The 72,089-nt window shown below is 38.4% G+C and overlaps 1 protein-coding gene across 3 annotated transcripts; it reads left to right on the top strand.

The window, feature by feature from the left end:
• Positions 1 to 13,606: 13,606 nt before the first annotated feature.
• LOC116719964 (protocadherin-10-like) lies at positions 13,607 to 38,805 on the top strand. Of its 3 annotated transcripts, none has more exons than XM_032562840.1 (5): positions 13,607 to 16,719; positions 17,946 to 18,004; positions 19,798 to 19,904; positions 33,311 to 33,471; positions 37,133 to 38,805. In XM_032562840.1, the coding sequence occupies exons 1-5, from the start codon at positions 14,173 to 14,175 to the stop codon at positions 37,184 to 37,186; spliced, it is 2,928 nt and encodes a 975-aa protein (XP_032418731.1). In that variant the 5' UTR covers positions 13,607 to 14,172; the 3' UTR covers positions 37,187 to 38,805. The 3 variants fall into 3 exon arrangements, with proteins under 3 accessions (XP_032418731.1, XP_032418730.1, XP_032418729.1); XM_032562839.1 differs by having other exon boundaries at positions 33,311 to 33,694; XM_032562838.1 differs by lacking the exon at positions 37,133 to 38,805 and having other exon boundaries at positions 33,311 to 34,064.
• The last annotated feature ends 33,284 nt before the right edge of the window (positions 38,806 to 72,089 follow it).

The raw sequence follows: 72,089 nt of genomic DNA, 5'->3' as shown, positions 1-72,089 counted from the left end.
ACCATAGCCCAAATTGGAACACTTGAAAACTGTGAATTTTATTTCATCCCAATACTAACACACCATTAAGAAATAGAGTGCTTTGAAGTCACGTGGTGCAGATCGAGCTGGACAAAAGATTTTTGAGAGATGTCCTGACCGTAACATGAAAATAATTTGCCTAGTAAAAAAACAAAGCCCTATGTTCTTTAAGAGAGACTAAAGTAGTCAAAGTTAGTGCTTCTGAGGTACCAATAATCTACCACACAACTACTGTACATTATGATACTGATATTATTTAAGTCATTGACTGCTCGTGTATCTCACTACATTTGAAAAAAGAAAAACTCAAGTTTTCTTAGAGGCTTGTTTCTACCATCTCCACAGCATAACTTAAAGTCATGTCAAACTAGTTCACAAATACCAAAAAATCCTTATAGATAGACCTTAAATTTCAATCTTGTTATTCCTGTAAACATAATTCTCTTCCTTTAATAACAATAATAATACAGATCAATTAAGTTATTTTAGGAGCAACATTATGGTTTATAATATACTTCTGATTTGGCAAGATATAAAAAAAAATATTTCCCTCTGCTATTTCTCTCTGATCTCTCCTGGCTCTGAATCCGGATGTGCCACCCCAGATTATAAGTATTGTTTTGAAGGAGTGGTCATTTAAGGGCTTTATGGATCTGGTGGATTCTGACTTTGTAAAATAATTTGAGCATGTTAGGGCTAAATTTAATATTCCCTGCAAAGACATGTATAAGTATCTCTAGATCTGTTATTTTGCAAGGTTTCCTTTGAGGACAGCCAGGATATGTATGAAATTGTCAGAATTAGAAAATATAATAGTCTGGGCCAAGTCTCCCAGAGGACTGATTTGCAAGATTTATACCTAATGCATCCCCCACCACCACCAACATGCCCCAATACCTAATTTAGGTTTCACAAAATCCCCTTAATTCCACAACATTTAGACTCATGAAGCACAGTATTCAATATGCTAACATATATGGAAAGATAGGAAACATTTTTGTTGTCTTACCTACTTGTCTTCAAACTTAGTTGGGTTGCTTAGCTGATTATATGGATATCTAGAAGAAGTCCTCACAGGAATCCACTTCAACTTCCAACAAACACACAGACAATAAAGATTGATCAAATCTCATTATGCTAGCCACATAGAAAACAATTTCAGAATTGAGCGAGGCCATGTTGGGGGATGAGATAAAGTTGGAGCAGAGGGAAAAAAGAAAGGATATTGAACATAAACATCTATTTTCTAACTGGGGCTCTGGGGTGAGGCAGGTAGGCACTCGAGTAATTTAGAGGACTCATCCATTTTTTAAAAGGCGTTTGATAGAAAGCAATCCTCCTTTGTGAATGTTTCAACTATATCATCTGATTGTGAGAGTGAGGAGAGCTGTCAATCAATCTAAATCGGTGCTCATGTCACTTCAAGAAAGATGAAGTGACATGCACATACCATATAAATCAGCAGAAATGTTTTGCCATTGTAAATCTCTGTCCTTTCTGTTGAATTTCATTTTTCTTCTTTCAGAGAGAAAGAGAAGGTGGGTTGGTAATGGATGCGGCATGAGGTAGTTCACCTGACCTTTTCATAAGAGCTGGTGCATGAGGCCAAGGATCTTCAAAAGCTATTTTTTCCAAGTCCAAGTCAAGTCTAAAGTTCTTGAAGAGCAAGTCCAAGTTAAGTCTCAAGTATTTCCCCCCCAGTTCAGAATCAAGTGTTAATTCTCTAGCAATTGAAATAAGCATTTTCTCATCAAATTGTGTAGTGAAACTCTAACTCTCCATCACAGTAGATTAGAATCCTGAACCTTCATTGTTTTTCCTTATGGGCAAAATTAACACATGAACATAATGATAGTAATCGTAATAATAATATATTTTATTTAAAAGTGAATTTCAAAACACTCAAGAACACTGTAAATACAAGTTAAAAATAAGATAAAAACAATAAACCAACAAACCGCTGTCTGTCAAAAAGCAGTTTTTAAACTGAGGAAGGGAGTCAGTGTTATGAAAATCAGGTGGCTGCTGAGACTAAACTCCCTTTTGTACTGTAGGACTGGGCTCAGCACTGGTTCAAACCTGGGTCCATCGTTTTTGCATAGCTACTTAGATCTTGGTCATCCTCCCGGTCCCTGGAACGCCAAGAGTTATGCTTACTTTTGGGGCAGCCAGACAGTGCTGGTTTGAAGTAAGCCATTGATTGATTCGGCTGAGGGAGTCGGTACATGAGTTCTCTTCCAGATAAATATCTTGTGGTCAGAAGTTGCATTAGACTTTCTCGATGTCCGTAGTTTTGACAGATGGCGTCAAAAAAATCCCATTTTATTTTTACTTCTCAGTTTTTAAATTATAATAGTGATATAATCAAATTCAATTAATTTTCATTCAGCTTAAATAATACCCAAGCTGAACAGAGAATCCACATCATACCATGCACAATAAGGGGATGAACTTTTTCTTCGCAGTGACAAAAACCACTGACTGTGGCACCCCTCAATATAAATAAACAATGAAATTGATGATAATTGATGGTCATGGCAAATGAGTAATTTATTTGCCATGACCAAAATGGATATAATCACCAGGGATGGGAATCTCTGACCTATACCCAATACGAAACACATCTGGATTCACAAGCTACATTCCGATAGATTTAAGAATCCTCCTCATCAACCAGCGACTCAATTAGATAAGATCTATGTCCTCATCACGATGCATCTCGATTTAAATTAACTTAGCTTAAAAATATATAGTTTATGACTATTTTTTCATTAATGAAAATCATTTATTAGTGAATTGTTATTTTATATGAGGGTAATTTATTTAAAAAAAAAGATGTCATGTCTTTGTGTGGGACATGTTTATTTTTTCGTGTTGAATCCTGGCGTTGTTATCAGTTGCTATGGCAGCGAGTAGCATAGCCGACAGAGCCAGAAAAAAAGAGAATCGGAGTGGTTTTGAGTTATCCTTCAATATTTTTATTATTCCATTTGCTGTGGTGCACTGCCTTGGATTAATAATACCCACATCTCCGGGTTTTATTGAGTTAACGGAAATGTTCTACAATGTGGCTATGGATGGCAAAATAAATCTTTTTGCCCTCCAGCATTGTGCGCATGCGCTAAATTTCAGAAGGTAAACAATGGCATTCAAGGAGGCTACAGCAACTGTTATGGATTTTGCACGAGTGGAGTGAATAGCCAAATGTCCACTGAGAAAGGATGAAATGCTATACTCACCATGCGTGGAGCCGAAGGAAGAAGAACGACGTGAATCTGCGTCTGAAGACGGTGAATTGATAGGCGTCTCCACACTGATTCCATGTTGCCTTTTCAAGTAAGTTATAAGGTTAGTAGTGATTCCAGTGTATTTGATAGCAGCATGGCACATTTTGCTAATCGCATTTGCTTTGCCAAGCTGTCCATTTCTCTCGTAAAATTAGTGGTGTTGCAGAATTTTAGATTTACAGTGTGGCCGTGAATGTATCGGTTCCTCCGTGCCAGTTGAACGCGCGCCTTCCGCTTCTTTCTCTTCTTCTTCGTCTATTTCTTCTTCTTTAGATTTTAACGGCAGCTTGCATCCATTTATTGCTGCACTACTGCCATCTCTGATACTTATTCCTCAAATTCTCCTAATGAGCCCGGTATTTTGTATGCGCGCAGGCCACCATAGCTTCTTCTTGTGGCGGTTAGCAGAGGAAACGCTGTCAATTACTTGTTTTATTTATGTATTGCATTATTACTGAATTTAACCGATACAATGGCATTATATAAAATCTGTCACTAAAGGGTGCATTCACACTGCCCTGTTTAGTCTACTTTAATCAAGCTAGTTTGTTTGCCTAGAAAGTCTGGTTAGTTTTGGGAGGTGTGAATGTGCAATCGAACTCTTATTTTGACCACAAAAGCTAACTCTGGTTCGCCTAGAAACATAGGTCTCAGTTTGGTTGAAGTGAACACTGTTGCAGTTCAAATGCATATGAATGCCAAGCAGAACGGAAACCACTGTAAAAGCAGGAAGTGGACTAAAGTGTAGGACACTCTGGGTAACTACAACCAAAACAAAAGAGTGTGTGTTTGGAGCTAAAGGGATAAGTGGCTTGTCTTTTCCAAAGATAAGAAAGATCCGATTACTGCTAAAATCTGGTGCCACTCCATTTTTGTTTATATTTCTTGAAGAAGGAAGTTGTGCTCACTGTCTTCTTCAGAGGTTTTTGTATCATTTCCTTCAGTGATTCTTGGTGCAGCGCCACCATGGGCAAGAAGTCTAGCAGATTGATCAAAGGGCTTGGTTCATTTGACACACCGAGCAGTGAAATGAGCTGGTCAGAAAAGGAGGCAATCACTGCATAACCAAACAGACCTCAAGCAGTGCACATCAGAAAGAAAGGTCAAGCTAAGACAGATACAGGCTGCTTATTGAACTGTTTTAGTGTGACGGTATTAACAGCACATAACTTAGAATATTTATTTTTCTGGAATAGCCAGTGGTATGGTGTTAGTCATCTAGAATTTGTTAAACAATAACATGGTGGGGACATAGTGAATGGCATTTATAAATTGTACAGATAGTGTAATGATATTTTAATTGCAAACTGTAGATAGCACCACTGATTGTCTGCTACGCCTGTTGTAGTTGTTTTTATATTATGGGAACATTAAACTGGAATTAAAAGTTTGTCAGGACATACTTACATATACCTTAAATATAACTTGAAAAGATATATATATTTTTTTTTTGTAAAACTCTCAACCATTTCAGAGAATTTACTGACATCTACTGGCAAAATGGCCATTTAAAACTGAATGACTCATCTGCCTTTAAGTTATATAAGAGCGAAGAAACCCACTGTTAAAAAGGCAACAGGTCTCTGTGTTGTCACAAGACAACACATAGATAGACAGGACAAACAATCATGCACACACACCCACACCTAAGGAGAATTTAGAGAGATCAATCAACCTTACAGTCACATTTTTGGACTATGCGACAAAGCCTGAGTACCCGGAGAGAACCCACGCATGCACAGGTGGATCATGCAAACTCCATGCAGAAAGACCCTGGGCCGGGATTTGAACCAAGGACCTTGCAAGGCAACAGTGCTACTAACTGCATAGCCCTGATTGAATATCCAAGATACCTTATTGTATTTCTGCAAATAGATCCTTATTAATAGAAAATTGGCATGATAGTGTGGTAATGTGGCCTCGGTTTTCCTTTTTGAGTTAAATTTTTGTTCCTTATATTGTTGTTTTGGATTGCTTGTTATATTTTGAAGTTATTTACTTTCCTTAGATTTAGTTGTGGTGTTGTGTTGTATGTTTCTGATTGGTTGTTTTGAGGTCACGTGCCACGTACACCCGGAGACGCCCCACTGCAGCGGCACAGGTGTTCTGCATCTAATTAAGCAGCGTGCAGACCGGGAAGAGGGATAAGCCATCGACAGTGAGACAGCTAGAGGAGAAGCAGACGGACCCGGGCTGGTTATTGGTGTTGAAGTTGGAGGACGGCGCAGGCGGACCGGAGGACTAGAGACGGGAGGAATGGTCACTAAGGAGTACCACCCGTCTGATCTCTGTTGAGGGCAGCGAGTCGCCCGACTGGTCGCCGTCAAGGAGCGGGCGGCCTGCTGTAGGAGCGGGAGTGGCTGGATCGCTGCCGAGGTTCGCCAGGTCGGACCGAGCCAAAAGGATCGGGAGCAGTAGAGGACCGCGCCCCCCCCCTTGGGCCAGCTAAGAGTCTATGTTACAGACTTGTTTATTGATTTTGCCTTCAAGGACTGCCTATGCCTCCTTTTAATTATTCACCTTTTAAATAAATTATTGTAAATTTTATTGGTCTGTTTTAAAACTCTGTCCACAGTTCCTGCAGTTATTTGGTACACCACTCGGGTGCCACAATGGCACTGTTAACATGATCAATTTTGAATTTTCATGCTGCTCTGATTGATCCTATTATTTGCTTAAAATCTTCCAAAGCTAGGAAAAAGTGCATTTGTCCTTAATTGAAAGACATATTGTGAGTGTGGGGGTGTGCATGTGTGTGTAGGTGTGTGTATGTGTGGTGGCTTGTCCAAAGTATATCCTGCCTCTCATCTAATGACCACTGGAGATAGTTGTCAGCTCATCCATGACCCAACATATAAAAGGGTACAGATGATGGATGGATGTTTACAGATTTTCTCCTTCAACTCCGACTGGACGTATTTTTCCAAATAAGAAGTGAAATCAAATTTCAGTCTCTTAAAATGACAAAAAAGAGCTTTAAATACAAAAACAAAACAAATATAAACAACATACACCTTTTCTTTCCACTTAAGTAATATGCACTGCTATATATTGGTCTATCACATGAAGTTCTATATAAAATAAACATAAAAAACTTTGTAAACTTTAAAAGCACTATAACCTAGTAATTCACTGGCCTTCATTCTGTTTTATTTTATTCTAATAATCCACAGTGCTTTATTTTATTTTTAATTTATTTAATTTTATTCAATAATACAGAGCAGGGTTTCAAGGATCAACTGCAAATATCACATATCACTGGTTTGTCTATGAAAAGTGTGTTAATGTTAAGGCTGACTGGTGGAGCTGCTTATCATTATTATTATCCATCAATCCATTTTCTGTACCCCTTAGAGGGGTGCTGGTGCCTATCTCCAGCTAACGTTCCGGGCAGGGTACACCCTGGATAGGTCTGTCGCAGGGCAACACAGAAACAGACAGGACAAACAACCATGCACACACACTCACACCTAGGGAGAATTTAGAGAGACCAATTAACCTAATAGTCATGTTTTTGGAGTGTGGGAGGAAGCCGGAGTACCCGGAGAGAACCCACACATGCAAACTCAGTGCAGAAAGACCCCGGGCTGGGAATCGAACCCAGGACCTTCTTGCTGCAAGGCAACAGTGCTACCAATTGTGCCACTGTGCAGCCCCTTATTATTATTATTATTATTTGTTGTTATATTAAAGAGTCCTAGTTGGTGACAGATTTAAATAAAAAAAACGGAATGCTACATTGTACTTATGAAATAAAAGAACAAAAAATATATATTTTTAAAGGGTATGTTGCCTCAATGTGTGGTCTTTAGATCAATGTGAAGTATTCTTTATAATAAACCATGTGAATAAGTTTTACCTCTTTGTTATTCTGAATTCACTTTCCTCTGTTTCCCAGTTTATAGTAAGACACAAGAGCTGAAACTACAGCTGACAGTTACTAATGTATTTACAGAAATGGAGATGGATTTTCCATATGAAAATAAACCAATTACTAAAGTAGCATCCTCCTCCTCCATTCCTTATCAGCACCATTTTCTGCTGTCATGCCCAGATCTAACCCTAGAGCCCTTCTCCACCCCCTCCTTTTTCCCTTCACTTCCCTTCAACTCACTTTAACACTTCAACCTCCTGAAGCCCCCCGTTCCTCCGTTACCTCTGTTCCCTTGTGTTTCCTTGCTCATTCTACACTGATGCACTGTCTGTTCTTTCTTTTGAGCCCCCATTTACTCCAATCACCCCCTCCCCCGTTGTCTCCCCAACGCTCCCTTTTCTTTATCCCCCCATCCATCAGACTGAGTAATGGCCATCAGGGCAGGGAGTCACCCTGCAGCTGTCTGGGGCAGACACTGATCACATACACACTCACTTTACGTTGAGCACACAGCCATCCATTTGCATGGCCCTGTCAAGCTCGCTGCACACTGCAATTTTAAAGCAGGAGCACAAATGGTTCAAATGAGGGTACAAATGAGGCTGATCATACTCATCTGGGGTTAAAGGGTGAATATTTTCTGCTTTTAATGCACAATGTGTCATCTGTGTTTGTGCAAATCACTTTACACCCCTAAAAAATGTCTCAAAAGACAATGTTCAGTTGGACTGTTCAGGATTTTTGCAGCTCAGCTATAAGCAGCAACACAGGAAGGACTGTGTCAAGGAGTGCATGTTTTCACATTGCTCTCACATAACCAAACAAGATTTTCATTTTCCCATAATATTACCCAAATTTGGACCAATTTTCCAAAACAATGCACACTACCAAAGTGTTTACCATTTACTAGTTTGTTATTTGGCTGCAACTGGTTTCCAGTGGAACAGCAGTAGTATAGTGGCTCATCAAAAGGCATTGTAAAAAGGATTGAGGTACTGCATATCATATGGGTGCTAACCCCCTTAATGACATTTTAATTGCCTTTTTGTTCATATTATGAAATTTTAATGGCCTATTGAGCTTTTACCTACAGACTGGGGTTTGGTCTGTTAGCTCTTCACATTACAGCTGGTTATGATGTCATTAGTCAAAAATTATGTGCCATTTTTTATTTTAGAGCTACTAAATTATGAATGCTTCAAGACTGGGAGAGGAATGACCAATATGCTTATGTTCTGGTGCATGAAAAAAAAAAAAACAAGAACAAGGCAGAGTCAAATGGAGTTCAACAAAATATTATAATGTTTGAATGTAATACTTGACATTTGAAACTCATAAATGTTTTAGAAAAAACAATTTTTGCTATATGTTTTGTAAAATTTCAGCTTTGGATTTTTATCTGTTTAGTTCCAATCTTTAATTTGGCCAGGGCCTAGAATAAAAGTGATTCACTTTCTAGAGATGTATAGAAGCCCAGAGGGGACAAAAAACTTAGTTGTTCCACATTTAATATTTACTAACATGCAAGGTTAGTTTTATGAAACTTTAGGATGGAGTAAGGCTAAAATCCCAAACAAAAATGTCTGATTTTTTTAAGAATGTACCAGACCACAATGAATAAAAGACTGTATCTTCTCTCCCAAACTCTCAATCTTGCAACCAATTTTACAGACTCAGTATTTACAATATAGATGTTCATAGAACCAGGACAGTATGCATCAGCATATTGTCCTGGTTCCAGATCCTCTAACTCGTTTGGAGGATCTGGATGGAGTCTCAACATCAGTGATTCTCTTTAGGTAACTAGTCCATCATGTCCATATAGCTCAATAATCAATTGCAATGTGCAATTTGAAGTTCAAACCAAAAACTTACATGCACCAAATTAAAAGAACATGTCTTTTTTGACACAATAGGAATGTCAAAAGAAATCAGTCAAGATATCAAGAAGAGAATTGTAAAGCTACATTTGTCTGGCTCATCCTTGGAAACAATTTCCAGATTATTGAAGGTGGTGCGTTCATCTTTTCAAACAATTACATGAAAGTGTAGACAAGATGGGAATCGACCCCAGAATAAAAGCTAAAGACTTTGTGAAGACAAGGTCTGAAGCTGGTAAGACAGTCTCATTATTCACAGTGAAATGTGGGCTGTACTGACATGGCCATTACTCCAAAAGAAATATAAAAAAGTCAGATTACAGTTTGTAAATGCACACAGAGACAAAGACCTTCATTTTTGGAGGCATGTCCTACGGTCTAATCAATCAATCAAGTTTATTTGTATAGCACATGTCAGCAACAAGGCAGTTCAAAGTGCTTTACATCATAAAAACACAGAAATCAGTTATTGAAGCATTATATTTTTCCAAATGTCGTCATTACACATCAAAATGTTGGTGTTTTTATTTATCATTATACAAAAGCAACTCTAAATAGGTGGGGTTTTAGCCAAGATTTAAAGGAAGTCTCTTTCTGCTGTTTTACAATTTTCCAGTTTTTTTAATTTTTAATTTTTCCAGATTTGTGGTGCATAGAAGCTGAATGCTGCTTTTCTGTGTTTGCTGCATTATACGTTGACTCTAGATTGTTCTAGGCCAAAATTTCCTTTATAACATGAGCTAGTGCAAGAATATAGATATTGAATAAGAGGGGTCCAAGGATTGAACCTTGGGGTACCCCTCACGTGACTTCTGTTCACTTTGATGAGAAGTTACCTACTGAAACAAAGAAATCCCTTTTCTTTATGTAAGATCTGAACCGGAGAGACCGGTTCTCTCCAGTAATATGTCATTGTCAACAGTGTCAAATGCTGCACTGAGGTCCAACAGAACCAGCACTGTGGTTCTTCCACAGTCTCTATTTATATGGATGTCACTGAACACTTTGACAAGTGCAATCCTGGTACTGTGGTGAGCATGGAAACCAGCCTGAAAGACATCAAAATATATTGAAACTAAAGTGAAACGTTTTGGCCATAAGGGCCATCGTTACATTTGGAGGGAAATGTAACAATGGGGATGGTAGCATCAAGTTGTGCAGTTGTAGGAAGAACTGGCAATCTTCATAAAATAGATGGCATCATGAGGAAAAAAACTTTATGTAGACATATGAAGTAACTTCTAAGGATGAATGAGAAATTTATATGATATGGATTTTTAGTAAGCACTTCTGCAAGTGTGGTGTTGTGTTAGTGCCTCTAAGGAATGTTTCCTATAACTTGTTGAATTTCTATAATGAATAATTGAGACAGTTCTGAGTGCAAAAGGGAGGTCCAAATGGTACTAGCAAACTGCAACATAGTGGGTGCTAGGTGTATATTTCCTAGGGTTCTAATTGCATTGCAACTTGCCAAAACTCATCGTGAGGGTGGTTTTGAATTAGCTAATAAATAGGCATATGTCACATTTATTTTGGACATCCAACCCTAAAATGCCCCTCTGTTTCCTGAGAAGGTCCTTTCAACCTTCTTGGTTGATAAGAAGATTTGTTAGATAGGTTCACGGTCTTTTATTGTTTGACCTGCCCCTCATTTTTCATAGGATATTCTGCACTTACTCTTTTTATCCATGGACATTGTGTTTTATCAGATTTGATAAAGAATAGCTTTTTTGATCCCTTCTGTGTCACGTCATTTTGACTATTACACTGCTGGTTATCCCTACAGCAGCACGGCTACTTCTAAAAGACACATGTAGGTGAAATGGCCTTGCTGAGGTCACATAATTATAACTTCAATAAGGGTTTATATCTAATCAGCTACAAGGCTTGAAAGCACCTTTGTGCTGAGCTGTACCTTGAAAACCATACAGGTACTTTCCAAAGATCACAGTCAAAGTTAGAAAAAGAGTTCAAAAGTGAACCAAGACTATTTAAAAATAAAACAACTCATAATGGGATTTTACAACAATTCAGCTTCTGTGTTCAGGGACAAACTAAATGTGGATCAAAACAATTAATTCTGTAATGATGATTTTAGAAATCACAAATTGTCATATAGTATCTTGCATTATAATATATTATTGCATTATATTACAGCATAATATAATGCAATATAATGACCCCTGATCCCCTTAAAATTGTCTATGTTTTGCTATGATGCAAAAACAAATTCAAATATATTTTTAATATATTTAAAAATATTATGTGGTAAACCTACACAATTCCAATATAAAATAAATGTATTGCATTCCTTTGTGTGCCAAGTTTGATAAGTGTGGCATACATATTCAGTCCCCCAAAGTAAACAATTTGTAGAGCCACCTTTGGCTTGGATTGCAGCTGCTAAATCTCTGGGTTTCAGTATGTCTCTGCCAGCTTTGCAGTAACTGAAACGCATGCCTTTTCATTTTTGGAAAACCACTCAGTCTTACTCAGATTGGATGGAAAACATCTGAAAACCATATCTGAAGCCTTTCCACACATTCCTGATTTTGTTCAGGTCTAGGCTTTGATTGGACCATTCTAGAGCGGCCCCTTGACCCCAGTTTAATGCATCTAACAGGTTACTGTGGCAATTGTGCTGCCAAAGAAACTTCAAATCCACTGACGTTCAGACTATCTTTACTGAAGAAGCCATGTATCTTTTTTGTTCATCTTCTCTGTTATGAATTACTTTGTGTTGGTCTATAACATGAAATGTTGGTTTGTGTTTGAAATGTAACTGAACAATACTTATTTGGTATGAATACTTTTGCAATGTGTGGAACATAACACTAAATTCAACCATAATCCATGTGCTATAGCGACTAAATCATTCTGCTGTCACACCTGTGGCCCACACCTGCATGAGGAGACGCAAGTTCCTCCCAGAAAATAATTCAAACTCAAGATGTTCTTGCTGAGAGGCCACAATGTACTACTGTAATATTACATTTTATTCTTGTTTTCTCCACTTAGACATAAATATTGTTTTTATTAATTGTAACTCATTTTTGCGTTAATTGGGATCATGCAGTTAAAACTTCTTGTATGTCCTTACTATTACATTTCTAACAATCGGCACCTTTTCTGTGCCTTTTTTTTTTTTTTTTTTTTTACCTTGAATAATGCTTAGTTTTATGTTCCTGTTAAGAACCCTTTTCCTCCCCAGGACTTTTTTTTTTTCCAGAGAAAGCGGACTAACGCCAGGGGGCGACGTTGATCTCTGTAACACTCTGACCGGGACAACGACGGAGCGCGCAAAAGGTGGGGGAACGAGAACGCGCACCAGAGCGGGGAGAGAGAGTAAAAGAGAGAGAGGGAAGCTCTGAGATCCGACTCTGGTGTCAGCTCGATTCAGTCACACAGCTCCGGCTCAGACATGGGTGGAAATTCATCTAACGTGTCCTCTTTGTTTCTTCTGACTTGTATGGCAAGATGCAGAATCGCTGTTTAATCCACTACACAATGGACACGTCGTTTTGCATTATGGCCGATATAGTGGTGCTCCCGTCTATTACATTAGGAATTTGAGACTTATGCTAATTAGACTCAATTATGCTTTTTTTTTGTCTTTTTTGTCACCATCATCATCCTCCAAACTGTTTGCAACTTGTTAGACCCCCTATATGCCATTAGCATATTTAATTTATTCTTTATGAATTAAATTAGCGGATGATGCAACTGAGTTATCCTAGGGCAGCATGTGATGCCGAGGGATGGGGGACTAATGATAAGAATGGGGACAAACGGGGGGAACTAATAGACTGCAGGGTATTAGTAACATGGCAGGACTGAAACATAAACGACCCATTGCACTGAATTAAAACTACTGACATGATCCTGCAGTGATAACATCTTGAGATTTGACTTTAGAGTATTTCATTCATGCTCTGCATAAGGGGCCAAATGGACACTCGTCTAAAAGAGTGGGAAAGAGAGAAGGATGGTCACATTGCACAGTGAGCTATTGCGTCACGGACTGTCTTTACTTGCGCAGGCATTTTTACATGTTTGGCTGTGCATGGGGATTCTTATTGCGCTCTGACTCATGTGTTGGTATCAAAGCAGCACTTTGATATCAAACAGCGGGATGATTCGTCAAGGGCAAACTCTATCTTTATCCGGTCTGACAAACTGAGAACTCTTTGTATAATAGGAAGAGAGAGAAAACATCCTTCTGACACCTAAAATCATTTTAAATATATATATTTTTAATGTTTTAGTAATAAACTCTGATATCCAACTTAACTAATTTACTGGGTGCGGAACACTTTTGATTCCCCTGCCACAACCGTGACTGCGCCTGAAGATGAGAGTGGAAGAGAGGAGAGGAAAAGAGAGGAAAGAGGAGCGCAGCGGCTCTTTAACTGGTTTTGTTATGATGGCCCGGCGTGCGCTCTAGCTGGCATCGCAGAGCCCCAATCAGGTGCCATTACACCCGATGTTTGAAGAATATCATTGGCTGCTGGGGAAAGGAGCTGTGCGCAAAACCAGCCCCGCCGCTCACACTCGGCTTCCAGAAGCAGAGATGAGAGCATCATCCGCTTTGAGCGCTAAGGCGCAGTGATTAAATCCTCACAGAGAAAGTCTCATTGTTCGTGCATTTAAAAAAAAAAAAAAAAAAAAAAATCTGATCGCTTTATTTATTTACTCTTTTTGACAATGTTTTTCAACACAAGGATTTTAAGTTTTTTATGTTCTTTTTTCCTGACTTTTCAGTGAATGGGGGAGTTCGTTCTGCGCACAAGGAATGTTGGCTCAAGCTTGCGACTGTGTGCGCTGATACCAAAAAGTCATAGACCGGGTGCAGAATTGATTAAAACTAAGAAGCTCGGATCAAATGGCTGCACTTCTCAAAGCAGAAACGACTAAATGTTCCACTGACCCGAGGCAGAGGAGGGGATTTTTAGACTCGGACAGCCTTGTTGCAGCTTGTTTTGCTGTTTTTTTCCTGCCAGGGAAGATTGGAAATGCACATATCTTGTAGGAAAAAGGAATAACACTTTTTTTTCCAGTTTTCTTTTCTGTTTTTTCTGCATTGATATTCACTTGGAGAGTGAGAGGGGAGATGATTTGGTCAATACTTCTGCTCTCCATTCTGAATGGAGCTCTATGTCAGCTGCACTACTCCGTGCCAGAAGAGCAAGAGCCTGGCACCGTAGTTGGGAATATCGCAGAAGATCTAGGTTTGGACATTACCAAACTTTCCGCTCGCCGGTTCCAGACGGTGCCAAGTTCGCGGACTCCTTATCTGGAGGTGAACTTGGAGAACGGCGCTCTGGTTGTGAAGGAGAAAATAGATAGGGAAGAAATCTGCAAGCAGACCATCCCGTGCCTGCTGCACCTGGAGGTGTTTTTGGAGAATCCGCTGGAGCTGTTCCGAGTCGAGATCGAGGTGATGGATGTCAACGACAATCCGCCCAGCTTTCCGGAGCCTGACATTTTCGTGGAAATATCTGAGAGTGCCATACCCGGGACTCGTTTCCCCGTGGAGAACGCCTTCGACCCCGACGTTGGCACCAACGCGCTCAGCACGTATGCTATAACCAACAATAACTATTTTTCCCTCGACGTGCAGACGCAGAGCGACGGGACCAAATTCGCAGAGTTGGTGCTGGAGAAGCCGCTGGACAGAGAGCAGCAGGCGGTCCATCGCTATGTGCTGACGGCTGTGGACGGGGGCGTCCCGCAGCGGACCGGAACGGCTCTGTTGGTAGTTAAAGTTCTGGACTCTAATGACAACGCTCCCACGTTCGATGAGTCCGTGTATACGGTTAACCTGCGGGAAAACTCACCCGTGGGGACTCTAGTCATCCAGCTAAACGCCACGGATGTAGACGAGGGACTAAACGGAGAAATAATTTATTCCTTTAGCAGCCACAATACCCCACGGATAAAAGACTTGTTCAACATCGACGAAAGAACGGGCAGGATAGAAGTGGCCGGCGAGGTGGACTACGAAGAGAGCAACACGCACCAGATCAACGTCCAGGCGAAAGATCTGGGGGCTAACGCCGTCCCTGCGCACTGCAAAGTGCTGGTCAAACTTGTGGACGTGAATGACAACACACCGGAGATCAGCTTCAGCACCGTAACTGAGTCTGTGAGCGAGCAGCACGCCCCGGGCACAGTTATTGCCCTTTTCAGTGTTTCTGACAGAGACTCTGGTGAGAATGGTCAGATGAGCTGTGAGATCATGGGCGACGTCCCCTTCAAGTTGAAGTCGTCGTATAAAAATTACTACACCATCGTAACGGACGGCTCGCTTGACAGGGAAAACACGGACTCATACACCATCACAGTCGTGGCCACAGACAAAGGTCAGCCCTCGCTGGCCACCAGCAAATCAATTAAGGTGCACGTCTCTGACGAGAACGACAACGCGCCCCGCTTTACGCAGGCTGTTTATGATGTTTATGTGAATGAGAACAATGTGCCTGGCGCTTTCATTCACGCAGTGACCGCCTTGGACCCTGATATAGGACAGAATTCTTTAATAACCTACTCCATATTGGAGTGTGACATCCAGGGAATGTCTGTTGACACTTATGTCTCCATAAACCAAGACACCGGCTACCTTTACGCGCTGCGCTCTTTCGATTATGAGCAGCTGAAAGAGTTCAGCTTCATGGTCCAGGCTAAGGACTCAGGTGCTGTCGAGTTGTTCTCCAATGCCACCGTTAACGTGATCATAGTCGACCAAAACGACAACGCTCCCAGCGTTATAGCCCCTATAGGTAAAAACGGCACGGCTAAAGAACACTTGCCGCGTTCTGCGGAGCCTGGATACCTGGTGACGCGCATCGTGGCCATGGACGCAGATGATGGCGAAAACGCACGGCTCTCCTACAGTATCCTGCGGGGCAATGAGATGGGAATGTTTCGCATGGACTGGAGGACCGGAGAGCTGAGAACGGCGCGCAGGATCTCCCCCAAGCGGGACCCACAGGGCTTTTACGACCTGCTGATAGAGGTGAGGGACCACGGGCAGCCTCCTCTCTCCTCTTCCGCAAGTGTGAGCGTAATACTAGTGGACAGCGTGGTGGAGGGCCGCAGTGGGGACCGCGGCTCGGCCTCCAAGGCTAAAGAGACTTCTCTTGATCTCACCCTGATTCTCATCATCGCCCTGGGCTCCGTGTCCTTTATATTCCTTCTGGCCATGATAGTGCTGGCCGTGCGCTGTCAAAAGGACAAGAAGCTCAATCTGTACACGTGCCTGCTGGCCGGCGACTGCTGTCTGTGCTGTGGCTCCTGCTGCAGCAGGCAGAGCCGCGGTAGGAAGCAGAAGAAGCTGAGTAAATCCGACATCATGCTGGTTCAGAGCACCAATGTGACCACGGGAGTTGGGCCCGTTGGACAGGTGCCAGTGGAGGAGTCTGGGGTGGGGAGCGTGGGAGGCGGGTTTGGCTCCCACCACCACCAAAACCAGAACTCCTATTGCTACCAGGTGTGCCTGACACCGGAGTCTGCCAAGACGGATCTGATGTTCCTTAAGCCGTGCAGCCCCTCCCGCAGCAACGACGCTGATCACACCAACCCCTGCGGGGCAATAGTGACCGGCTACAGTGATCAGCAACCGGACATTATATCTAACGGCAGCATTCTATCCAGTGAGGTAAGAGAGCAGACACTGTGACCTCAGAATCAACCTAACTCTCATCCTTAAAATGTATTAAGTGTGGAAAACCGCATTTTTCACGGGTTAACCTTCCCAACTGCTTTTGCTTTCGGTTAAAGTGCCAGATCACGCAAAGAAAAAGTCTTTGAAAAAGGGTTCTGCATTTGACTTGGCTACTGTGCTCAGTGGCCTTTAATCATTGTTATGCGTAATGGTGATTGGACATGTCAGTTGTTAAGTTTCAAGTGGTATTTTATTATCCAATAGACTTATGTAGTATCAGGTATAATACACTGCACTAAAAAGACTCGAATTTTAGCTTATGACAACAACACATATAGAATAAACTGTTTTATTTTTTTATGATCATTTTCTTTCTTGACAATATTAAAGTGTAGATTTAGACATGGTTTTTCATTTCTTATCCTAAGTACAATCAATGAGCGCATGTTAAGTTAGTTATTTTGTTCAGCATTACAACAATTAGCTGGAATAATGCAACAGGAAGGTATTGCTGAGGAATCCAGTCTGATGCAGAAATGGAGACAAGCTAAGGTTGGGCCAGGGACGTATCCAGAAAGGGCAGGCCAGACGGGGACCACAAATAATCGGGTGGGCACATTAGAAATCAGAACCCATAACAGTGTGAGTTTTGCTTTGGTATTTTGCTGTGCGACTACTATAATACGTTTTGGGTGATTTGTTATGTGAATTCAGACACTTATAAGCTTATAATTTCTTATCTAACATTAATGTATAAAAGTTGTTATGCATATCAGGCTTTATGACCCCCAAGAGTGGCACCACTTGTGCATTTTGCTCATGGTTCTGAAGAGAGTTGGTGGCTTTTTTTGTTGATTGCTTGGCTTTCGTTGAGCCAGACCAGCCAGTCACATCCCTAGTCCTCTGTGTGTTAAGTATTCCGCGCACGACACAGCACGGCAGCACCGTGAACAAAGGTTGTTCAGTTTCAGCATCAGGCGTCTCAATCATTTACGCCTCCCTAATATACTCCCCCCACCACAACCCTTGCTCTCATCTCCTCTTGCCGACTCTCACCAAGTGAATGCACACATAATCAGTAACCCACGTCGCTCCACCAGAGCTTCTCCTGACTCAGTTTCACATTCTATCTTTATAGTCTTAATCTATGATTATGCATTTGAATCATCTGCCTGTTTGCATCGGTTGTGATCACATCTGTGTTTCTGTTGGCTTTCCAGACAAAACATCAACGAGCAGAACTCAGCTATCTGGTGGACAGACCCAGGCGTGTCAACAGGTAGTGGAAAACACACGATGTGATGCATGCACATACATTCATCCCATTTCATGTTGGCCTAGTCACCACCACAATGTCTTGTGATCCACCATCACAAGACATTCAACAGGCTCTCATTGATCCACAATCTCTTCATGAGACTGAAGTCAGTATCCAATTTGAACCTTCCAAATGCAGCACTTGGCTTAAGGGCTATTTCGCTACATTTTATTGAGTCTACTCTACTTTAAAAAAAACAACAACAAAAAAACTACCCATGTTAGAACTGAACAATATTATAATAAGTTCTCTGCATATTCTATTTGTCTTTGTTTCAGTATTTAAATAATTCATAGCAATTTTGAGAGGATTTCTTGTTTCAGAGCATCTTACATCGGACTCAGCTTAAAAACTACACTACCTACAGGGGTCAAAGTTCAGCAAAATTATTTTACATAAAGGACAACTTTTGTAAAATACTATTTGTAAACTATGAACCATTTTTAAACTTTGTAAACAAAAAAGGGTTGTTTTATCTCTTTTTTTCTGCCTGGATACCATTTTACATGGAGTCCATCTTAAAAACTCCACCACCCAAACAGAATTATTTCCCAACCTTTCATGATTTTTGAAACCTTTATTAAGGTTGTGAAAACAATAAAGTATAATTTTAAATCTTTATCAAGATAATTTTTTGAATGAAGTGATATTTAATAAGCTGCAAATGGAATGCTAACTTGTTTGGCGTTGTCTCTTTCTAGATCTATTAAATGAACCAGAGCCAGCCTAAAGTATAAGTAAACAAAGAAGCTGCTTAAGGCCTCTAAAGCCTTCAGGGGACACCCAGGAGTATCAGAGCACACATGCACACACACATACACTATATATATATATATATATATATATATATATATATATATATATATATATATATATATATATATATATAGTTTGGACACAACTGTGTGTCCAAACTTTTGGTCTGTACTCAATACAGACCAAAAGTTTGGAAACACTTTCTCATTGAATTCAATGAGAAGGTGTGTCCAAACCTTTGGTCTGTACTGTATATGTATATATATATATATATATATATATATATATATATATATTACTATTGCAACAACACATCATCAGTAGGGTAAAACTAACCTGTCTCACGATATATATATATATATATATATATATATATATATATATATATATATATATATAATTTGTAAATCTGCAGTCTCTTTTAAAAAAAAAATTTTGTTGTTGAAAAGGTTAATGTCTTCAAAGTGGCATAACTGAAGCTGCTATAACAGTAGCTATGTTAGATGCATAATGTACAAGATTTAAACATGGACTATATATCTGCATATAAAGAGAATATTGTTTGGATTTGGTGACTGAGGATACTTGGACGGGTCCCAAATCAAGTTCTGCTTAGGGCCCCTTACAGCCTCGGACCAGCTCTAACATGAGCACTACACCCATCAGTATCCACATTGTTAATTGCGGTTTTAAGAGCCTGCACTGTTCCCAACATATCCATAACGTTCATCTTCAATTTGGCATGAGTCCCATAACTGACACAGCGGCGTCTATTAAAGCTCTAATGCTGGATTTCATTACTTGCCATGTGTAACATCCAATTTAGGCTCTTGATGGCTACCGTGACCGCATTAAGGTGGTCTTGACTTCTGATTCTTCCTCTCTGTCTCTTTGCCCTCTCATTTAATCCTCCTCCACACTCTGTGTCTTTTGCCTCACAACCATATTCATTCTTCCTCTGTCTGTGCTCCCCCTTCCCTCTCTGGACCTCTTTGTAGTTCTGCATTTCAAGAGGCAGACATTGTCAGTTCTAAAGACAGTGGTCACGGCGACAGTGAACAGGGCGACAGCGACCACGACGCAACAAACCGGGGTCACTCAGCCGGTGAGTTTATCCACATCTCATAATAATTACTCCGCCATTTCTGCCCTCACACACACACAAACCCGTTCCCACGCCTACACACCTCCCTGATCCGTTTCAGCATTGTGAGTTTGCAATTGTGAATAGGATAATGTGAAGTTGTTGGTGCGGATCGTTGATTTTTTCATTTCCTTAATTTGCAGAATGTGCGGGTAGGCCCTGAGCTCAGAGGTTACTGGCTGGTATGAACAGGCCCCAGATGTGTTGATTGTAACTTACAGCCTTGCAAAAAGACTGGCAAAAAGAGTATCAGTGGAAATCTCTTCCCTCTGGCCTTTGCTTCTTCAGCAGTGTGGTGCTGAAAGGACAGTGACTTGCAGTGAGGCTGTGTGGGGCCCACAGAGCTTTAGTTGCACAAATCAATAGGCTCAGTCAAGAGAAAATGAACCGCATGAAAGCTGAATTGATGTAATGAGAAGCATTTCAATCAACCCTAGAGTCAATATGTTGTACAAACGCTAAGCAACTTACCCTTCCCAACGTGCCTCCAGAGTTACCATGGCTCTTCTGGCTACTTCTCTGATTAATGCTTTTGGTGGATCACCATGTCGTTGCCGGCTTGCAATGGTATCCACTTGTCTTTTTTTGCATCCTCTAAAAACTGCTCTGCACGATATTCAGAGCTTGGGGTATTGTTTTATAATTAATAAAGTGATTTCAGAGGAGAGCCTGTTGCAATAGATTTTACTAAGGGTTGCCGCCGTAAGAAAGACTGATAACAAAAGCACTTTTTTTCACGATAATTTTAAAATATGCATAGGTTTTCTTACGTGTGTTTTATTTGACCTCAGAGACCTTTAGTCTAGATTCAGCTTTTCAGGCACACTTATCTATTTTACACCCTTTTATTTTTTGATTTACCAGATTTTTGTATGCTCAGCATAAGTTTAATGAAGCCAAAATGTTAGAATTAGCTTACATATCCCCATCTATGTTCTCACTTGGGGTTCATTTGCAGACCCTCATTCCTTATCTGCCCTTACAGCATGATAGATTCTTCTTCTTTCCAAAGAAGGTTAGCGGATCTTATCTTAAGTCTCTCTTCATTCTCTCTAAAACTCTACTTAGTTAGTACCTGTTTATTGATCATGCTAGAGTCAGACAAAAAAGTGGAGCAATACAAAATCTAATTTCATATTGAACTGCCCTTTCTTTGTAAGGGAATGCTCCACGTGATGCATGTAAGACCCTTGTCTAGACCACAGCTTGCCAAATATCGTAGCGGTGCAGGGAATACAAATAGAGAGGAGATCCAATAGGCGTTGTTGGGTAGTGAATGGGCCTCTCATTAGGCTCTGCAGTGTTTGACATTATTAATGAACTGAGCCTAAATAAAGAGTGGGTATACAGCACTGGTGTCACTCCCTGCCCTGGCTCATAAAACAGGTTGGGAAGGTCAAACTATGCGCAACTGAAATGCAGCATTGGAAGAAATCCAAGTTTCCCTTCTTTTTTTTGTAGGAGCTCATTGCTTAGTGAAATAGATGTAAGGGCTGATGTTTAAACATATATATTTTTTGTGTGTTTAAAGATATTACATGTGATAAACTGTTTTTGCATAGGCTAAGGAACAAGAGAAAGTGAGGGGATAACAGGGAGAATATCCAATATACATCTTAACATGTCATTCTAGCACATAGTCTCCAACTTTAGGAAGAACTCAGCCCTGACATGATTTTTCAAGGCATGCCTGAGACTGTAGTATAACACTTATTTTAGGTGGAAAATTGTCTTGAATTCCAATTTGCTAGCGTTTGGAGCACAGTGACAGGCATTATACTTCTGAACCAATGACATGTTTCTTCAGCCTTTTTCTTTCTTTTTTGGCTCAGTGCTTTGCTCATTTGGCACACGCAGGGGAGTATACACAGTTGGTGCTTCGACTGTGTATTTCATACAAGGGAAACCAACATTTGTTCCTCATGTTGGATTTAGAAGAGAACAGCTTACCACTCGACGGGAGGTAATACCACACGACTGGTATTTTGGAAAGACGGACACTTGAGTTTCACACACTTCTGTAAACAAAACCAGGCACTGTATGTTTGTCTGTGTGGGTGTAAAGGTATAGCACCGTCTGATTTAAGGTGTAGGTGTGTGCCTGATACCTAAATGTAACCTGAGTGTTTGTGTGCTTGTATGTATTATGTCTAAAGAAAGCAAGTCTATGTTATAATGTCTGTATTGCAACGGCACTCTCCTTTGAAATGGTGCTCCGAAAGGGCCTGAATGTATTAAGTGTAAGAGGAGAGAGTGGAAGGTGCTGCTTGGAACTGTGCCTAGTATAGACAGTATTTCCATAGCACAGACACTGCTCAGTTGTCTCAGAGTAATTTATTAACAGAAAGCAATGGGAATGTTGATTTTCTCAGAGGGTTTATAACATATAGTACTTTGCTTTGCAAAACTATACTTGTCTCCTAAACTTTCCCATAATTATTCTAGTTATAATTGCAAATGTCATTGTATTTTGACTTGCATCTGTCCCATGAACCAATACTTTATAGTAGCACCTGTCACTGTAACAACAGCTTCAAGCTTGTTGGTGTAGGTCTCGACCAGTTTATAAAATAATAGGCAAAATATTTCAATTTTAATAAATACATTTTGGATTATAATGAATAATTTCTTAACTTAATAGAAAATGGAGTGTCTTGACTTTCACCCAACCAACAAAGATTGAGATGCAGTTACATTTAAAATGTCATATTGGTTTTAAACCAGGAGTTTTACACTTTTGTAAATCATGCAACATAATTGCATATAAAATAGGCTTCTTCTATATTTTCCAAGTAGTCAAAAAGGCTACTTCTATATTGTATTAGTTCTATATTCAGAGTTGTTAAACCTCTATCTGTGTCGCTCTTTACAGCCAGTACATTTTGGGTTTTTTACATCTGATTGACTTAGAGTATTTCTTGAACTCTTTCCCCCTGTCTACTCAAAAAGCAATGTAAAAACAGAAACAAAATGTTAGAATTTTAAAAGCGTGTTCAGCTCTTTTGTTGTGTTTCTCTTACTTTGTTGGTATATCTGATTCCAACTTTGATATTCTCTGGCTTTAGATTTTAAATGTTGGTCCTCTGTTGTAACAGTCATCTATCAAGTATATTTTTAAAAGCAGAGTTCAGCGTACTTATAGTTGTCTTATAAAGACACTGTTGAATGACTTAACACCTGTCAATAAATAGCTTCCCACTACCAGAAAAACACGAGGAAAGGCAAATCACGTAGCTGGCAAATCATTATGGGCTGCATTCAATTACACTAGTGAAGATGACATATGGATTTAAATTCCACAATGCAATTGTGCAATCTAATCTCAAAAAACAAATATTTAAATTAATTCTCAGCCATAATAAAAACTCAATAAAATACATTGTATGCAATGTTTCAAAATGTACAAGTGGTCTATTAAGACTTTTACAAGACACTTTACTTTGTCCTGACTGTGTTCTTAATGTAACCAAAATGCAAAAGCCAGTATAAAAGAAATTACAACTAAATTAATAAATAAGTAAGTAAAACTTACCCCATAAATAAATTAAGGAATTTTTGAAGTGCCTTTTTGAGAAGGCACACTGTTTGTATGTACACATACATAAGCTCAAATGTATTCCATATGAATATATGCATGCTCTCATTCTTGGTGTGGAGGTGCATGCGCTTGTCTGACACACATATATTCTCTTCCTGGTTTTCTGTCAGGGTCTCATCCTTCATTCTGTCTCCCTCACACGTTGACTCTCTGTAACACTCCACTGATCAGTAATTCATTTCCAGATCCTTTGCATAGCAATTATCAAAGGAGGGTTACAGGCAAGGTTTCCATATGGGAACGTGCCACACATTCTCCCCTTTTGGTGCACCTTCAGAATATTTCAAATCAAGGGGGAAACCATTTCCAGTTGGCATATCATCAACTACACCTGTCGTAGCTTCCCGCTCGGCCGCTCGTCTGACACTTTAGAAAATAAGTCTCCTGATGTCGTTTTAAATCAAAGGGACACTGCCTGTGAGGCTGGTATACCTTGAAAATGTGAGCAAATGGCTTTTCTGAAAGCTGGTGTCTGGAGCGAGGCACCGCCGCATCAGGAGCCAGAGCCGTATTGATTGAGCGCCACACCTTTTACTTCTCCACCCTGCTTTTTCCAAAATTAGGCACTGTTTTCTCTCATCCTGTGTCTAGAAAAAGATAGCAAGTGAGCAGGCAAAACAGAAAAATAGGTGGCAGATAAAACCGGATAAAGAATTAAGGTGGGAGAAAAAAAAAAATAGACACCTCGAAATGTTCAATCAGCTGTGGAAGGCTGTGAGACGGGAAGGAGACTGGAAACGATCATTATCATGACGTTTGTTTTGGTGCGAACAACAGCCGTGACAAATGGTACAATTAAATCACTGTGGTAACGGTGTATTAGATGGCTGATTATGAATTAGTGGTGTGTACTGAGTTGCAGTTCCCCGTGTCACTACACTGTCAGAGGAATTTAGCTAACAGGGCTTTGATACACCCCTTTCTTCCAGTTCTAAAATATAAAGAGAAGTTAAAGACAGAAAGTAGGCAAAGGCTTAAAGATTTAAGTTAAAGTTGTGTGACTGATTAAAAAATGTAATTTGTGGCATTTAGAAAGTTGAAAAGCTCTAATTGTTAAGAAGAAATCAAGAGAGTTGTGAGATGATGAATGGATCCAAAATGTCTTATGACAGGAATAATGTTTCCAAACAATAAAATCTTTATTAATGATGGAAATAATGGGTATATGAACCCTCTATGCTTGCCAAGTTGAAGCAATGTGCCTTTCAAAAACTATGCAGAGACCCTTAGTTTTCAGTTTTAAAGAGGGGAGAGGGTATTATGTAAAATAAATTGTTTTGTACTTTATATGGTGTTATTATCTTGTTCCCTCATCAAAAACATACGAGTGTTGCCTTGATTCTTCCATACATGTTTGAGAAATTCGTGAATCTCCAGTGGCAGCCATTTGTGTATGCATAAACGCTTGCTCTCACGCTTGCTGTGTGTATATTGGGATTGGTGCTGTGGAATTCCTAGTCATAAATGGGTATGTTATTTTTCTGTGACAATTTTATTTTATTTTAAATTTAAGAATTGACTGACCACCTACAAATGAAATGTCAGTGCACTCTGGTTGACCCAAGTGGTCAGACTTTGTAAATATTAGCCAAATGAATCAGAAAGTAAATCTCTTACCATTCGTTAAACCACCCTGCATGCTGAAATCAGTAAAGGAGCTGATGCCAAATCATAGTGCAGCATGAGATTCAGACTTACTGATTGACTGGCATGTGATCTGGACTAGTATTTTCCCAATACTCAGATAATGCAATACTGTGACTGCAATCATTAAACCACTGATATGTGGGTGTGCGCTTGTCAGACTTTGCTGGACAATAAATAGTCCCAGAAATTACTGCAATAAATTATAATACTGTCGTTTTGAGACCTGTTTTCAACTAATATAATGATAATGGCATAGTAATGAAAGTACACTCTCTCAAAGATCAATAAATTAATTTGTAAAAACATTTAACACTGGAATTGGAAGACATTTTAAATATACATTAATAAATAAGCAAACCAAAAACAAATAAAATGGATTATGAAGTCTCTGTAAACAACCTTGCCCTTTAAAATAAGTTATTTATTAGGCTCAGACAGTGAAAATACTGCCAGTTAGGATTTTTGTGAAAAAAGTGTAAACTTACAACTGTGTATTGGGTGTCAAATGTTTGCAGCATCTATCAAAATGCTAGCTTTTCAATTAGATTATAGAGCAGCATCTCTTTAGCAATTAACAAAACTGTCTTAGTGTTCATCATTTTGCTATGGCTGTTTTGAATGTTGTTTATTAACTAAACATCCTGATGATGGTAGACTGTCAGGAAGACAGAAAGAACCTGCTGGTTGTAGTTTGTTTTTTTAAGCTATGTGCTTATGTGTGTGTCGCGTGTGTGTGGGGGTGTGTAGGGGTGTGTATATATTAAAACATCTTGTTGAGGGTAAGGATGATAAAAGGCTTCCTATGTACCCAAGTTATATATATATATATATATATATATATATATATATATATATATATATATATATATATATATATATATATATATATATATATATATATATATATATTAAAATCATCATAGAATTTAATTTGTTACTTTTGGGTTTACAGGGTTTATGGCCTTGTGTTTGCTGTTATTTGGGTTATGGAGCCTTTTAGGAAACAGGAAACAAACGTTGGAATGACTTTTCTTGTGAAGTGCGTCAAGAAGAAACTTGTTGTGAATTTGCACAATATAAATAAACTGAATTGAACTTGATTGTAGTAAACCAAGCAAATCCTATATCACTGCACACCAGCTTGCTGCATTTATTGAGGAGTGCTATAAAGAACACAAAGCATGTATCAATAATCAATGGGCAACCTGAGCGTTTTGCTCTAACGGTATAAAAGAGGAAATATTAATCAAACTGACACTTGTACGGAAGCTGCTCTCCTGGCTCTCCCTTTGGCTCAGATACTGGGATGCAGACAGTGAAAATTATAGCTGGGAACCATTTATCTGGCTGTCATTAGCAGATATAGTGGAGGCCATCTTGGTGTGTTTTGGTCCACGGAGGTTTCTGGTTTACTCATCACAGTTTTGCTGGCCAGACTTCACCAGGAAGTTGTGCTACTCCTTTGTTGTTGTCCAAATGGTCATTTCTTGCGTCAGAATCCTTCCTGAAGCTGTGGAAAACAAGATGTAAGCAGAGATAGGGACAAAAGACAAACTCTAACATGGGGGTAATTTAGGTGGGGATGAGGGAAAGAGAAAAAGGGTGAAAAAGGAAATGAGTAGTGAAAATTAAATATGCCAGAAAATGAGACAGAGGATGTAAGAAAAGACGCAGATGGACTGATACAGTTGGAGGAAGAAACAAACACAAACTGGGTGCTTGTAAAATAAAAAGATATGCACAATATACCCACAAAGTGAATATCAAGATGGAGTTGATTTTTTTTTTCCCCTGAAATTTGTTTTCCCCTCATTTCCTCGCTCCAAGTCGTTGGAGGTATGATCAGACGACGCAATTAGTCAAATGGCACCGACATGGGATTTTAGAAACATGCAGAGATGTAATGTAGAAAATAAGCAAGTGGGGGAAAAAAACGAAGTGCTGATTGCTTATTAACACACAGATTGTGTTTATAATGTGTGGTTTCGTTTGCACCTTCTCTTCGGAGATCGTGTGCATGTACGGGTGGGCGTGCGCGTGTGTGTGTGTGTAAAAAGGGAACAAGCATGTGCTCTTCCTGCCTGTTGAGGTCACGATGAGAAGAGACTGCTGGCAGGGCCTGTCATTGCTAGTCACTGTTTTGGTTGTTGTTTTTCTTCCTGCCCGAGGAGGAAAAGGTGCATCATGGGGATCAACAGCCACTCGGTTTCATGTGAGCACAGCCTGTCTATCTGTTTACTCATGTATATTTACATATCCTCACGTTTAGGAAGTACTTTTCATGCAAGTGGGAGTTGGCTGCCAAACCTAGGTGTTAATAATATTTATTTTTAAGTTTCTCTGAGTAGATTGGGAGCTTTGATGTGACATTTTCTAAGTTTGATAAAGAGTTGGCACTGATAGATGCAGAATAAATTTACAAATAAATGTGACTGTAAAATATACTCATTCAGATGTGGCTTGTGCACGGTGCCCTGGGCAAGCCCTTCCTTCTGCTGTCACACACACACAACACTGCCTCTCAGAAAAAATAGAAAGAATAAATGAAATAAAAAAATTACATTTGTTATAAGAATTACCAATGATAATCAGCTGATAAGAGTTATTCCATACAGGTAGCTAGACATAGATTTAAACAACATTAATAATCTAAACAACATTTTGTAATGTTCTAGCTTGTCTAAATTTTTGAGGTGCCCAAGGCTCAAGAAATTCTTGGAAATGATCTCTTTTTTTAATGTTTTCACAAAACAAAATCTCTAATTTAGAGAATATTTGTTCAGTGAAGAATTTTCTAGTTTAGGTTTATCAAGTCTAAACACAGAATCAAATGGAGCATAGACTCCCAAAATGATGCCATTTATGCTTACAGTTTAGTCCTGCATCATAAGCTGGGAACTATTGTGTCTTTCTTTATAGTGATGAAAAGAGCAGTAAAGGTTTTAGCAACAGCTTTGTCACGTCCAGGTGCAAGTGTTCCTGCCTTCTCCAGAGTTGCCTGGGCCTTTGTTAGTTTTGCACCTGCGCTTTAGTCCTTCTGCTGATTTGTTTCCAAATTTAGAAGAACACACACATTGCAGGTTCCAGAAAACCTTGGCAGCACAATAGCGAAGAGATGACAGGAGGACCCGAGGTCAATGTCCTCTATGTCAGGAGAGTGCATGCATTTGTGGGAAGTCTATAAAAAAGGCTAAAGGCCAACAGCTTGATGGGCATTACAGAAATGCAATGATTTATATGCATCCAACCTTTAAAGATGCTATAAATATACATCAGCATAAAAGGTGAATTAGAGTGTATGTTGAAGGAAATGGCTCTCAAAAACATAGCTGGCATTTACAAAAGCTGCCCAGAACAGCATTAACTGTGCTGATCCTCTTGGAGTTGTGGAGATATCTTCATATATATTCTCCACGTTTTCAGCCACCCTTCTTGCTTCTACTGAGTGGCTTTTCTTGTGTGCTAGGTCGGGATGAAAACTAACGCACCCTTTGGCAGCAAAGGTCCTGTTTGGGCTCATTGTGTGGGACTCTGGGATGGGAGAAGGGTATACAATCTGAATATGTATGAGATGTCTTAAAAAAAGTGAAAAATAAAATGCAACATGTTCAGTAGAAAAGAGAAGAAAGCAACTGCCAACTATGAATGAGAGATTTTGAACATCTCCTCTTTTTTATGCATGTTTACTCAAGTAAATAATAGTATTGTAGATGCAGGTCGTAGGTTCAAAAAGCTCTCTCTGAATCTTGTGATGAAATAAGGAAGGTATGTCTTTACATCTACAAGCCCCCAAGTTTTTTCTAATTTCTTAACCATTTTAAAACTGTTACAGGCAAAAGTCCAATATTTACAATGCATTCCAAAAGTATTCACACCCTTTGAATCATTTTTTGTGTTTTGTCATGTTATTTTATTTTTATTAGATTTACTGTGGTACTGCAAAACAAAGTATTGCATGATTATAAAGAACAAGAAAAAACATCTTCACAAAGCCTGCACCATGATGATATGGTTTAGATCAGTGGCGCTCAACTTCAGTCCTCATTGGCTGAAGTTGGGTGGTGTCCTACAAGTTTGATTTATGTCCAAGATAAAACACAGCTCTCTCACATTTGAAACTTCTCAACATGTCAGCTGTGCATGCAGATGCCTGCTAATGAACCATTTATTTCATTCAGGCATATTGAATCAGGATATGGGGTCCTACATATCCTGATTGTAGGATATGTAGGACCCCATATCCTACATATATGTCGGATTTATCCTACATATCCTAGGATATGTAGGATATGTATGGGATGTATACAACATACAATGGAAAGCATTTATGTTCATGTAACTTACAAAAAGAGGCTGAGAGGAAACAGTTTGTGTCTAGCAGCATTTACATAGTCTCTGACTCAAAGTACAATAACAGTTTTCAAGCAATGGCTGCATCATAAACCGGTATCAACATATGTGATCAACCCATTGTCAGTGATTTAGGGTGATGGCGGTAGGAGTTCATCCTGTAATCAGCAGGTTGGTTGTTATGATCCCAGTTCTGTTCACCTCTTTTGTCGAGTTCTTAGGCAAAACAGTCCATCCACCTTGTCTGCCGGTGGTGGTGAGAAAGTCTTGGTGGCATCAGTGCCCTGTCACACTGGCCCTAGGCAGTTGTGGCTACTATCTAGTAGCTTGCCACCATCAGCGCGTGAATGTGTATGTGAATGGGTGAATGACCGAATGTAGTGTGACTCTGGAATTGATAAACACGTACAAGTACGGGTACATTGACCATTTACCAGGACTGCACACCAGCCCACCAGAGAATGCCCCAGTGCTCCCGATTAGCCAATCTGGGCCAGTTTAAGGCAACAACATGTCACAATGGACCAGCCAAAATCTAGACTTAGATACATCTGAGATTCTGTGGCAAGTCTTGACAATTGTTTACAAACACAAAGCAATCTGATTGAGCTTGATACCTGGAAAGACTTTCAGTTGTATTTGCAGCAATTAAGTGTTGACATGGGTTGGGGGACTGAATTCCCCTTCAGGTCCCTCTTTAGATTATTTGTCAGAAAAATGAAAACCGTGTATTCTTTTCTTTCCGCCTGCTTTGTGTTTGTCTATCCTATAAAATAGCAATGAAATACTCTGAAGTTTGTGGTTATAATGTGAAAAAAGATAGAAGGTAATCATTTCATGTTGAGCACTGTAAAAAGTTTTTTTCAAAGAGGAAACCTGAAGATATGTGGAAAATATGTGCACAAGATAGGATAGAACTACTGAAACGCGCACATGTTGTGAGATATTTTTAACATTCTTTCATTTAAATCAATGTCTTTCATTGCTCTGCCCGCCTCTTTAACCCCTCTTTGGTCTCCATCTGTTTTGATCTGACCATCACTCTATCCATCTGTGACTGCGCAGGTCTCCCTTCTCCTTCCTGATGGTTCCTGCTGTGTTGTCGCCTTTTTCCCGCCTGTTGTTGCTGTCTGTGAAATCGATAGCACCCGAAGCCTGTTTGGCCCTCGCTGCCTGTGAGCCGTGTGTCTGCACTGGCTCTATGTCCACTGTGCAGTCTTATTGCCTTTCTTGCACTCCGTGGGGGCCTCAATTAGTTGCCACATTAGATTCACACCATGCACACAAACACAGAAAACAGAATCAGTCACAGTGGCAGTTCTTTGACAATGTAATGGAAGATAAAAGTGTTGGGGAGTTGCTGAAAGAGTTTTAAAATTAGAATGATCTAATGGATGTCACCAAGAGTTAAATCAAAGTTAATATGTTCATTGGTTTTGTTTTGTAAAGATATTCCTTTATGAATTTTTTAAAATTTGGTTCCGGTCTACTTCTGTCTTTAACATTCAAGTCTGTGCTTGGATTCAAAAAGGTGAAACTACTTTTGATTACTGAATTTGTTAATTGATCTATAAATGAAATAAATATGTTTTTACCCATTTGCTGATCAATATCTGCAGATATATGTACATTAGATATAGTCTTAGAAGCAAAATATGCAGTCCAGCAAGTTTCCAAAGAGTTTGCGGTAAAAGTTGAATGAATTTATTGTTTTGGGCGCATGATGGGCAACTCCACACTGTCTTAGTTTGAAGCTTGTTAAATCGCCATCAGACAGAAGGGGCATGTCTGAAATGCATAGACAAGCAGAGCAGTAGCATTCAATCTGACATAAGAAACAAAAGTAAAAAATGATTCAATGTGCACAATCATCCTTAAGCCAGCCTTAAAATTTGCCCATGTTTGTTTCACTGTAAGTTTTAATCTGCTTTCTTAATGGGCAAATTTTTAGAGTGGGGAGTCCAGAGTTCTTGTCTTTATCATCACCAACTTATTCAGTTATAATTGGTTATCAGTCAAGTATTTTTTTTTAAATGCTTATAATCATGGCTTGCCAATGATTGCTGGAGAGAGGTACCATATCCCATGTAGGGAAAATGAGATATAAACAATGGATGGATGGATGATTATTTCTCAATTAGGGCTGCAAGTTGCAATTGGGCTGTATATACTGCAAAGCTATAGACATTGGAGCAGTATTAATTTTGCAACAGACTGTTTGGAATGCAATGAAATGGCTAATGTACTTCAAATTATTTAAGTTTACACTATGCCTGCCAATATACAGTAGTATCCAGCCTATTGGGTAGAATTTCAATTCAGTAGATTCCCACAACCCCCAAATGTTACAATGCCCATGATGTTAGAGGTCACAGAGAGTGCTCGAAGTACATGAGAAAAAGTTTGAGTGAGAAAAATCTTCATTTATCACAACTGATATTCATCACAGTATTTATCAGTATCATCATCAAATGGATTTTCTGATATTGTGTTGTAATATCAGAAAATCCTGAAAATCCTGATATTTCTAGTAGTCATAGCACTACTAGAAATGAAAAGTTGCAAAAAGTTTGATTTATGCCCTTCCACGTTTAACAAACCTGAAACTTTCACCGCTGAATCAGATTCAGTAAGATGATCACACCAATGTGGAATTGTCTCCATTTGTATCTAACTGTTGATTGGCAGTATATTCTGACGTAAGCTGATGTCTGCATTAATTCTCCATTCCCATCACATAATATGGGAATCAGTATTGATGATTCCCTCATCAGCATTGTTGTGAGAAGCTGCCTACTTGTATGCTAGAGTCTCAACTAGCAAACAACTGTAATCACATTTTATACCCATTTAATTTCTGGCGGTGTTGTGACAACATTTCCAGCAAGACAGAAAAAGGTGCAGAAAAACTGTTTGTTTAGGTAGCTATTTCTTAATTCTGGTTTAATGTTTAACCATTACTTGTTTAGGTTTTAGTATTTAGATGTTTACAGATCAATTTCATGATCTGTAAACATCATGTCCAGCCATGTAGCAGACAGACTTCTGGCCATTTATGTCGGTTATTCTCTGTTTTTCAATTTGCCACTTCTCTTAATATTCTTCCCCATTCATGGCTCAGTGGTCCATTATATAATTTCAGATATTAATTTGATCACCTTTCTGCTGTTCAAATTTTTTGGCTGTAGCTTTTGTGTTTATTACAGTCAGTCATTTTCTCTAAAGAAGATTGACAGAGTGGAATTAAACAACTGAGTATCTTGTTCACTTTTGTGTCACATTTTCTTACAGTGATAGTCATTTTTTAGGATTATGAAATAAGAATTCATGTTTTGTCTCTTGGTGTTTCACAATCAAATGAGAGTCAGAGGATGTGAGATGAGAGGGGTGGTGAGGGTGGTGAAGTGCTTTCGTTACCTCACATCACTTTGATTGCTTATTTCTTTCTAAATGAAAGGGGTGAGGAGAAAAGCAAACAATTCTCTTCATCAATTCTGGCTTTGTCCTTTGACGAGTAAATACTGCTGCATATTTCCTGCTTTTGACACTGGTGAAGGATTGCTAACTTGTACTGCTTCTCAAAGTGTCTTCTTATCATCTCACTTTCAGTTTGGCTTTTATCCATTACCAAATATTTGCCCTCTTTAGTCTATCACGGTGTCTTATTCTTCCATCTTTTTGTTATCTTCTAAACCTCAATGCCAATTTATAAAGTTCAATCTTTATGTGTTTTGCTTCCACTTAGACTGACCTGTTTGAATGTTCTCTGCAGGTGCTGACCTGTTCTCCAACTGCACAGAGGAGTGCAAGGCCCTGGGTCACTCTGACCGCTGCTGGATGCCGTCCTTTGTGCCATCAGATGGGCGTCAAGGGCCGGACTACCGCAGCAATCTGCACGTCCCTGGCATGGACGCCACGCTACCCGACACTGAGGTACCCTGCTCCGTCAACCTATCCGACCAACTCACAATGACCTCCTCCACCGCCTCGTCCAACGATAGGTCATTCTCCACCTTTGGCAAGGACGGCCAAAGATCACAGTCACACCACAGCCTTCAAAATCACCTCCATCAGCAACAGCAGCAGTACAGCTCCAGCACGCTAGAGAGGAAAGAGTATGATAGGGGGACCCTACCGTACAAACCAACCTTTCTCTGTGAGTATCAGTATGAAACCTCACTGGGACCCTACGATTTTGGTTTGGTCCAGTATAGAAACTAAAGGAGGGGACTTTGAATATACCTCTTGATTCTGATTTGGACATTATATGCTGATTATCAACTTTTATTTCTTCTGCTTTTGAAGGTGTTCAAGAATATGGCTTCATATTTTCTTGTATTTTGTCAAAGTAGATTTTTTTTGTAATATGATTTTTTTCAAGTGTAAAATGTATTAATTGCATACCCCCTTTCTTCAAAACCTACATAAAATCCTTAACCTAACCTAACCCCTCCATAACCCTAAATACTGCCTGTAATCACAGGACTTATTTTGAAATAAATTAAAATGAAATTTGACTCATGCTATTCTGCTGTGGCCACTTTTTTTTCTTTTCTCCAAATTACCCATCCCTTTAAAATCCTTCCTATCTGATGCTCATATTAGTAAAGGTCAGCAACACTTGCATGAATCATGTGCAAAGCACACACTGACATACAAGATCATCTGAGTAAGTTAGAACATCATTAAAAAGGCAATTTATTTCAGTAATTCAATTCAAAGACTGAAACTCTTGATATATAGATATATTATACAGAGTAATATATTTCAAGTATTTATGTTAATTTTAATGAGTATGGTTTATAGATAATAAAAATCCTAAAGTTAGTATCTTAGGAAGTTAAGATATACTGCACATGTCCTGCACAATATAGTATGTAGTATATGATTATAGTTCCTTTTACATGAAATATTGCATCCTTAAAGCCTGGTGTAGAGGCGATCGGGCTGTGGCTTTGCTGTGATATTAGGGAAGCCCAGGTTGCTTTAATAGTATCTTGTATCTCTCATGTTTCTTTTTACAGTACTTCAAAGATTCTGAATGGTTTGTTTGCTGGTCAGTCATGCAGTGTTACCATTGTCATTAAAGCATTTATTTGTACTCTTGGCAGTGTAGGCAGGCGTCAAGCACAGGTACAAATTGAAACGAGTCTCTCCATAAAACTTGTTAGCAGATGAAAATGTGAAGTGCTGGACATCGTCTTGGTTGATGTTTGCACTGATCTCTAACCAGCTAAGACATAGCGAACCATCTCCAACAGATGACACTGATAACCAAATCCTTACTCACTGGATTCTGGGTCTTATTACTCTTCCTCTTGTTTCTGGAAACTTTTCTAAATGTAAAAAATAAAAATATATATATTTTCACCTTAAAAAAAACAAAACAGTTTTTACCACTGTAGCAAGGTTTGTAGCAAGGACCTGCGGTCAGTGTTTTTTTGTTTGGAGCTTGCATGTTTTCTCTTTTTGTTGGTAGGTTCTCTCCATGTGTTCAGGCTTCCTCCACAATCATGCCTGCTAGGGTACTTGGCTTTTCAAAATTTTAGACGAGTGGACTTACAGCCTGTCCAGGGTATTCCCTTCTTTTCACCCACTGGATCCGGGAGATGGGTACCAACCCTTTGACCCAGAAAGATTAAGCCAGTATGAAAAATAAATGGATGAAAAAGAGAACTTTGAACCAGTGGGTAACATTTCAATCCCTTTTTCCCCTCTGATGAGGTGAAATCCTTCTGATGACGTCTGTAGTGTAACACGTAGAATGCAACAACTGTAGCCCATATCCTGGATATAAATATGTCTGGTTTATATATATGTGTATATATATATATATACGTACAGGATATATATACAGATCGTCCAGAAATTTTTAAATTGTTCCAAAACTTCCCTGTTACTCTTGCAACTTTTTAAATCACACTTTTGTCTTCCGCTGACATGCTTAAATACATAACTTTTGAACCTTACCCTTCATGTAGAGGATGTCAGTAGCTGTCTGAAGGATAATTATCAAAACTAGGCCATAACAATGTCAGTATAACAGTATAGCTCTATCTTAGGTAATCCCTGTAATTAATGAGTTTCAAGTGTTGGACTGAACTACTGAAATAAAGTTTTCTGGTTTCTTGAGGTGTACTTTTACTAGCAGTTAAATACTAGATGCAATTTGACTGAACACAAAGGAAAGGAAAAGAAGGACAGAGGATATCTATCTTCACTTTTTCATCATAATTTTTGAGCATGAGCATTCTGACTTCCCTACTGAATAGCTCAAGAGGTGAAGCGCACAGCCCACGCTTCTTCTTCTTTACAAGGAGTAAATCCGTTTTGCTCTGAAAAGAACCCAAGTGTCTATACTTGCTTACTTGTGAATCAATACCTGACATAGAGAGGGATGACGAGGAAGACTTCATACCACAAGTTCAAGATTTTCCAGCTAGAAAAGTCACAGACGCAATTTCTTTTCAACAATGTTGGAAATAAGCAGAAAATATAGTGGCTTTACTTTGCCAAGTAACATTTATTGATATACATTGGAATAAAATTTGGATTTTCATTTCCTAATAAGCTGAATGGGTTTCATAAAAGGAAAAAAAAAGGTAGATGGGCAGAACATTTCAAGCTGCCTATTCTTTCAAAGCTCCCACATTACATGAATATTCTATTAGCTCTAAGAGTAGAAAATGGATTTGATATACACATTCAGTGGGGAAGTCATTTCCAGTCATCTCAACACCATGTTAACCACCATCATCCATGATCCTGCATGCTGGTTGTGGGCTGTCTCTCAGGTAAATGATGAGCACAATAACCTGTTTTGTCTTCTTTTTTGTGACTTAACAGAGACAAGCGATTCCTTCACTTTCACATCAGCTTGTTTAAAAAGTAATTAGCATTGAGGCTTTATATATATATATATATATATTCCTTTATTTAATCAGGTAAACCCCGTTGAGATCTAGATCTCATTTTCAAGAGGGACCTGAGCAAAAAAGTTAGCAATAACTTTAGATTCTAGAGTCTTTCTCACTCTGAATTAAAACTGTCTGTGCGACTGTTCATGATGTATTCTTTGCAGTGGGAAAAATTGACTCGTTTCATTCATGCTTACCTTATCTCATATCTTTTTAATCTAGAATTTCTTTAGTTTTAGAAGGCAATCTCAAGCAGAAATTCTATTAACCATAGTCGTCTTGTTTGCATTTAAAAATAGCTGTGAACGCTACTGTGGTAATCCTTTGATCATCAGGATTCGCTTGTAAAAGGTTTAGTAAATGTTTAATGACCCATTTATTGATAATTAATGAAGCAATTAGAGCTCTTTGTATCTGTTACACATGCATTAAGCAGCCACACGGTTTTGACAATTTATCCTGACTGATAGACGTGTTTTCACGCCATTCCCAAATTAGCTTTACAGTAATATATTGTAAGGACCAGCGATTAGAGTGTATTAATAACTTCACGTATTCCTTTGTGGTATGTATCCTTCCAGAGACAATATTTCTAGTTGATTGTGGCACTAAAAAGTCTGCAGGGAAAAAAAAAGGTTTCATTTGTCTTAACAAGTGTGTGTTCTTTTTCTTTTCAGCCCACAAAAGGATTTGCTAGCTCATTCCACGTAGACCTGTCGGAGACAGCGTGAATTTATGTACTACACCATCAACACTGATGCTAAAGACAGTGAAACAGAACAAAAACAAACGGCAACCTGGACAGCAGCAACCTTGGCAAAACTTCATTTTCTCGGGTGGCGAACTGTAACGAAACCTTGGCGGTGGCTGCTGAGGGAGGAAAAAGGAGAAATAATTACTGAGTAGCTGTAAACCTCTTGATACCCAAGGAGCAATTCAAGGCCTTATTTCTCTCAGCAGGACTGAGACCGGCATGAAACTCTTGACCACATGAAGGTTATAATGGTATAAGATTACAAAGTGAAGGAATTGAAATATCAAAGTGAGTAAGGGGGACTAATTAAATTAGAGAGGTGTTATTTCCCCCTTTGCCTGGGAGGGAGTTAGCCTCTAGAAATATGTGTGTGCCTGTTTACATCGAGAGACAATGCTTCTGTACAAACTTCAACCAATGTCACACTGAACCCTTTAGCTATTTCTACAATCACCACTAAGCCAGCTGTACAGAGACTGTTTTGGGTGGAAAAGGAGACTGACAACAAGAGACTGAGCAAGAAGATAAAGAGAGAAAAAGCGTGAAGGAGTAAGTAATGTACAGGAATTTAAAAAAAAAGCAAACAAGTGCAGTACTATAGATTCTGTATCTCTGGTTTTTTGACTTGACTGTCTTTATATACCTTCTCTTTTTTGTTTCTGTTGTTCTTTCTGTGTGGTTCAAGTGTGCAGACTCTAGAATATTCAAAATCACAATTTTAGACAGGAACTTGTGGTCCAAAGTTGGGCTTAGTTCTCTTTCAAGCTTAGCTAGCCACTTCAGGAAGGAGATTTGGACAAATCACTGTGTTAATGTTGAATCTCATTTTTGAGTTTAGGAATAAAATACCAGAAAATGAATGTTTCACGTTTGTTTATATTTTTCAAATGCTTCTTATCGTTTCTTAAGGTCCTTCCTGAGCTGACGGCAAAGAAAGTGTAATGACCCATCACAGAGATCTGGTTCTCTGGATGCCATTGGCCTATACATAACCAATCAGACACACTCAGTGGTTTTTATCATGTGTGCAAAGTGTTTACTGTACTATTTTAAAAGCTTATAAATGAATATAAATCTATATCTATATATATATAAAACTATATATATATACAATATACTTTTTTCTGAAAACTGTGTAACCATTGATTAGTTTTTACACTTCATTATGTCTCTCAATCTAATAATACAAAGTGCTACAAAATCAAGATGTGTATTGTTTTATTTAAAGGAGGAGTGAATATTCTAAAAACCTTACACCAACCTACAGTTAAGTTAATGTTTTTAAACGATTGTTACTTTTCACTGTTTACATATGCCAGGCCTTGTTGTGTGCTGCAAAGACACCATTTAAGTTGTTTTGACTTGTATTGTATTTTTCCAAGCAGAATATTTGGTGATGTACAGGATGGAAAAACTATCTCAATCCAGCAAGATTTCAAAAGTTTTACAATTATATGAGTAAGACATATGCATAACACAGAAACAAGTTCCATATATAGGTGAATATGGCAAATACATGCATAAACACACAAACAAACAAATACACACACATACACAGATAAAGTGGTGATAAATAAACTGTGTCATTGAAGTTTCCTTAAGTGTGTTGTGTTCATCTTGAAAATGTGTCATGTATTGTTTACCCAGTTTCCAGTCAAAGTTTAAAATTCTGTCTGCAATTTATTGAACCATTATATCAATTATAACTTATATTTTATATAGACGTGCAGACGTTTGTTCTTACTTCTGTTATTTTTTGTGTGTTCTTATTTTTGCAAAGACATTCAGATGTCCTGGAAGAATGTCATGGAATTTCAAGATGTAATCACCATGGCCTTGCTCTACTTTCCACATTCCCTGACCTCAATAACTTAAAGAAAAAAAAAAAAAGATCCCAATCCGACTCCTTCACTCCAGCGTGATCTTCAGATGGCCTGGCACATGCTTATAGAGATAAGCAGGGGAAGCAGAAGAAGAGAAGTCCTGGATCAGCTGCAAGTGAAGTGTGGGGTCATGTGGGAGACACAGCAATCCCACACTTAATGTCCTAAAAACAGAGCTGAGTTTGTCTCCATCACAAGATAGCCTTCTTTAAAGAGCAGAGAGACACATGTGACCTTTTCATATGACTGATGTATTGGTTGCCTCTGTGAATTAGGGCCCTTTGGGTTTCTGATTAAAACCTCACCCCAAAATAATTCTTTCAAGAGACTGGAAAACTTTCTTGAAGAAAGAAAAAAGAGGTCATATGCTGAACTATGTAATTGGGCATAACTGGGTTGATATAAATGGGATCAGAAAATGTCTCCGTTGTTGAAATGATATACTTATTACTGCAAAAGGACTTTTTGGTGGCAAGTTAGCATGGTTACTGAACAAACCTCAAATTGGAACAACAGGGTGATTAGGAGAGTAAATAAAGAAACTTTTAGGGTTCAATTGTCATTTGCCCTTGCTACTTAGCTCTGATTTCATAATTTGCTTTATCTAAACTTGAAATCTTGTTTGAAAGTGTGATTCTAATGAATTAATATATTCATTACTTTTAATTTGATGGGAGCATCTCCAAACCTGCAACTATTGTGTGGGGGTAGGGGGGTTTCTTGATCTGCAGTGGTCAGTACTGTATGTATCAAAAGAGGTTCATTGAAGGAACAATGGTGTACTCCCAGCATGGCTATAGTTTTCCATCGAGAACAAATGCTGGCCTGTGAGGTTCGAACCAACAGATTACCTCTTGCATAGCTGAAATTTTTGAAAAAAGGTGTGAAAGGTTTTCCTGTCAAAAGGTGAGTACATAATAGCTTGCTGTGAATGGGGCAAACAGGGGTTGAGAGTCATATCAGCATAATCATCTTGTCCGTCTCATATTCTGAAAGACCAAGTGAGCTGACCTCACTCTCTGTCTGAGCTTGTGATCCTTTCTCTTCCTCTTTGGCATGCATTTTATTACTCCAACTAAACAGACTTTCAAGAGACCCCATTAGCCTCTCTGTCCTCCGGTCTGTCACCTTTCACCATTGCCATCTCATCACACATCCTATTGACATGTGTGCAAGACACTGCACGCCCATGCAAGGTTCCTCTTTTGCCTCCTTATTGCTGGCTGCCACATCGGTCAGTCTGACACCACACACACACTTTCACACAAACATTGTTGTACTCTATTCCCCAACCACCTCATCAGACCAGAGCAGACAGCCATTACAGTGTGTCCAGCTATGCCCATTTCTCCTACAATTTTTTCTCCTTTTTTTCTTATCTGCAACAACCTATTGACCTGAGACACAGCCTTCCTGCCCTATTGACCCAGAGATATTCTGTGTGCATTTTACAGAGTGCTTGCTATCTTTCCACCCAATAAACAGTGTTCTGCAGCTTCTCATTTAATTCAGCTTACCTCAGGCAGGTCTGACACTGTGTGTGACACATGGGTTGTGTGGTTGTTTATGGGCAAGCAGTGATTGGCTTGTAAGAGGTAGATGTCGTGCCTCAAAATAAATGAGAAATCATGACAGATAAAAATTAGTCAACTTTAAATCATAGCTTGGCATCTTTCATGTATGATATCATTGAGAGTGAGCTGGCTGGGAACGTCCCAAGTTTGACAATGCTTTATAACAACAATCTACGGTGACAAAGTACAAGCTAAATTTTAACTTGGAAATTGTTTTGCATTTGGTAGTTACAATATGTTCTATTAGTTAAGCCGTAAGTATGTCTTTGGTTATCTCAACTTCTAATTCGACCTCTGTATTTATAATTCCAAAAAAAGGTTTTTAATGCCTAAAAAATATTTTAAGCTACAAACTCAGGTTTATTAATGATAATATTTAGAAATTATAATGAGGGTTTCCCTATTATAAGCATGACAGGTTGCCATGCAACGGTGCCAACCGGGCCCTCTGACCACCAGGAGCAGATAAGGCGGGTGACGTGTCTTCCCCAAGGACAAAACAGGACTGACGAAATGGGCTTTGAACCAGCAACCCACCGATCACAGGACAAACTCAGTGTTTGTCTGTTGTTGTTACTCTCAAATAGTTAAGTTAATATACCACTGCATTTAAAAATGCAGATTAATTAGGGCATTTTTTTAGTTTGAAACTTCTGAAATTTTAAAATAAATAGCTATATTAACCATGTTATGACATAAGCTAATTACTGTATATCATACCTCTAGATCAGGGTTCTTCAAATCCGGGTGATGTGTCCCTGGTCCAACACATCTGAATCAAATGGCTGAATCAACTCCTACATCTAAGAGCTGCAGAACAACGGCCCTTGGAGACTGGATATGAAGACCCCTGGCCTAGATGAAGCATATTGTGTTGATATGTTGGTATGAGGCCCAAATGAAAATCTGCCAAGGGCCCCAAAAATGCTTGGGCCTGCCCTGGACTACAGTTTGGGTGAAGAGATTGGAAGATGAAAATGAATCCTCAGACTAGCCGATATCTCTTTCACATTACATAGATAATTCATTAAGAGGTGTTCACACATTTTCTAATTCTATATTTTAGCACTATAACTTTGTGGTAACATGGCTAAAAATTTTTAACTTTTTTATTAGATATTGAGTAAACTGTTGAGCCCACTGCTTATTTAGTTCATTTTTCATTGAATGTCTCTCTCTTTAGATCATGTAGGTTTGTCTGTTCAAACTGGAGGCTTTACAAACTCAGACGTGGAACTCATCACCAAAGAAAATGATCAAAACACTAGATTCATACAAAAAGCTGGTCAGCAACTTCAAGAGAAAATTATCAAAAACAACACAAAACAGACTATAAAAAACATTTTTATTGGGCGTGCTGTGGTGGCGCAGGGGGTTAGCACGCCCCACATTTGGAGGCCGTAGACCCGCGGACGTCGCGGGTTCGACTCCCGACGACCTTTGCCGCATGTCCTCCTTCAAAAATCACCTCCTGCAGATGCAGCCCCTGTTGTGTGCTGTAGCTGTGAAATAATTTCCCTGCTGGGATGAATAAAGTAATTCTTCTTCTTCTAAAAGAAAAATAAACTAGGTTGCGTGATCATTAATTTATGTTTTACATGCTTTTGTTACTTTCATGAAATATTGTAAAGAGGGTAACATTATTATTATTATGACCATAATTATAATATTTTTATTCTGAAGCCTGGAAGTCTTGTTTCTGCCGTCTTATTTATTTTTTGTGGACAACACACTAGATTTGTCACTCTTGGAATCTGTCTTATAATAAGAATAAATATAACATTTGAGCTGGATTACAGTTGTTTTTCCCCAACTCCTCTTTACCAGTAACACAGCGCCTAAAATGTTTTGCCCCCAGCTACCCTCTCATTCCACATTCTGAACAGGAAGTGTTGAGTTGGTAACCTGGGGTGACGGAATCAGGCCTCTGAGTCAGGCCTTGACCTAAAGAGGGAAACAACCCAGTGGAGGAAAGATATTTGCCTCAAGCACTAATGCAACATGGCTGTCAGAAACTAACAGGCGGACCACATAGTCTGGATGAGTACTATAGAAGAGCAAACATTGCTGAGAGCAATAGTTGGCTGCCTACAAGGCAAATATGCATAAAACAGTCCTGGTTTAATGATTTTATGTGTAGAACTGAACAGTTACAATCAAAATAGAAATAATAATAACAATAAAAAAACTGTGAATCCAAGAATGGCGATTAAGTATAAACCTTAGTTCTATATAAGCAAATGTAATTGTGATTGTAAGATTTTACTGAAACTGAGACATGTTTGGCTCAAAAGAAAAAAGAGAGAAAGCTTGGTCTGTCGAAAAGAGAAACGCTCGAGTTGCTGACTCAAATTTTGGCATTCATCTCAGTAAGGTGCGTCAGGCGAAAGGAGAGGGTGTTCATAAGGGCAAAGAGGTCTGCTGCAGGGTGGTGTAACTACAAAGCTTGTAACCTCTGTGGACCTACCTTATCTTGTGCCTTCTCTCTGCCCTCTTTGCACCTATACCCACCCGGTGGAAGCAGGTGCAAAGATGCCAAGAGAACATGAAAGTAAGCTTTTCCCTCCAGTCATGCCCCCACAGAAGGAGAACACCTGGTTCCCCTTGGAGGAGCAGATAGGAAGAAGATTTAGAGATACCTGACTTATCTGCATGCAATATTCTTTGCCAATTTCTTCTGTTCCTCTTTCCTTACACTCAGCCTCTTTCCCTGCATTTTCTCCACTCCCTTCTTCTTGTCTTGCTTCGCTGTCTAACTCTCAGCTGTCAGACTGAGAAATGGCAGGCGAGACATGGGTCTTCTGCCTGGGGAGAGGGAAAGAAAAGGACGAAGGCCTCCAGACACACAGTCTGTCATGAACACATGCGCACATGCTCATGCAAATGTGCATGTCTATCCATGTGTGGTCTGCACCTGCCAACCTGTATGAAACCTGCATTCTGTAACTGCCCCATAGTTTACAGCAATTTTTCTCATAGTAAAAAAAATATTTTTTAAGGAGAGATAAATCACTTTCAATCCAATTCATTTGTTAAAAATGTTATTAAAAATTATTTTAGGTACACATTTTAGGATAATTAGAAGAGACCAGCCTAGTCATTCATTGCCTTCCCCACAATTCTGCTCAATTCTCAAGAAGGGAAATGAACAGAATATTCATTTCCCTACAGTGCTCCATCTAAGATTTCTCCCATTGCATTGGATTTCTTTGGTAGAGTTTAAACTGTGCCAATTAGCAAAAAAAGGAGAAGTTGTGAACAATGACGCCAATTTTTAGAATTGTAGACTGCCTGTAGTTTTAGCAGTGCAAGTGGAAGTGAACAAAGCTGTTCAGACCATGTTGGCAATGCTTTCATATTAACAACCATCTGGTTTAGCTTGGCACTTCTCTCTTAGCAGTGGGGATTGTTGTTTACAGTGCAGGCAATTTCTGGTAAACTTCATAGCATTGAACTGGCACATTACATGTTGCCTAATGTTTGGGTTACCCAACTGCTAACCCAAAAGTTTTACATTTTTAAATACATAAGGAAAGGGTTGTAGCACTATATTACTACCCACCTCACACCTGTCAGCCTTTGTTTCGCTAATTATATTAGAGTGTAGAATTTTCATATTCTCAAGCTTACATATACACTGGTCTTTTAATGTAAATAAAACTGCACGTTTGCAGCATTTTATCAAATCTGTGTATGAAAGTGAGTGGAATTATTCTGCTGTTTTCATAGTTTTTACTTGGATCTCTGAAATCCAATGAGAATGCATCTTTCCCATGAGGTTGTGGCCCTTTCATTATCAGTTTGACATGCCGTCGAGATCACAGAAAACTTCCATTCGGATCTTGAACTTTCTTTTCATACTTTTTATTTGAAGTTCAGATTCTATGCATTTACCAGACAAGTTAACTGCTACATAATCATCAAAAAAGAAAGACCTGCCTTTCTGGCGATATGGCCCTGTCGATACTGATGTAACCCAAAGCCCAAAATATATGCTTTCAAGCACATCAAAGTCCTCAAATGATCTCAAGTTATTTTACTTTCACTTTAAATACGACATATTGATTTCAATGATATGTTGCGTTACAATTTTTTAATTCTGTCCTGTTTCAAGCTGAGTTGTATTGTAAATTTGCATGACTTAAAAAAGAGCACACACATACTGCAGTGTTGATAAAACCGGGGTGAGTTCATGCTCTGATATTGAGTTAGATACTGTCTTTCATATGCTTTAATTGGCTTTGGCACATTTATATTTCTCCCAGATACTGTGCAGCAACAATGAAGCTACAGTAAGAAAGTGGTTTTGTTTTGTTTGTATCATAAATATTGAAAATGGGGGATTTAAAGTTCTAGAATACACCTGCCAACATTTTCAAGGCTCATTAATTAACACGCTGTCACTTGCTAAAAAAAATAGAATGTTAAATTACATGCTGTGACTAACAACATATTATTATCTCCTGAAACTAAGAACTTGTTGCCAAATATTCTTTTTCCAAGCGCAGTTATATATTTCTGCTAAAATTTTATGTCAAATGATCATATGATCCAATAACTGCTTAATATGATGACTTATGATTCTTCTCAAAATGTTACACCTACACTAAAATGACAGATAATCCATTCTTTTACTAGAACAGTAGTTGTTTTTATTTTCTTGTTTTTCTGTGAAATGGTGTTTTTTCACAGAGATGCTAAAGTGCAATTCCTTCTGGGCTTCTGGGCAAATAGCTCAGGGCTATTTCTTTCATTCCCAAGATGTTTTCATTGGGATTTCATAAAAAGGAATAATTCGGTAAAAGAGGGGGTAGAACAAAAGAAGCATTTTACTTTTATTCTAGTCAGGTGCTTTAATATTAACAAGCACTAATAGGAGATTGACGTATATTTGCACAATGGACATTATGTTAAAGTCTTTCAAACGTTGGTCAGCAAATGCATCAGGAAGATTATTAAATAAAGTCCTGATTACGTTTCCAACAAGAAAATCGCAATTTTTCTGTATGAATGAGAAATATGTCCTCTGAAATCCATAGAAGTTGACAGGTATAAGCAGAGGAATAAATTGAAACCTAACACTGTCAGTCACAATGGGGAGGCCCCAGTGTGACACCCCTGTTCCACTTCACTCACACATTGTAGGAGACAAGAGAAAACAAGTCACATCCGCCCTCTGAAAAGGTGCCGGTGTTGGTCGGCAGCTGAAGTGTTGGAGCATGTGTGAACACAAAATGACACAGGAGACAAATAACACATAACAAACCAAAGAAAACAGCAATGTTGGATGTATAAACAGGTCACACACATACCTTTTTGTTGGCCACAACTTTACTGTGATTGAACTTATTAATCATAGCAATAAAACCGCTGAAATGCAAGATGAGATAGTGATGTTGATTTTGTTATATTGTTATAGCAGCACCTTCACCAATGGGTGAAATAGACTTTGCACCAAGTGGGCAGCCAAGTCGGTCTTCAAATTAATGTTGTATAATGTGGAGACATTGATAAGCACATGGTACAACTGCTTTAAATAAGCAAAATTTATTTCAGCCAACAAAACTGAAGGCTTATTTGTGTAAAAGCTATACATCTTATGAACATTCCTGAGAGATTTAGGTTTATGAGGACATGATAAAATGATGCAGTTGATGCAGCTTTGTCAGCTCTACATTCATGATGCAAATCTCTTGTTTCACCACTTGACAAGAATGATTCTATTGAAGAGAGATCTGATGACTGCGGAGGCGATTATAGTCTGGTCCGCTCATAGCCATCATAGACTCAGAAAAAGCTGTTTGGATTTATTTGAGCTTTGTGTCATGGTGCATTGTGTTGCAGAAAGTAGTAGTCAGAGGATGGACACACTGTGGTCATAAAGGAAACTACATAGTTAGCAACATTACTCAGATAGCCTGCATTCTTTAAATTCTGTGTACTTGGTACTCCAGGTTACACTATTACAACAGTAGTCTGCGCAGCAGGCACATTCATGCTTTCATGATATTATGCTAATTTCCAGCTCTATTTGAATGTCTATAATGAAAAACATTGAAAAAAGCCACATTTTTCTCTCATTGTCCAAATTTGGTAAGTCTGTTCCTATTGCAGCCATAGTTAGCAGTTCCATGTAATAGTAGTAATTGCCACCAGGGAGAGAACTAATGTTGCATATTGTCTAGTTAAAATGTGTTTGTCTTATCCAGCTATCATCAATCACATAATATAGTATCAAAGTTCTCCCCCTGGTGTTTCTGCAGAGGCCTGCTAACGAGCCATTATTTGATCCAGGTGAGTTGAATCAGGGAGAGAACTAAAACCTGCGGGATAGTGACCATTAAGGACTAACTTTGAACATCTCTGGTCAATTCTGACACGTATGTATGTAATTTTTACTGCAGACTGGGAAAACATCATAAGAGTAGCAATTTGGGAGATAATGTAAAAAGCATCAGAGTTTGGCCCCTTCTCAAATTTACATTCTTCTCCTTTTCGTCCAACTTCTATCACATCAACATTGAGAACAAACTGTTCTCCTGCTGAGTAGTATGTCCCACTAACTAACAGGTGACATGATGAAGAGGTGATCAATAATAATTTACTGTACCTGTCAGTGGTCATAATGCTATGCCTGATCAAATCAAAGATGGTCTGGGCGCACTGCCTCAGTATGTTAATCCAGTACTTTAAATGATGAAGCTTATGCACTATTGTGTAAAGCTTACACAGTGCTATGAAGATTGATGCTAACAGCTTTCATCTGAGTTGATTTGTGATGCTACAAAAAGGTCCTGACAGAACAGTAGAGTTGGAATACTAATGTATGGGTATACAATACCACCATTGTCCTCCTTGAATTCATGCATTTATTGATCAGAGGGGGTTTGGTGGCATCAGAGAAACCTAAACAATATTGGGCAGCTAGATTTAATGTTGTGGCTGATTGCTGTTACCTGCAATAAATCAGCCAGTTAAGCAGAGAGAAGCCTGCTGCTTGGAAACAACGCTGGTGAATTTCTAAGGAACATGTGCCTTAAATATGCACACTCACCTTATTGGCGAGGATGACACTCACCGATAATAGTATTTCTCAAAGAGAAGGCATGGCTTTTCCATGCCTTCTCTTTGAGAAACTGCAACAGCGATCTGCAGTCTCTGTTGCCTGTAGAATAAGGTACATCTTGCATGAACCTTAAGCTTGAATGTACTCCACCTCTCAGCCTCGTTGATGACTTGTTTCAAATACAAGTCGGGGCTTGTGTAAGTGTGTCACTGAGAGTACATTCAGATATTTTATTCTCTGCAAATAAAGTACTGTTTATTTATAGAGCGCAATCAGTAACAGTCTCATTGAAAGGTACTAACGCAGTCATTTCTTGCTATAATATATTTCTTGTCTCTTTTTTTCCTCTGACATAAGTGCTTGATAAATGTTATAATCTTCATGGGCATATCTATTCAATGCAATAACCACAAAAGCTGTAAGAAAATCTTCACCTATTTATTACCTCTGGTTTGCATCTGACTGTGTACAATGAATTAAGATTTTCAATTTAAACCATAATCCTTGCGAGCAAACGCCCAGAACTCCCAGACTATTGTCAAATGAAGTCAGCATATCAAAAGCCAACTTTACATATCCTGCCGATGTTCTCCATATATTTCACAAAAAAACACCTGCAGTCAAAAGAAAATCATTTGTTTCATTTGGCAATATCTCCATTTTAGAGTTTTTATTGTAACAATATGGTAAAAATGATGAGACAGGTAGCCATAATTCTGCTGGTTTTTATATAAATCCCCCCAAAAATGTATTCAAAATGCTTTTTTTACCTGTTTTTTTGTGACTTTGTCTATGATTTTTTGTCTGTTCACAGAATCAGTTTTTTGGATTGAAAAGAAAATGGTAATCGTTTCCATTTTTCCTCTTTGTATGTAACTCCACTCTGCCTTTGAGGTTCTGATGAGTGAATAATGGGGCAAGAGGATGAAAGAGCAGGCAACCTGAAATCTGTCCTTACCTGGATGACAGCATTTCGAAGTTCCACACATTGAGTCTTTTTTAAATGTAATAAAGCACTATAAAATAGTGCTTTATATAATGGCAACTCTAGAGAACGAACAACCCAACAGAGGCAGTGAGAGCAAAAATCTTTGAGGCAACCAGAGACAGGTCTCCAAGGTTACATGTTGTACTTAATCTCTTGAACCCCCACAGGCCTGATGTTGGAAGAATTTTGTTGATGTCTTTGGCTATCTAAAAGCTGTGTGTTTGTATGTCTGTGTTTGCGCTGTCAATTCCCTTGAGCCATGGTCAAACCCCAGTGACATCAGCAGCCATGTCTTATTTACCAATTACAAAGATCCCTCTGTAACTGAGTGCAGTGTTTCCAACACAACACATACTCTAGGCTAATTAGCACATGGAGATAAAGAAAATAAAACAAAACAAAAAAAACATCTAAGACGAGTTTGGAACCTTTATTTGTTTGTAGATATTGCTCATTTTTTAAGCATATATTTCCATGTTAGGAGAAAATCTTACATAATTTACATTGTAGTTTTCAAATTATTTGACCATTGACACAAACTAATGTGGATATGTCACTTTGGTCACTTGTACTCAAGCAACTAAAGTCTACCTAAAGTACCCCACCTGAAGTGGGTTTTAGGTCAGGGTTCAGGTGTGGTTGCATGGTGTCTGGTGTGTTGAGTTTGGTGCAGGGGCTACCATTGCCTTTCTGTGGTGGGGGCTTGTGTGGCAGGAGATAGGCTCTCACTATGTGGGTGTGTTGTTTTCAGCTTTTGGGGGTACAGAACTTTCCTGTGGGTTCCCCCTTGTGGAAGAGAGATTCTTGGCATCTCTGCTAGGCTGGTAGTGGGTGGCCCTATGGGGGAAGTCATGTCAGGTCTTGTGGGGGTGGGAGGTGGGATGGTTTCAACCTGGGACTGTTCTGGTTGATTGGCTTATTTGGACCATGTGGACCCTTTCTGGCCCCATCTGGAGATGGGGTCAAAGTTAGGGTCTGTGCCTGGGTCATTTGGGTGGTGCTCAGTCCTTGTCCAGGCTGATAGGTTGCTCTGCTACTGTCTGGCGGTCTGTGCTTCTCCACCCCATACTGAAGGGAACCACCTCCTGGATCCAGGTATGGGGCAACCACATGCGTAACATTACTATAGATAGCTCAAGTTCTTAACTTATTTACTTTCCTTTGAATTCTTTTTTTTTTTTTTTTTTTTGGAACATCATGACAAAAGCCTTAATGTTTGTAAAAGTAAATCTTTTGGGGCTCACCTCGACCTTCAGACAACAATTCCCCCCCCTCCCCACCACACACACACACATTGTATTTCAAATAATATGTAATCAGTCCTGGGTTCAGTCCATATAATACAATTTTCGTGTTTATTAAATTCTAAGACGATGCTGCTAAAACAAAAACAAAACAAAACAAAAATTCCAATAAATAAATATATTCATGAAGTTTAAACTAAGTTTTAAAGAATCTCAGTTAAATTTTGATTAGTCCAGTTCAGTCTACGCATTTTACGTAATATCTGTTCAGTCTTTGGGTGTGGTATTATTCTACAAATTTGTTTGAGCATGAGTAAACTATATCATTAAAATGAACAAAGAAAGCCAGACTGTGCCACTGCCTTTTATGCTGACTTATACTTCCTAGTTCCTTATTCAAGTGAGGTTAGCTGCAGGAAAATAGTTCTAGTGCTGATAAAATAGCTTTTTGCAACTTTCATTGAAATGAAAGCAGGGCAGGTGCACAAACTTTACTATCAATCAGAGTAGAAAGTATTAATCTCACACCCATAGGGGCCCATTCCCTGTGGGTAAAGCAGAACGTGAAACTTTCACGTGAGTCTCCCCTGTGGGTGGGAGACTCATAACGTTCTGTGGCTGCTTTTTCAAATGTAACAAATATTTATTCTTACTTTTCACTTTTCCGCAGCGCTCAATAAATGGTTTTTGGTTATGCAGTAAAAATTCATCTGAAGGTTTTTACAAAATAACCATATGAATCAAATGTAACACAAATTATTTATCAATTAAATGCCTTCCCTTGTTAACAACCCACAACAATTTTCATTATACACTGAGTTTTTAAGAAGGCAAATGGTATCCAATTAATTCTTCCTCCTACCCTTCGGCTTCTCTTCTGGCAATATGTAACTTGGATGAACGAGTACAGTTTCCCAGGAGAACTGCATTACCAAGGACAGGTTGCCAAGGATGCTGTGAGCATAGCTCAGCAGATTATGGCTACTGAGTACACTAGTCCTTGCAGCCTGGGACTGGCAGAACAGGCTTTGGCTGCACAGAGAAAGGATCAGTGAATGTACAGCAGAAGAAGAGGTGCAAGAAGGCCAGCCTGCTCACTTAGCTAAAGGTTAATGTGACAAGGCCGGGTATTCCTTCTCTCTCTCTCTCTCTGGACACCGTTTATCAAATGATGAACTGGACCATCTTCAGCCCACAAACTAAAATGAGCAATAATTAGACATTCACTGAAGTCCAATTCAATGTATTCATAAAGCACCAGTTCACTACAAATGGTGTCTAAAGGCAATTTACGAAACAATAAAAGGGAAATTTATATGCAGTTGTATAGAAATATATGATCAAAAGAATTCCAATCAAAATATAATAAAGACAGTGTTATTATAGAGAGCCATTTCATAACAAAAGAAATAAATGTGAATAGTGTTATTACTAATAATGAGTAAATAGCCTATCAAATAAATATCATAATGAAATTAAATAAATATATTTTAAAAAATTGTGACAAACATTTACAGAACATAGCATGTTAACATCATTTACACTCCTTGAAATAAACAATGAACAAATAAATTATATTATATGAGTTTTGAAGACCTTCCTGTCATTACCCAAATCTTTAGCCCCTTCTACAGGACCCTCCATCAAGGTCAGTTATTTACCCCTCCAGCAAACCCCCTTTTCCTCTATGTGTACTTGTGTTCTGATGCATTAACCCCCTGTGGTGACGCAATACAAGCTGATTTAGTTTGTTGCCACTTAATTTGTCAAACAAGGTCAAACACCTCAGAGACATTTTTGAGGCTTCCTTAGCTGTTGTTTACACCTCATTCAGAACCAGACATTTCTTCTCACAAACACACAAGCAAAAAAAAACTCACAATCTGTTATCTACCAAACATTTACAAAGCTGGATGCGCCCCCCTACCAGCCAAAACCCAGCATGTCCTATTTATAAAGTCAATGAACTTCATGCAACAGCCACTGCAAATTCTGGCAAACAGGTAGAAGGGGATGAACAACCCCACACTAATAAACCCTTAATCATCTCCATGAAAAATATTCACAGCAAGAGCCTGAAATCCATGCATAGTGGTGCAAAACCCTGTCCACATTTCCATTTCACATATGCTTTCCTCTGCAGACAAATAAATACCTTTAACTCTTCTATGTGTAGACAGACAGACAGACAGACAGACAGACAGACAGACAGACAGACAGACAGACAGACAGACAGACAGACAGACAGATAGATAGATAGATAGATAGATAGATAGATAGATAGATAGATAGATAGATAGATAGATAGATAGATAGATAGATAGATAGATAGATATTAAGAACATAACTGATTCTTCACATTCTTCAGGGTGGCTTAAATGTGACTAAGTCCCTCACTCTGTGGGGTCTCCAACTGTGACTGAAGCAGAACTAATGAAGTTAGCCATGGAAGTCTGGCAGATGGAGCCATGAACGTTCTGCTTTACCTGTTTGCCCATCACACACACATGCAAGTCTCTATGCACCCCATCAATTTCCCTGGCACTAATGGATAGGCATGCCTGCAAATGACAACAGGACACTATATTGGAAATGGAATGACGAGTGATTCTTTTTTTTTACCCTTTGATATGTGTGGAGTTTTTTTTTTAACATGAATGCAAGAACTGAGGTGTAGAAATTTGTTTAATTTTGAACTAACATAGTCATTGTGCATGAACATATCAAAGACTTGGGGGCAATTGTCTGCACAGGTTGCAGAAAAGGCTAAATGAAAAAAAAAAACAAAATGTCTCTCTACATCTGTGCAAGACTGTAGGGAAGGTTGTGTTTATGCCTAAAGTCAGGGTCAGAGCACTAGGGATAAAAAGGGCATCAGGGCTTATCACAGGCACACTCTATGACTGATCGTATAAAGTGTCCCTCTACCACTTTTTGTGATATGTTTAGAAATGTAAAAAAGCCATCAATATTCATAATTAAAACAATGCAGAAGCCCCAATACATTTCTGTGAAGCTTTTGAAATTTTGTTCAATGGGAGGCACAATACTCGGGTGAGGAAGAAGTTTAATAGCTAAACTTAATCTAGAAGATGGCACCGTAGTCTTAAAGGGATGAATAAGATCAGCAGCAATACTCAGGCTTTTCAAGGTGTTTAAACGGTGGTCAGAAGAAGCACACAGCGTGCCAAGAAAATATCATCTCCACCACCACAAGCCCGAATCATTACTACAAGGCAGAAAGGATCTATAACGCCATGTCCTTTTCACTAAATCTGACTATACAATCTGAATGTTACATTTGAAATTGAAAGTCATAAAACCGGGCCACATTTTTCCTATCTGATCACAAAAATTTACCTAGAATTGTAGCCTTGACTTTATGGTTTCTTAGGTGACACCCAGCATGTTCTTCTGCTGCCATAGCTCATCTATTAAGAAGTGTGATGATTGACAGATAGATTAAACTGGTTAGTTGTAATGTGTGGTTTGTTGAGCTGCTGCTAATTTTCTACCATCTCAAAATAGTTTGGCAATTTTTCTGACTCCAGGTTTAACAAGGAATATTTTTCACACAATTTTTCCTGATAATTTCCTATAAACCTGAGGTGGCAGTGTGAAAAAATCTCAATAGATTGACTTTTTGTAAAATAATAACACCAGCCCATCCGACACCAACAGCTATGCCATGTTGTTAAAGGTTTTACATAGAATACATAAAAAATTACAAATACTATATATATATACAGTATATATACTGTATATATATATATATATATATATATATATATATATATATATATATATATATATATATATATATATGTTTCCCAGTTTGTCTTATATTTGTTCACAAGAACCTTTTTGAATGCCTGATAATACAAATGCAGACAAACAAGACTTCAAAGTAGTTTTACAAATTTTGGGGCTCAGTCTTCACGTTGCAATCTCTGAATTCTCTGAATTAATTCAAAATGTATTCATGCCAGAGTGAATCTGCCTTTATACTGAAAAACTGTCTAGTGTTGCTTAGGCCTGCAAAAATAAAATGGAGAAAACAGCTTTTAGGCAAATGCAGAGCACCAAGACATTTTGAATCATCAAATATATATGTATAGCCTTGAGGGAATCATACCAGAAAAGCAATAAGGAGAACTGATAGCTTCATTCTGAAAAGCTTGACAGCTTCTATCAAGATATTTTACAGCATTAACAATGTAAAAATAGGGATTTTAGTGACCCGTCTATCATTTCTCTAAGAAAAATGGTCACTCTCAGCTGTAATCACCTGCGTCATTCATTACAGCCATTAACAAGATGACTGTCATTTCTTTCAGTGGACAGGTGGCCCACATAAATATGTTCAACAACATATTATTTTTTATTTTTTTTGTAGTTTCAAAATAGTTTAAACTTATGAAGATTTTGATTGGCAAGATTTCCTAAAAATTCTATGCATTAAACAACATTCCTTCTCTCAAATTAATTACCTCTAATTAGGTGTCAAATTGGGTAATTATTGTGATGAATGTTTTATTGCTATAATAGTGAGGGGAATTAGAACAACGTTAAATCGGGGTTCACACACTTAATGCAGAGCTGTCAGTTAGAGTAATGGGCATAATTCATTTAACGGGAACAAAAATACCTGCAGATTTTAATAGCATGGCCAGAGTAAAGTATTTGACCGAGGAAAAGAAAGGAATGAACACAATTTAAAAATGCAACTCCTCTCCTTCCATTACTTGGAAGCCAATGAGGGGAAGCAGGCGAGCTTCTGCTGCATTCGTTTTCCCGGAGCACAGAGAAGTCAAGAGAAAGCATTCCCAAATGAAAACATGAAATTGATCATGAATAATGAGACTAAAAACTAGAAATTAATCAAGCCCTTTTAACATAAGTTACGTTTTATGTTTGACACAGTTTCTTCCAACTTGCCAGTGTTTGATATTGTTTGCATGTAATTACAAGAGGTACTAAAGTAACAAGTTTATTGTTTATTATTATGTGACACTTAAAAGTCCTAACAAGAAGTGGGTCTTGTTCAGCCTGCATTTTTTATTTTTTAATTTTTTAATGGAAACTAATATTTTTGATTCGATTCAAATTTTGCGGGGCCACAATTCAATTCAAAATTGACTTTAACTGAAAATGATTTTATTCATAATGATTTCTCCTTCGATCTGTAGGTGTGCAAAAGTTCATCAAGATCTTCTCCAATCTGCTTTGCACACCAGAATGAAACACGGAGAAATTAAAGAGTGCATATGTGTATTATCAAAGTCTTTAATCAAGACTTTCCTACTGAAAAATTTATAATGATACCGTATTCGTTAAAGCAATATCCCAGAAGTACTCTGACGCCCACACAAATAGCTGTGTTTTGGCTGTCATGGAGGAAAATTGGGAAAGGGAACAGACTTCATGTGGAACTGAAAGGAAATGAAAAAACACAAAAGGATTCACTAACTGCTGGTAGAAGGAGACTTGTCTTGTTTTCATGTGTTGTTGTAATTTCATACAAAGCCCTACAACAAAATGCCTGACTTTACAGAGGAAATTGACCCATATACTTTGTTTTCCTGAGGAAGATTCATTAGGAGGAACTTATTAAAACCCCAAAGCCTCCAGAACGTTTTTACATTAAATTTAATATTATATCGGACAAAAACTGCAGTGCATAAAAACACTGCAGTGCAAAGTAAATCGTTTTTGTATGACGACACATGCAACAGGATGAATAATGGGATCGTGTCTCATGTTTTCATCATTTATTGTGTTAATAGATCAGTACAGTATAGTTACTTTTGATTTGTTATTTAGCACTTTAGCCAGAATCAGCCAGAATCTGACCAATAATTTCACTTCATTTAAACAACTGTCAACATCAAGGGACTTATTTTCAAAGTGATCTGTCCCGTATTTTGGAACAGATTTTAAATCCTTGCAGACGTCTCATTGAGTCTATTTTAAGACTTCAATATGGCCTCTCTCCCCCTCAAGATGACTTGAAAGTCTTGTCAGATAAATCCTTGAGATGACTGGCTGTGCAATGAAATATAACTGTTTGTTTGGTTAAGTGAAGCTATTAGCTGGTCAGTCTCTGTGTATTGATCAATATTATTGGACAATTAGCTAATTTCCATTGGGTCACACCTTCAAGATGAGGTCTCTCTGCTTCAATTAATGTATTGATGGGCCACTCTGATTAGTATTGCAATTATTTAATGTGCATAGGGAAGTAACATAAAAAAACAAGTACAGTAAGTGCAAGGTAGCACTGAAAGTATTTTATATAGATAAGAGGATAAAAATAACTTTTCACTTAGCTGGTTGTAATCTTAGCTTAAAGCAACATTTAGAATTTACTTATTCAATGATGCGTATGAGGTAAAAAGTCCACAATGAGGAGATCCATCGATCCAAAAATAATAAATCTGAAAGCTACGTTAACACATTACACTGATGAGGTCTATCTCATCCGATTTGTCTGATCCCAGTCTTTCGAGAAACAAAAGTTTACCTTACACCTCAAATCCTTTGCAGAATAAAAGACACAGTAAAGTTTGTTCAAAACAAGATGTGTGTAGTAAATGACTTGTCTTCTGTGGAGGAGGGGTGTGCGCTGAGTTGTGCAAGGTTGCATGCATGATGGGATCATCTGTGAGGTCATGTCAGCACAATCTTTGTGCTCAGGCATCTCGACCTGACTTGCACCTCTTTACTGGACCAAATAAGGTCTAAGCTGTCTGGCCTCACCATATGTTAACTTACAACAACACTGCTGCCATCAAGGACCTCAAAACCTTTATTTTAGATTGCAAGGGCTTTTAAATGTAGTGAGTGCCATCTGTTCCCTCTGGGTATCTTTTTTGTTTTTGTTCATTTCATCTCAATATTGTTCTTATTTAACAAAATATGTGATCAATTCACATCTTTAACACAAACACCTTAAGTTAGAGGGTTAGAAAACCAGCTGTTCACAAAATAATGTGACGGCTTGTAGGAATAAGCAAACTCTTAAATTCCTTGTGATTTAATAAGTCTGTGTCACTTCAGCACAAAACAATGCTCATTAGCAGATTACATATTTTCACACCCTAATGGTGTGATCAGTTTTGTCATTAAACTATGATCAGAAAAGTCAGAAAAATGGATAATTGCAAAAGGATGTTTGCTTCAATTTTTACATGCATACTTACATAAATCAATGGTTTATTTCTGCAGTACCTTGCAAAAACAAATTGGTAAAATAATAATTCCTCTAAAATGCAGTGACTGTAACAAGGAAAGAGCCTGAATACTTTTGCACATGGAAATGCAAGAGAGAAACCATGTAAATATAGAAGTCTTTTTTTTTTTACCCCAACAGTTGACAAATGCAGAGGTATAGGAAGTATTCTTTTCTTCATGTATACTTTGCTTTTTTGAGTTATCAGAGCTTCAGGGTTTTTAATTAGTTAATTTAATTTAATTACGCAACATGACACAGTGGCACTATTCCATGAAGCCACCGTCCACTAAGCTGGACAGGGGCCCATATTTACCCACATACAGTGAATAAAGCAGTGAAGGAGGTACATTTTCAGCAAGAACCTGAAACATGTGGTGAAATCAACACAGAATTTGACCAGAAAAAAACATTTCCAATGACCAGTCACAGGCCCTATATGTAAATGTCATAGAAAGCTGTAATAGTAATCAGGATTGAAGAGAGAGCTAAGAGAATCTAGAAAGATTATACAATGAAGGAATGACCAAGATCTCGCTTTCTGGATGTTCCAACCTTGTGAGTTATTGTAGAAGGGTTGTCTTATACATATAAAATTTAGTAAAAAAATATTCATAGCAAGGATACCAACTACTACTGGTATCCATCAAAATTAAAAATGGTACTTTTCTAAATTATTTGAAAAGTAATTCAAACTTTTGAAAGATACAGTATTTTAAATGATACTGTATTTAAAAAGATGGTCTACATTTAAGCTTTTGATAGATTCTTACAAGAGATACCAATTGGCACAGTGAATCACAGAGTAAATTGTGAAACAACACTTTTGCTATAATAGGTTTACAAAGTTTACTTACGAAAACCAGTGAGATAGTTTTCCACACATATGCACTCAACATCTTGGAATCTAGAACATCAACAGGACACTCAAAATCCCAGTGCTGTTTTAATATCAAAACGGAAAGGCTAATTTAAAGCTGAGTGCTGATTGCTATCAAATGCATCCATTCTGCTACAAAGCCAAGTGTATACTATTATGTTTTCAAAGCAACTTATTAAAAGTAGAAGTTGTGACCAGGATGCAGGAAAGGATGCATGCGTCTGGGTGTGTGTTTGTGTGTAGCTACATCTCTTCATCTGGTCTTGGCATTATGGAGTCAAGCTTGTTTTCTTTTTCCCCCTCCTTTGCCTTGCAAGTTGTTCCCACCATCTGGCACCAGTCTTTGAAAATGAGGCCAAGTTTCTCCCACCAGAATGGCATGAAAATATACCCACACACCAAGTCTTCTTGTCTCTCTGTCAAGTCAGCCACTGACTAGGAGCAAAGATAACAGTGTTGAATAAAAAGCAGATTACTAGACTGTTCAGTGATATGTAATTGACAAATTTTATATGGTGAGTATAATTATTGATTTTTAAGTTAGGTTGAAAGTGCTAATACTATCAAAATATTTAATCTTGTCTTCTTTTTTTTTAAAGTTCCAGTTTAGACTTCTAGTAATAAAAGAGAGGTAAAGAAATCAAATCTTTGTCAAACAGTTCAGGGAGAAGATAGAGCCATACAGAGCAAAGGAAAGGAGGCATTTAGAGCTCCACTGACTTCTTGGCGTATTTAACTTTCTGCTCCCGTCAGCGTAGAAGAACTCCATTGACTCTCTTCTGTTGGAGGCCATGGTCATTTGCATAACCTATTCCCCTCTCTTACTGCCAGGGAGCTTCAGGCTCTCTCCCAGTCTCTGTTTACTCTGTGTGACCGAGGCCATGTTGGATCACTTTACTGCTGTGCTGTGGCGATTTCCCTGTCTAGGGCTAGGCTTTAATTGCTTTGGTTTTATGCTGGGTCAGACTGTGTGTGATACACACTATTTACAAGACCTCATTGTGACAATGACCTTTAAATTGTTCTCTCTGTCCCATCGACACACACGCTTTCCTTTTCACAGATGCAAACACATCCCCACAAGCACATGTACAGATGCTCGGAGAACAGGAATCATTTGAGTTCCTTTAAATTTACTTGGCTTCTCTCATTGCTTCTAGTCACTATACAATTTTTCCATCAATTGAAATTGAGACATTTTTTAAAGCAGGTATACAGTAATAAAACTAAAAATCTTTAAATTATTTTCAATTGTGTGCAACAGTAAATCAACACCAATTGTTACTTTTAAGTGGCAGGAGATATTCAAATATCTGCAGCGCCATACACATTTTATCACATTACAAATAATGTAATAATTTGTAATTTGTAATACTACAAGATATTTTTATTGGAAGTTAATGTGATAAATTAACACAGAGAACTTATTTATGCAGTGGAAATACAGATTTTTGGTGTTCAAACTGTTTTACAAAAATCCCTAAAAAGTGTGGTGTGCACAAAGTGAAGAACAATTTTCAAATCTGGTAAAAAAAAAGTATTTACACATATTTAATTGTTATTTAATAACTTTAACAAACTTTAAAACCACAAACACATACTCTAGTGAATATAAAATCCTGTTTAAAATGATGATTTATTTATTCATTTTATTTTATTTTATTTTTTATAGAAAACTGCTATCCATATCAACTGGTCCTGTGAGAAGAAGAGGTTTGGTAAAGCTTTGCTGTTTCAGGACCTGGGTGAGTCACTTTAACTGATGGAACAGCAAATTCCTCTCTAGAAGAAAAAAATCCTGCAGAATGTGCAGCCATTTGTTTCTGAGAGAAAGAGATGAAACAATAATTTGCAAACGCTTCTATAACAAGAGTTGGTACAAACAGGTATTTTCCTCTTTTTTTGTGCAACAACAAATATTTCAGTGCTGTGACTTAAGCAGATCTTTTAAAATGTGAGGCAAGTTCATCATGATGTTTGGAAAGATGTGATTGGCCCTTGGAGAAAAGCCAGATTTTGGGATTGGCAGACTTTAATAATTAGGTAGCACAGGAACAGGTAGAGGCATCTGTGATATCCAGTAAACCAGAACAGTCAATCCAAGATCAAAGAGAAAAACATCAACCAGGATCATGTGTCTGGAGCCCATTGCACTAGTTTTCATTGTCTTTTGTGAGTCTATGGTCTCTATCTTGACTGAGTCAGATGAGGATGCCAAAACTAGTTTATAAAAAAATAAAAAAAAGACATAAAAGAAAAAGACAGAGAATTCAAGATGCCCAAGTATTGCGTTTTGTAAATTAGATTCATGTCCTGGAGCGTGAAGGGTCTAAGCAGTCTGGTGAAAAGATCTTAGGTTTTCAACCATTTGAAACTGTTTCAAATTACAGTAACAGATGTAAAAATTACAGTACAGATGTAACTTTTCTTTACAAAACTCATTTGTGAATCTGAGACCAGAAAAGACTGAAATCTCTCTGGGGAAATAATTTGTTTCAGTCAAAATTTGATTCTAGAGCTAGATGTCATGCAATTTATTTAGCAATGAAATACATTTTTCTCTTCATAAACTGATCTCCTTTTAAAATGGGAAATACTTCATTGCTGTAGGTACCCTCATGTTGTGGTGAATGTCTATGCTCCAAACTTTGACAATGATCTGTTTGCCAGCAACATTTTCTGGATGATTTCTGACTTAAATACACAACTCCTGGTATTTGTAGGAGACTTAAACAGTACTATTTCTAAAGCTCCATCGGCTATGGCTAAGGCTTTTTGAAATTTTTTGAGTCAAAATGAATAAATTTACCATTGGAGATTTTATAACCCTCGGGCCCGAGAACATTATTCTTTTCAAATGTTCATCTCATGTAGTCAGACAATTTTGTTATAAATAGATCTATGGCCTCCAAAATCTCCAACTCAAATTGTTTTCCAATTGTTGTGTCAAATCATACCCCACTGATTTTTATATCCCCTTATATCACAAATACATACTCCTATTACTGTTTTGAGCAATCACTCATCAAAAAAAGATTGCTTCTAATTGAGAGCGGGATCAAATTCGGGGGGGTGGAGGGAGGATCATTGCGACAAATAACTGACCGGATTTGTACTTCATCATGTGCAAGACTTTCCCTCATTCAGCTTAAGACAGCATACAGACTTAATTTGTCAAAATCCAATATAACCAAAAATAAATCTAAATATATGTTTATGATCTGTGCAACAGTTTTAATTCCTTCTATTGTGATTTAACTCATGTTTTTGCTCTGCCTGTTACTTCAGACATACAGTACTAGTCTCTTTACTTTGATGTGCTCTCTGTGTTGCACTAAAATCCTGTCCACCAGTGGCCATTTTTGGTGTTTGCAAGGATGTCACTATACCCAATAACAGATGGATGTTATTGCCTTTACTTTATTATTGTCATGATGCAGAATTTTACTGGCCTGAAAATCTCGTCACTCTCCAGCAGCAGGACCGGCTGAAGGATGTTATGGCCTTTTTAAAAGGGAAGATTTGGCTCAGAGGAAATGCTGACAAGGTTTCTCAGATATGGCAACCTTCATGGGTTCTTTTTCTTTTAGTTGTTCTTTGTTTTGCTTCATATCTCTTTTGGTTGAACCTTCGGTTTAGAATTGGGTAAAACCCATTGTTTCAAATTGATGACTTGAATTGTTTTGATTCGATTTTTTTAAAGGCATATATATCTCTTGAGTCTGATATGTCAAACTACATGTCAAAATTAATAAAAAGAGATGGAAAAAATTTCATGAACAAGAGCAAGTAATGAGGCATTGAGTATTGAGAGTATAATCACAACAAAAGAAAAAATTGCTGTGCTTTGTGCTTATTTTTGCCAGGATTACAACCACTGAGATTTGGGCTGGCTTCCCTGTGTTTGTACAACGACATATCCTTATTTCATATTGATTTTTCTTTTATTATCAGATGAAATGATAAGCATGAGAAAGCAGGCAACAACATGTGATGCAACACCATGTCAACACAGGTGGGCTAATAATTGCTGTGGAAATGGATGGGACAAATATCCTATCAACCTTCATAACGGAGAGGCAAAAACAGTGAATTTACGCTGCGAAAAATAATGTGATTCCTTTACAAAGGATAGCGCAATAAAAATATGAAGAAATAAATGTCTGAGAGGGAAACATGTATCTGTTTACAGCTCAAGAGGAGTGGATATATTTTAGAACCAGATAAATCAGATAGAGAAATGAATAATGAATGAACAGCAGACAAATGCTGTATGGAACAACATATTTATGTGTTTCTACCATTTATCGAATTAAAGTTAAACCAGACGGGACGCGACTCAGCGGTAGATGTAGAGAAAAAATGTCTGTGTGTATACACAGTGGGTTAAATAATACGTCAAAGTTTTAAATTTCTGTTGATATGAAATTCGAGATGGCAGCACAAACCAAGTACTCTTCCTCAGCCGACCATCAGCACATATGCAATAGTTTTCTCCTCTTTCAATCCCATTCAGGTGAAGACTGCTTCAGCCTTCTGTATGCTGAATGAAAGTAATGTGCCAAATACTACTGTCAGCACACAATGTGGTAAAAATGGAAAAAGTGATTTGATTACTCACTACTGAAAAAATTAACGTCTTAAGTAATATCCTGGTTATTCCCATCACTGGCAGCAACACCCAGGCTGAGCAAGTAGGGTCAAAAAATGAACTAATGTACATAACAAGCAAAGATTTACTATAGAGGTTTGAGAATAATTTCTATTAAAATCTGGGGAAGAAAAGAAAGAAGGATAATCAAACAAGCTGTTTTTACCATTGTACTTTACTATTTTACTATGTACGACAAATTACCTGGCGCCCAAAGGTAAGGTTAAAAGCTAAGCTGAAAGTGCAAAGTATTAATAATGATAATCGCTCTATACTTAGTTGACTATGTGGGTACTATAATGTATCAATCCTCAAAACAACATGTGTTGAGGATTAAGCTACATATCTGTGCAAAGCTTTTAAGATTCAGACCATTAGTCCTGAAGCTTCTCGTGATCTCAGACATGCATCAGCATGCAATACCATTAAAGGTTTGACTTCAGCTGTTTTTGTTCATATCAACTTATGACTTTATTTATCGCAGGGCTCAAAAATTTGATATGTGTGGATCAATTTGTTTTTGTCTGCAAGGAGTGAAAACCTTTCAGCTGCCTGGCAGAGAATGGAGTGTCTCAGGCAGTAACACACAGAGGACAATGTACACTGTTAGACCTTTTATTGTAATTTTACAGTAACTTACTGGCAACACTGTTGCCAGCAAGTTACTGTATTTACCATTCCACAGTACCCTTACTGGCAACAGTGTTGCCAGTAAGTTACTGCAATTACCATTCTACAGTACTCTTACTGGCAACAGTGTTGCCAGTAAGTTACTGTAATTACCATTCTACAGTACTCTTACTGGCAACACTGTTGCCAGTAAGTTACTGTAATTACCATTCTACAGTACTCTTACTGGCAACACTGTTGCCAGTAAGGCAACAGTACCCTTACTGGCAACACTGTTGCCAGTAAGTTACTGTAATTACCATTCTACAGTACCCTTACTGTTATGATATTTCACAGTTAATTTTTACTGTGAGTGTGCTTTACAGTTATAACTGCATTACTGTAAATGTAGTTTATAGTATAATACAGTAATTGTATTTTATAGTAAAGCTGGTCTACTGTAAACTTGTTTCACAACATAATGTCAGAGTTTTACTGCAAATTAAAGTTTACATTTCTTTAAGATAAGAATATTTTACCATAAACCGAAAAATTTCATAAAAGAAATTTTAGTCCAAGTACTGTGAATAACAGGTATTTATTTTCAGCAGATTTGTAGAAATAAAATCCATTTCCATATTCGCAATGTCATAAAAAACAATGTCACAATACAATATAATGTGCTATAAAACAACAAAACCATAGAACACATTTCCTACATCAGAAGAACTTTTATTCCATTCGTCAAACAAAAGCAGTGGGATCCATCTTGTGGAAGCTGAACTGTAAAGAATAAGACAGACAATGTGGGAGGTCATGAGATGGTCAGGAAGTTATCTACATTTTCAAATCGACAGGAAGTTGACAAATTAAGCTGAAGTGACAATGTTCACATGCATAAAATCTTTGTCATAAAGCAGCATTAAGTTGATAATTTGTTTTAAAAAAAATCAATTGGACTGAAGTGATAATAGAAGCTGCATAAAGAATGAGCAGGACTGGCTTCACTTCAGGTTTTTGGATTGTTTATGGCAAAAGCAGTCAGTCAGTCTTCAGTAATTCAAAAGATTTTAGTCATTTTGTTGGTGCTGACGGATTACTGCAAAGGTGTGCCTAATAAACTGAAAACTGCATAGTATAAAAATACACCACACTTAAACGACTACACACTTATACATTTCTGTGATTTATTAAGGGATGCAGCGACATCCACTTTTTACCACGGACACAGAAAAGATGTAGGCTACTCTAAAGGGCTATTGTGTAGGAATCACATGCCATTTATAAATAATCATTACAATCAGATTAAAAAGGCTAAAGTAAAGTCAGAGCATGCAAGATAGGAGGAAAAGACAACAAAATAATAAACATTTACATTTGGTAAAATACTTACCTAGTTGGAAGTCCTCCATTCAAATTCAGCAAGTTGTTGGAAGAAGGTGGTGATCTGGGAGTTGACACTGACTACTTTCCTCTTGACAAGACTTCCCGTCTTGCGGCTTGTACCGACTTTGGCTGTGCATTTGGTACCAACATCTGGATTGATCCTCACAAAGAATCTTTTAACAGAAATAAAATATATTAATTGTATTTGTTAATGAAGACGTACAATACAGCAATCAGCTATGGTTCTTCATCATCAGTCAAACTGTCATTAAATTTAATTCATAAATGGCTTGGTGTAGAGTACTTACCGTTGTATCATCTCCAGCGTGGTGGATGCTGACTCCTGATACTCCAGATTGAAGACATAATATGACCCAAAAAAGACAGCAAGGACGCTGGCAAAGTCATGTAGTTGCTCAGGCTGGAAAAATACCTTCTCCTCCATACTGACCATCCACCAGGTTGCAGACATCAAGCTATTTCCTAAAATAGACAAACCCTTGTCAGGCTAACGCTAGTGAGTAAAAGTACAGACTACCATAACAATTACATACATTGCTACAAAAAAATTATAGTGTTAGAAAATATTCCTCTTACCAAGCATGATTACCCTTGGTGTAGTGGGTAAGGTCATTTCCATTTCAACAGACATCTTGGTGGAAGATACCTTTAAAACATAAAAGGAAAACTCTCTTAAATATGAATTACTGGTAGTAATTTATATTTAAAGGGCCAGTTCACCCAGATTACAACAGGTTTTTGAGAACCTCATCCCGGAGACTAGACTAGATTTTACCCCTACATCCTGCTACCACTCTGAAACAGCGGATGTGAATGACAGTTTGTGGGGCTAAATGCATTTTTTAAAGCATTACATTCCACAAGTGTTCAGTCTGACTTCTGCAATGGCGGTGACTCCTGTGCATGTGGGACCTGAATGCAGAAAATGTTCTGAAGGAAGCAGGACATTGCTCTATTCCACATGCAAACCGATAATTAGCTGTGTGTTGATGTTTCTTCACATGACTACAAAATTCTGTAAATTCTGAAGTACAAATGCTGCAGAATTTACACCTGTACATAGTTGCACCTGTTAGTACTGACTTAACTTTAAATTTGCAGGAGCATGGTTTAAACATGTGAACAGTCCTTACCAGGGTTGGAAATTAACTTTTTTGTCCACCTGCCACTGTGGCTGAACCAACTCAAAAAATAACAGAAACTACTTTAATGTTTTTCACCTTTGTCCTCATTTACAGACTCTTATACACTGTGTTGGAGATGTAATGGTACTTTAGCAGGCTAACCAGCTGTAGCAAGCTCAAAGTTATAGATTAGGTTAGCTGCTCCTCTACATTTCCAGACTATTTTGTGGCTTCAAATATGTTTGAAGAGCTGTCTTTTTACCTGTTGTCTTGTCTTTTGAAGAGATGAAGCTATGTTAGCAGTCAGCAGGACAGAACTGCACAGCCACTTGGAGGGAAAAAGCTTGGGAGTTAAAAAGAAAGGTCATCTGAAGAAAAGAAAAAAAGAACAAAGTTAGAAATTCATCCTTGCTGACCTACGTAGCTAATCTGCACTTTTAACATTTCGTCACCTTCTTAAAATAATTGCCTAAGTCATTTTTTGCCATTTTTCAGGAAACACAAAAAACTGAACCATTTGTTAAATAAATGATATTTACAAACAATTTTAATCAAAAAAGTTGTAACAACAGATGTCTTTTGACATACAAACAGCAAGGTCAGTCAAACATGGAACATGACAGAATTAAATGACTTAGGTAAATTTTTTAACATGCCTTTGTGACCTAGGCAATTTTACAGCACAAACTAACAAAACATAATGCTGAGGAGGCATGTGCATTTTTTCCACTTCTCCTTCCAGCTCTTCTTTGCTGGGTTCTTGTGTGATGCCTATTAGTGTGGCAAATTGTCAAAGAAGTGATGACACTCTACAGGCATGATGGGTTTCATTGACTGGAGGTCCTGGAACTTTCTCTCTTTGATTGGCAGAGCACATGGAAACAAACTTATCCATGCCATTGGCCCATTTGGCACCTGCACCCTTTGTGGCAGTTCTTCCCACACAGAGTCTTCTGAAATGGACAGCTTGAAATGGACTTTGCCTTCACTGCTAAACTGAAGAGCCCGCAAGTCATGCACAGTCGGGTCTCCAACTTTTTTGTCTGGTCTGATGCTGAAGAAGTAAGATCCATTCAGCTTCAGGAACTCATCGTGCTTGAGCACTTTCACATAGTAAGGTGATGGCCTGATTCTTGCAGTCTGGAGTACAACGACATAGTCTCTTGGGGTGAAGATATCTGCAACTATTTTTCGTTCAATAGTACTATGCATACTGTCACACTCCATTTGTGTATGACCTGCAAGAAGGTATTTCTGGGTTATTAGCACCCCATATTTTCTTGCAAGCTCAGAGTATGCATTCGCTACACATGTATTGCGATTCTGAAAACCGCAACCGTCGCTCCACACTATGATCTCCTTGAGGTCTGGATGGCCTTTGATCACACCTTCAAAATGATGATACTGAAGATGTGCAAATACCTCGCTACAGAGGTCACCTTCTGATTCGTCCCAAACGTAGCAGTAGCCTTCCTTTGATCTCAAGTTGAAAAGGGTAAAGTTGTGGACCTGCAGTTTTGTTTTGTAGTACAGGCTGCTGGCTTGGGTTTTTGGACACAGTAGCACAGTTTGCAAGTCCATTGTCCAAACGGACTTCTCTTCATCAGCAGAATCCTTGTCCCTAGATTTCTCTTGCCTCGCTTCATCCTTCTTGGTGACATGTGCGTGGTATGCAGCCTTACTGATATTTCCATGTTTGAATGAAACACAAACATCACACTGATCTTTTCTTGGAATAAATACGGAGTAGTTCTCCTCATGGAACACAGCTGTGAAATATTGGATTCCAACAGCTCTCACTCCAGCAGTTGCAGCTGCCTGTCCATATTCATGATGTAGTTGGGAGATGGTTGTGCCTTGGTAAAGGAACTTCTTGTAGGTAGCTGTGCTTCTGCAGTAGTGTGAGTCAACACTGGGCAGGTCCCTCAACCAGTTCTTAAGGAAATCCTTGACATCAGTTTCAACCTTTGTATGCTTGCCACTTTTGGGTCCAGATTTTGATGGCACCTCTGCTTGTTTTTCAGGGTTGATGGGGTCATCCAGCCATTTTGTAATGGTTCTTTCAGGGAGACCAAGTGTAGAAGAAAAAAGTGCCTTGCACACTTTAACACTTGTTCCATCTTCAAGCTTCAGTTGGTAGGAAAATGATGAATTGCGTCGGGATCCCTCAGTAACTATTTTTTGCTTCATGCTAGTCTTTGTGACCAAAGTGGGGACATATAACCGACTTTCTTCCCAGGTGTTCATTGCCCAAATCTTGTCAAATACCCACTGCCGCTGCTCTTCTGTAAGGACTTGGCAGTCTCGAGTTGAGACTCGCTGACAGAACTTGGAGTTGCAGGGAGGACCCATAGTCTTTGCACTTATTTCTTTGCCACTTTTGCGCTTGTATGACATTCCTTTCAGACGTTTCTGCTTGGATTCATTTTGCTTCCATGTTCTTGGACTGAGGTGTTTATGTCTTTTCATTTTGCCTGCATCTTTCAATTCAACATCCTCATCCTGCTGTTCTAAAGTTGTTGCCACCATAGATAGGCTGTTTTCATCTTCAGGAGAGGAGGACTCATCACAGGTTGGGGTATAGTCCGGATCTTGAATGACATCATCACCATCATCACCATCATCATTTGATATCGCCTCTTCTTGGTGTGGATGTGTCTGCTTGGCATCTTTAACTTTATCCATGGGAGTAGATGGTGCATCATTATCAACATGCTGCATCATCTCTTTATTGATGGTCTCATTGTCATCCTCAGTAGATGAGGACAGACTGGTGTCATCCCAACATGGGAAGAGTCCTGAATCTTGGAAATAGCATCAGCAGCTGTGTAGAATTTTCGTCTCCTTGAATCATCCGCCATCTTGAAAAACTTCTAAAATTGCCTAAGTCAATTTGTCTGGTGACTTAAGCAAAATAAAACTGCCTAAGTCACACTCTTGACATAGGCAATTATACAAAAAGGGTAGAATGGCATGATCTGTTTAATTGAGGATGTTGGCAATTTTACCAGAGGTGGCCAGCATCATGAAGAGATGATTTAGGCAAAAAAATCATTTTTGAAAAAAAATGACTTAGGCAATTATTTTAAGAAGGTGACGATTTGCAAGATCATGGTTTAAACAAATGAACAGTCATTAGATGTAAAAAAAAAAAAAAAAAGAGAAGGGGGGGGATCAATTATCAGTTAAGGTTATATTGTTCGACAAAGGATGTAGCAACAATGCTAACAGACACTCAGCACTGAGCTCATCTCAACCCAAAGCCGCCCGAGGAAGATTAAGCGGCAAAAGTCAAGCTAAAACCTTCAACGGTAAAATTAGCACCTTAGCTAATGTTAATTCCGAACCAGCTCAAAAAATAACAACATCATATTTTCCTATATTTCACCTCATTTACAGACACGTAACTTATAAGGTTGCAATATGCCTGATATATAAAACACCAGAGTTAGTAACGTAAAGGTAACGTTATGTTACCAGGCTAACCAGCACAAACCAGCTATAAGTTAACGTGCTATAAGCTACGTTAACTCCATCTAAAATGTACATTTCCAGACTAGGCTTTGGCTTCAATCAGTTTTCTAAGAAGTGTTTTTTTACCTGTCTTGAAGAGCTGAAGCAGTGTGAGCCCACAGCACGGAGACAGAGCTGCACTTGCACTTGGAGAGAAAAAGCTTCGGAGTTTAAAACAAACGTCATCAGAAAACAGTTGAAAGCGAAGCCACGCTTGATGACGTAGCTAGATAAACTGCATGTTAATGTTAGCTAGGATGTGAACAAAACAAAAGTACATGCTCTCTTTCTGCTGTTAAGGAGAAAAGTTAATAGGTTAGCTTAAATTTTGGAAAAAGCATGGCTCTCCTTTTCCTCCTGTTAGCCGGGTCGCGAGCGGATGTCATCACGGCTGCAAAAGTACGGCGAAACAGAATGACGTCACAGATCACAGAGTTTAATTCATACTGAGCAATCGACAACAAAGCTGCAGAGATACAGAGATATGCATTTTCTCATGAAAATAAAAACACACAAGGGAAGACAAACGAACACAGAGACAGACAAAGGCGCCCACGTGGAGTAAAAAGATGGAAAAAACTCTCCGACTCTCCGGTGCTGTCCTGAAATTTTAACCAAAGAGGCGTTTCCCTATTTAATATATGCAAAGAAGGCGTTCTGCTCTTCGACCAATTAGAACTCCCTCAGGCCCCCAAAGAAAGTTGTGACTTCCTGATTTATAGCAAAGGTGTCTGTTTTTTATCTAAGCAAAGGCGGACCACTTCGTGCCCATCTCCATCCGACCCGGGCCGAGAGGCGCCAAGAAGTCTCTGACCCCTTTCGGACTGTAAATTTTATTGCTCTGTGTGTCAGCGGGGGAGGAAAAGGGCCCTGCTTTGTCTGCTGAATTCCCAACTGCTCAACAGAAACTATTCCAAATTAAAGTGTTGGCTATACCTTTACACATGTCGTAAGATTAAGTGTATTTTAGCATTAAATAATCATTTTCCTTAGCACTGCCTTAAAAATATGTTAACCACTAAAGGAGTAAAAATACAGAAACAGGGAACCACGATGAAGCAGCTATGATGACCGTTGGAAATCAAATATAATTCTTACTGTATATTATAAGTACAGTACCACTACTGTAATGTGTAAACAGTAAATTACTGCAAATTCAAAACATACAGTAAATTACTGTAATACTATGTACTATACCCATAATGCAATGCAAACTACAGTAACTACTTGTAAAGATGTCTTATGGTATGGTGACCAAACGTCCGTATTTCCCGGGACATGTCCGTATTTCACGTCCTGTCCCGGGCGTCCCGGGTTTTTTTTAGAAAGTGAGGAAATGTCCTGTTTTTTAAATTACCTTCATTGGACCATTATATTTACAGGCACTAGGACACTGCGCACGGCCCTGCGTGTGACGTAATCCCTGAGCCGCGTCAGTGCGGGCAGCCCTGTTCTTAATCAGAAGATAGATAGCGTGGCTGTCAGTACGCCAACAACATACGAAAGCGCAAATGTATGTTTACCTACTATTTACAAAAGAGTTTCCCCGCTTTCAGACCCCCCCTCGCTACAACGTGTCCTGGTTTTCCCAACTGAAAATATGGTCACCCTATTTATGGTAGTTTTACTGGGCATTTTGTGGTATTTAACTGTAGAAAATACAGCAAAGGCTAACAGTGTATGATGACCGTTGGGAATCAAATATAATTCTTACTGTATATTATAAGTACAGTACCACTACTGTAATGTGTAAACAGTAAATTACTGCAAATTCAAAACATACAGTAAGTTACTGTAATACTATGTACTATACCCATAATGCAATGCAAATTACAGTAACTACTTGTAAAGATGTCTTATGGTAGTTTTACTGGGCATTTTGTGGTATTTAACTGTAGAAAATACAGCAAAGGATAACAGTGTACTTCTATGCTGCAGACTTGTATTTGTTTAGTAGTAGGCATTGAATTGATCTCTGACATTCACATACTTTACACTAAGAATTTGACAAATTACAGCTGGGGCTGTTGTGGTTACAGTGTCTGCGATGACAGTGATGTGCCTCGGCTTTGATTAACAAGTCTTTGAGACCAACTGTAAGAAATTGAAGATCTACTGAACTCCTGAATTCAGTGTGTCTTTTGACTAAAGCTTTACAGTAACTCACTACAGCTTTAAATGTAATCTGACATAAGCATTCATTGCTAATAAAAGTGGTTGAGGTCACTCTTACAGCTCCAATTCCAAATAAGTTGGGAAATTGTTTAAAACATAAGTACTTGGTGAGAGCAGGGCAGCCATGGGAGATTAAAGCATTTCTCAAACATGCATGAAATAATAAAAGGTATGTTTTTGATAAAGTTCAAAAAAGTCAATTTTACATAACAAACATATTGCAGCTGTTAGAAAAATCACTGGAAGAAAGTCAACATTTGTGATTTTCAAATATCTATTTAATTTTCATATCTACTATAGTTTTTTTTGCTTGTCTTTTACTCAAAATCAGACCATAAAAACTCACAAAAATTTTTCCAAAACCATATTTTTGGGGCTCCATTTAAAACAGTAGTCCTTCCTGCTGGGAATGAATAAGTACTGTCTGCAGGGCAACTTTGTCAACATCATAATCATCTTTGATTGGTGTTTCATGGCAGTTGGTAGCACAACAGCTGCTGCCTCATTACCCAAACAATCTCGTTTGAGTTCACAC

The sequence above is a fragment of the Xiphophorus hellerii genome, chromosome 5 (genome assembly GCF_003331165.1).
Source record: "Xiphophorus hellerii strain 12219 chromosome 5, Xiphophorus_hellerii-4.1, whole genome shotgun sequence".
NCBI classification, from domain to species: domain Eukaryota; kingdom Metazoa; phylum Chordata; class Actinopteri; order Cyprinodontiformes; family Poeciliidae; genus Xiphophorus; species Xiphophorus hellerii.
The sequence above is the reverse complement of the archived record's forward strand: the minus strand, read 5'-3'. Positions and strand labels throughout refer to the sequence as shown.

Coding starts and splice junctions, on each gene's coding strand:
- LOC116719964 (XM_032562838.1), top strand. CDS start 14,173: ATGATTTGGTCAATACTTCTGCTCTCCATTCTGAATGGAGCTCTATGT. Junction 16,720..17,945: donor GCAGCATTCTATCCAGTGAG/GTAAGAGAGCAG, acceptor TTGGCTTTCCAG/ACAAAACATCAACGAGCAGA. Junction 18,005..19,797: donor AGACCCAGGCGTGTCAACAG/GTAGTGGAAAAC, acceptor ACCTCTTTGTAG/TTCTGCATTTCAAGAGGCAG.